Here is a 70,954-nt window from a genome sequence, read left to right as displayed (position 1 = left end):
GTGGTGCTGTGCACGTGCTGTGCGGCATTAGTGTGTTGCTGTGCAGTTCCAGTGCGCCTGTGTGGTGCTCTGTATGCTCTGATTGTTGTCCACCGTGGCCTGGTGCTTGGGCTCCCTGCTGCGCGGTGTTCGTCTTCTCGGGCTGGTGCCGTGGACGTCTCCTTCGGCTCCGGCAGCGGCTCTAGTATCTCCGTCAACCTCCCGCCGTGCAGGCCCGGACGTGGGCGGCGGAATTGGTTTTCTGGGACAGAACTTCGTGTTCGCTGAGCTGGTCTTCCCACGTAGACAATCTACGTGCTGTGAGTTACCCGTTGCCTCACTTTATTTATTGAGTAATTTTGTGCAATCTGCTAGTATTATTTATTTGGGTGTGATTGCACAATTTGTGGGCGGATTAAATGCTCGATGATGATAGCGGTGTAGTGAGACAACGTGACAGTCTGGGTTTTAGTGTGTTGTTAATTTTCAGCATTGATATTATTTGTGCCTAGTCATCTTTTACTATTGTGCAGGCTGATTATTTAAGTTCACTATTATTCCTTAATTTTTGTGCACACTGTTTTGATCTTGATATTCATGCTTGATTTCTAGGCTCATAATATTTGATCTAAAACCCTGATTTGGTAAGATAGGACTGTCACGTTAGTCGAGGATCTTTGATCACCCTTTAGCGTTGGAGGGCTGTTTATTGCAGCAACCCGCTATTTTGAGAGCAATATTTTAATTTAAACAATCATGTTTATTTGTTTGATCTGCCTTCTTCATCTACTAGCCATGTTTAATTTGCAAATGGATTTGAGTAGCTATATTACATGTTTTCATGTTCTAGAATTGCTACTGTTCATTGCTGTTATAATTACATATGACATTTATCTGAGTGATATGCTTGTTTTATTCGGAATTAGTATATTTAATATATTTAAATATGAAGGAAACATGTCACTTATTTCTCTAATATTACAACAATCCAGAAAACCAATTCCGTATTATGGCCTCCAGTTCTGATGTCATTAAGCCTGAAGCGTTCGACGGCGCAAGCTTTAAACGCTGGCAGATTAAGACTCGCATGTGGCTCACTGACCTAAAATTATTTTGGGTAGTGACGTCGGCTGTTCCCCAGGCTGCATCAGATGATGCTGATGATGCAGCGAAGGCCGCCGCACTAGCGGAGAAGGCCAAGTGGGACGAAGCCAATGAGGCATGCTTGTCTCGTCTGCTGAACGTCTTGTCGAACCGCTTATTTGACGTGTACTCTCGTTTCACCTCCGCCAAGGGTCTATGGACTGAACTTGAGAACGAGTTCTCTGAAGTTGACAATGGCAATGAGTCATTCACAACGGAAAACTACCTCAACTATAAAATGGTTGAGGGAAGGTCTGTTATGGAGCAGCTACAGGAGATTCAACTCCTTGTTAGGGACTTGGTCCAATATGGCTGCGTCCTACCAGACAGTTTTCAGGTGAATTCAATACTGGCAAAGCTCCCGCCTTCTTGGCGAGACTTTGTGACTTCACGCCGCCACATGAAGAAGCAAATGACTCTCACTGAGTTGTCAGCTGCGATAAATGTGGAAGAGCGTGCAAGGTCCAGTAACAAGCCATCCCAGCAACTTCAGGCTCACGTTGTTGAGAAGGGTGGAGATAGAAAATTCCAGAAGAAGAAGAACTCTCCACAGAAGAATATGAACCAACCTAAGTCCAAAAAGATGAAGAAGAAAAAGGAGGACTTTATCTGCTACGTTTGTGGTGTCTCCGGGCATACAGCTCGGAGGTGCAAACTTAGGAAGGGAAAAGGTCCTCCACCTCAGTGCAAAGAAGGGAACGTGGTGGTTAACTCCACCCCAGGGTATGCACTTCAGGCCTTTATGGCAAGTCCATCAGATGACTGGTGGATGGATTCCGGTGCTACTGTTCATATTTGTGCTGATCGATCCATGTTCTCTTCATTCCAGGGATTCAACAGCGCACCGGTCTTGATGGGAAATGGTGTTCCGGCAGCAGTTCGAGGTACTGGACAGGTCTACCTGAAGTTAACTTCAGGAAAGACACTCGTGCTGAAGGACGTACTCTATGTGCCCTCGATGAGCCGGAACCTCATTTCAGTGTCGCTGCTATGTCGACAGGGTCTCAAATTAGTGTTTGAGTCTAATAAAGTGGTCCTGTCTAAGTTTGGTACTTTTGTTGGAAAGTCATATGAGTCAGGCGGTTTGTTCCGTCTTTCTGTTTTGAACAATCATTCTTCTTACCATGTTAATGTGGTCTGTAATAACGATTCCATTAATAATATATGGCATTCCCGTTTGTGTCATGTGAATTTTGAGGCCATTAAGAGATTAAGTGACATGTCTTTAATTCCTGAATATACACATGTTAAAGGTGTAAAATGTGGTATTTGTGTGCAAGCTAAGCAGCCTAGAAAACCGTTTCATACGGTTGAAGGCAGAAGTACCACTCCTTTAGAACTAATTCACTCAGATATCTGTGAGATGAATGGTATAATCACAAAAGGCGGTAAAAGATACTTTCTTACCTTGATAGATGATGCTACCAGGTTCTGTTATATTTACTTACTCAGAACTAAAGATGAGGCACTAGAACACTTTAAGATCTATAAGACTGAAGTTGAAAACCAGTTAGACAAGAAAATTAAAAGGCTCCGGTCTGATAGAGGAGGTGAATACCTTTCCAACCTTTTTGATGAGTACTGCAAAGAGTGTGGAATCATTCATGAAACCACTGCTCCATATTCACCTCAGTCAAATGGGGTAGCTGAAAGGAAGAACCGAACGGTGTGTGACTTAGCTAATGCTTTGTTGCAAAGTTCGGGGATGCCTGACATATAGTGGGGCGAGGCAGTACTCACAGTATGCTATGTCCTGAACAGGGTACCGCCTCGCAACCGTGAGGCCACACCCTATGAAGGATTTAAAGGAAGGAAGCCAGATCTTTCGCATCTTCGAACTTGGGGCTGCCTTGCAAAGGTGAATGTCCCGTTGCCGAAGAAGAGAAAGTTAGGCCCTAAGACCGTAGACTGTGTCTTCCTGGGTTATGCACATAACAGTGCAGCTTATAGATTTCTAGTGGTCCATTCCGAGACAAGCGAAGTTGCTATAAATGTAATAATGGAGTCTCGGGATGTGACATTCTTTGAGAGCATCTTCCCTATGCGGGATAAGGAAGTAGTAGCCCCAGATGGTCCATCTCGGACATATTCTCTGCCCTCGAGTGTCAATTACCAGACTCCAGATTTGGAGTTAAGGAGGAGTAAGAGACAAAGGACTGAAAAGTCTCTGGGTGATGATTATATTATCTATCTAGTGGATGAAGAACCACGCTCCCTCACAGAGGCATATACATCTCCGGATGCAGAGTACTGGAGGGAGGCTGTCCGTAGCGAGATGAATTCAATCATCTCGAACGGAACTTGGGAGATAACTGATCTCCCAGCTGGTTGCAAGCCTGTGGGCTGTAAATGGATCTTTAGGAGGAAGAGGAGACCCGATGGTACTATTGAAAAGTACAAGGCCCGTCTTGTGGCTAAGGGTTTTACTCAAAAGAAAGAGGAGGATTATTTTGATACTTATTCTCTGGTGGCTCGATTGCCCACAATCCGTGTGCTTATAGCGCTGGCAGCTGCGTATAAACTTCTTGTTCATCAAATGGACGTAAAGACAGCATTCCTAAATGGAGAGCTGGAAGAGGAAATTTATATGCAGCAACCAGAAGGATTTGTGGTTAAAGGACAAGAGAGCAAAGTGTGTCGCTTGATTAAATCCTTATACGGTCTTAAGCAAGCTCCCAGACAATGGCATGAGAAGTTTAATAATACTCTGACCACTGCCGGGTTTTGTGTAAACGAAGCCGACAAGTGTGTATTATCGCTTCTCTGGGGGCAAAGGTGTCATCATGTGTTTATACGTTGATGACATATTGATATTTGGGACCGATTTGGAGGCTATCATGGAGACAAAATTATTCCTCTCCAAGAACTTTGATATGAAGGACTTGGGTGAAGCTGATGTTATACTGAACATCAAGCTGATAAAGGGTGAGGATGGGATTACTTTGTCACAATCCCATTATGTGGAAAAGGTCCTGACTCGCTTTGGACATATGGACTGTAAACCAGTCACCACGCCCTATGATCCATCCTACACGCTCAGTAAATATGAAGGCGAGCCTGTGAACCAGCTACTATATTCGCAGATCATCGAATCTCTCATGTACCTGAGCAGTGCAACTAGACTAGGGATGGCAATCGAGTGGGTAGAACGCGGATATATGGTTCGCGTATCCATACCCACGAGATAAAACCATACCCATACCCATACCCATTTACGCTCGTGGGTACGGATCTGTATCCGTACCCGTAACCGCCGGATATCCGTTATCCAACGGATATCCGTTACCCGCCCGCCCACTAAAATTTCAGCAAGTAATCTTTTCAAATCCCTACAAGCAATCTGTCCAAAACTCTAAATTGAAACACTAATTTATCCAAGCAACTTTAATTTACCAGAGAAGACTCGACGCTCGGCGGTGGCAGGGCGGCTCGGACGGTGGCTCGGCTGCTTGGCGGCGCCCTGTGCTCGGCGGCGGCTCGGCTGCTCGGCGGCACCCTGTGCTCGGCGGCTTGCTGCTCGCTGCAGCCCTGCACAAGCACGACTGGAACTTCAAGCTTGGCGGCTGGCTAGGGTTAGAAACTTGGAGTTGGAGACCGACTGAGTGACTGACCGCCGAGAGCCCGAGAGGCCAAGACCAAGAGTCCAAGACCGCACGGGCAGGGCGCAGGCTGTTGATCGCTTGGATGTTGGATTGGATTTGGCCTCTGGTCGTAGCCTCCTGGCCTCCTGGGCCGTAGGCGGCACTGCGACAGGCCGCTTGGACTTGGACGTTGGACTGCTGGTCACTGTTTGGGTCCACATGTCATATGTCCATCGGGTGACGGATATGGATAGCAGATATCCATACCCACAAAATTATTATCCGTGGATACCATATAATACCCATACCCGTACCCGCGGATATAAAACTCCACCATATCCATACCCAACGGGTAAATAACCGCGGTTATTTACCCATACCCGTACCCATTGCCATCCCTAAACTAGACCAGATATCTCATATGCAGTATGCAGACTGGCTCGTTATTCGGCCAGTCCAGGAGATAGACACTGGGTAGCCTTGTACAGAGTGCTTCGGTATTTGAAGGGAGCGATGAATCTTGGTATTAAATATACCGGATTTCCATCAGTACTTGAAGGATTCAGTGATGCAAACTGGATCTCTGACTCGGATCAAATGAAGTCTACAAGTGGCTATGTGTTCACTTTAGCTGGTGGGGCCGTGTCATGGAGATCGTCTAAACAATCAGTGTCGACACGTTCCACCAAGGAGGCTGAATTAGTTGCACTTGATTCAGCAGCATTGGAGGCTGAATGGTTGAGAGACCTATTGTCAGACCTTCCAATGCTAGCAAAGCCGATACCGGCTGTCCTAGTATACTGTGACAACACTTCTGTGTTGCTGAAAGTGAACAGTAGAAAGGACAACCAAAAATCCTCGAGGCATATCAGAAGACGACTTGATTCATGTCGGCATGCTAGAGAGACGGGTGTAATAACCGTAGATTACATCAAGTCTGAAAGGAACCTTGCTGATCCTTTCACCAAAGGGCTGGCTCAAAAGCCAATCCAAGCAGCGTGCATGGGAATGGGACTCGTACCCTGTTAGCGGTTTCAACTGCGGATAACTGTCCTGTGTGACCGGAGGTCCCGAGATCCAGGCTCCAGGAAACGAAGCACTGTGAAACCAAGAGCACAACAAAACAAAGAGTCTCATGAGCTGCTGTGCTCTTTCTGTATGGCAGGTTGAGCAATATGCTCTTAATGAAGTCAATGCTATAAGCAGGGAAATTGTCCTACAGAATTTCCTTAATGATTTCACCTATATGAGCTGACTGTGGGGTCGCAGTCCGGGAGAGAATGGGGTTATCTCTCTAGTGAGCTCATGAATAGATATCAAAGGGCATGACCGTAACGCCCTGCCCCGTAAGAGAAGCAGATAATCTGCCTAGTACTATGTGCCTTTTGTGCGAAGACTCTCACACTAGGGTTTGTGGATCAAGGCGTAGTCCTCCGCTTACTCGTGCAGGGTTGGAACACACTGGGATAGGCTTTGGTTCAAACCTAACAAGTACCTCTGCCGAAAAGTAGTATATAAACAGTACGGGAGCTCAATGACATTGATCAGAAAATAAGAGTGAAAATGGTGGGGATTGTTGTTCATTTAAGGGAATTTTCCCTTTATTTTCTTTATGGAAAATAGAAGAAATGAATAAGAAAAAAAAAGGAAGGAAAGGCCAGCCGAGCTGGGCCACTTCAAGGGCCATGGGCCGAGCAGCCCAGCCGGCCGGCGTGGGAGAGCAGCCAGGGATCGAGCGGCCAGGAAGAGGTGGCCGAACGGCCAATGGCCAGAGCGAGAGAGAGATGGGCGACTCGGCAGCAGCCGAGTGAATGGCGGCGGCGGTGGTTTCAACGGCTGCTCCGTTCTCTACGGCTGGTTCGGCCAAGGCTCATGCGGATCCGGTTGTTATCCTCCTCTCCTATGCTCCTTAAGTATGGAGACAAGCCCCTGGCCATTCTCTCTCGGTAAAAAATAAAAACGCAGTTCCCTGTTTCTCTTCCTCCTCACGATTCCAGTCTCGGTGCAAATCGATCCCTTCGATTCTTGGTGTTCTGGTATTCGTCTTGTTGGTGGAAGAGAGTGGAGGTGGTGCTGTGCACGTGCTGTGCGGCATTAGTGTGTTGCTGTGCAGTTCCAGTGCGCCTGTGTGGTGCTCTGTATGCTCTGATTGTTGTCCACCGTGGCCTGGTGCTTGGGCTCCCTGCTGCGCGGTGTTCGTCTTCTCGGGCTGGTGCCGTGGACGTCTCCCTCGGCTCCGGCAGCGGCTCTAGTATCTCCGTCAACCTCCCGCCGTGCAGGCCCGGACGTGGGCGGCGGAATTGGTTTTCTAGGACAGAACTTCGTGTTCGCTGAGCTGGTCTTCCCACGTAGACAATCTACGTGCTGTGAGTTACCCGTTGCCTCACTTTATTTATTGAGTAATTTTGTGCAATCTGCTAGTATTATTTATTTGGGTGTGATTGCACAATTTGTGGGCGGATTAAATGCTCGATGATGATAGCGGTGTAGTGAGACAACGTGACAGTCTGGGTTTTAGTGTGTTGTTAATTTTCAGCATTGATATTATTTGTGCCTAGTCATCTTTTACTATTGTGCAGGCTGATTATTTAAGTTCACTATTATTCCTTAATTTTTGTGCACACTGTTTTGATCTTGATATTCATGCTTGATTTCTAGGCTCATAATATTTGATCTAAAACCCTGATTTGGTAAGATAGGACTGTCACGTTAGTCGAGGATCTTTGATCACCCTTTAGCGTTGGAGGGCTGTTTATTGCAGCAACCCGCTATTTTGAGAGCAATATTTTAATTTAAACAATCATGTTTATTTGTTTGATCTGCCTTCTTCATCTACTAGCCATGTTTAATTTGCAAATGGATTTGAGTAGCTATATTACATGTTTTCATGTTCTAGAATTGCTACTGTTCATTGCTGTTATAATTACATATGGCATTTATCTGAGTGATATGCTTGTTTTATTCGGAATTAGTATATTTAATATATTTAAATATGAAGGAAACATGTCACTTATTTCTCTAATATTACAACAAGATCTTCACCATTAGAATACTGGAAAGTGGAAACGAAAGAAATTGGATAACGAATATTGTAATGTAGTTCCTTCTGAGGATTAGTGCCTATTGTTAATCTGTTGTTCAGAACTTCATTTAGGCATACCTGGAGTAGTCCGTAGTTGGATGACACGTTGAGGAGCCGCGTCCGTCAGAGGAGTTCAGAAAGATTGGGAGAGGTGCTTCGGCCACATATTTGGTGGCGGAAGTAGTTTATTTTCTGGCATTCTCTTGCTTCCTCGTAGCTCCCCGTGGAGTGCTTCACCAACCATTAATTTTGGCCTGTTTCATGCACTGTGCTAGGCATACTTTACCATTTCAGCTCAAATTTCAAACGATGAATTGCTACATCTAATTTTATTTAATCTTGTCTAATTTTTTAAAGATAAAAGAGAAGATAAAGAAATTCAGTACATGCCTCATGCAAATGATCTAGATTTTTCTAAACGGTAGGTTGTTGCATCTTTAGACTTTTGGAGAAGCTTATCTATTTTCTATATCCTATTTAAGTGTTTGTGACTAGAGTCGAGACATTTATGGTTCTTATGTTTGAACTTATCAATTACTATCCCCTTGTGCATGTAACTCTAAAGGCTATATATATATATATATATATATATATATATAGGCTTTCAATAGTTAAAGAAAGCCCAGGTCGATCATCCCTGCAACCTGGTTTAATCCAGCACATCGACTGGACCAGGCTGTCGGTTGCATCACCCGCGCCTACGTCTGTGCGCGCAAAAAAGGAATGCATGCATGAGTCAAACATGTCCCCTTGCATGCGCATAAATTTAGGAAAGATATGTGTGACGGTTTCTATTTTTAAATGCTTTATTTTCTCCATAAATTTAGAATCGCTGCAACAGCCATGCAACTAGACTCGTAAGGACCTTAGAAAAGATATGTGTGACGGTTTCTATTTTTAAATGCTTTATTTTCTCCATAAATTTAGGATCGCTGCAACAGTCATGCAACTAGACTCGTAAAGACCATTTTATGATCTATACTGCTACTAAATATGCTACCCTATGTAGATAATTATGCAATTCGGTATACTGCGTAAAAATCTGTTACCAGCTGCATGCACACGAATTTATAATGAAAATAATATGCAATGAAAGGAAATAAATTGCACGCATAGAAATAAAAAATCGTATTTAATGTTTTATTTTCTTCATAAATATAGGATCCCTCCAACAGCCATGCAGCTAAACACATTAAATCTAGTTTATGGTATATATTGATATAAATTATACAACATGGTGTAGCTATTTATGCAATTCTTTATACTGCGTAAAAAATCTGGCATGTTGTTCACTGGTGGACGCATCTCCGGGTTGGAGCGTAATAACCTTAAGTTTTGAGCATAAAATCCTTCAATTATAAGCGTAAATACCGAGCCAATGTGAGAGGTTGATAGCTCTAGTAGGTTGTTATTACGATCCTATTTTTATGGTAGATCCGAAAAACATGGCAGCCGCATGCATGCGGTTATACAGATCCAAAAATTATGGCAAAATGCATGCATGAGTCAAACACGTTCCCTTGCATGTGCGTAAATTTAGGAAAGATATGTGTGGCGGTTTCTATTTTAAATGCTTTATTTTCTTCCATAAATTTAGGATCGCTGCAATTGTGTAGATAATTATGCAATTCGGTATACTGCGTAAAAATCTGTTATCAACTGCATGCACACGAATTTATGATGGAAAGATTATGCAATGAAAGTAAATGAATTTCATAATAGAAACAAAAAATCGCACCTAATGTTTTATTTTCTTCGTAAATATAGGATCCCTCCAACAGCCATGCAGCTAAACGTATTAGAACTAGTTTATGATATATACTGATACAAAGTATACTACACGGTGTAGGTATTTATGCAATTCGTTACACTGCGTAAAAAATCTGGCATGTTGTTCACTGGTGGACGCATCTCCGGTGGAGCGTAAAAACCTTAAGTTTTAAGCATAAAATCTCTCAATTATAAGCGTAAATACCGAGTCAATGTGATAGGTTGATAGCTCTAGTAGGTTGTTATTACTATCCTATTTTTATGACATATCCGGAAACATGGCAGACGCATGCATGCGATTTCTATTTTTATATAAATCCAAAAATTATGGCAAAAATCGTGGGAGTTTCCATTGCATGCGCGCAAATTAGGAACAACATAAATCAAGGAATTGCCTTTCCAATGTGCATGCAGTAAACTGATATACAAACTTCGTGTTTAAGCATAAAATCGTACAGTTTTTGGCGTAAATAATACATGTGGTAGGCATAAAACACAATAATCAAAAAGAAAACTGCGCCGGATCGGAGGATGTCACACGCGATCATCGCTGCACGTATCTCGGGCCTTCCGTGACGCCGCTCGCTCAAACATCGCGCCTCATGCGTCGCCGTCGCTACTCGCACGTCGACGGGTGTCGCTTGCTCGCCGGCCTTGGAAGTGCCGCCTCCTCGGGACCTCGGGGACGCCGTCGCTTGCCCGCACAAGGGCCCCGCTGTCGCTCGCCCTCTGGATCAGGGAGCCGCCACCACATACGTGGGAACCGCCGCCACTACTCCAGATCGAGGAACCTCCGCCACCGTGCGTCGAGGTCATGGAGTTGCGACCACCGGCTGGGGATCCACCGCCGCACGCTCTGGGGCAACCGCCGTCGTCGCACGCGGCGTCGCTAATTAATCCGGGTGGAGCGTAAAAAACTGAACCCTAGCACTCCGGGTCCTGTTTTATAGACGTCCGGATGTGGTCCGGCTTGACCGGATTGCACCGTCCGGCCTAGGCTTTCTCTAGTTATTGGAAGCCCATAGCTCCTAATATATAAACTAATATATATATATATATATATATATATATAATGTTATTGTAAGGCCATAGTGTATTTGTAACGTTGAGTTGGACATTTGTAATGGTTAGATGTGTTAGTATTCCTGATTTTAATTATCCGTTGTCGGTCGTTACCCATGTGTTCCCGATCGACTGTATCGTTTAACATTACTTTCGGTTTCGTTTTTCTGACTGACGATATTGTTACCATTCTTATTTTGGATTAAAATATGAAATTAAAAGTGGTTCGGCGGTTTTTCGTCCGTTTTCATCCTCGTCCCTGTTGGAAATATTTTGTGAAAAACTCATTCCTTTTAGAACAATATTTAGATGCAAATTTAAATTGATTATACCAAATCAATATAATCTGAAAAGATAAGATTTGAAATTATAAGAGATGTCTTGATATTTTATAATGGGATATACAATGAGTTTTTAGTATAATTTAAATATGCCAATGAACTAATTTAGCTCGAGCGAAGTTTGCGGAGCGCGTACGCGACAAATGGCGACAGAGAATGGTTCCTCCTATCTCCACAAACGAGGACTAAAATTTTCATGGTTTGATTCTCGTAAGGACTAAATTAGTCCAGTCCTAGAATAATTTTATTTTACGAGGGAAATTAGTTAATTTTTCCTTGAAAAATAAAATTACTAAACTAGTTCTTAAGAGCTAATTTGATAACTCTATTTTTTTAGGGATCCTAATTTTTAAAAGGAAAAATAAACTAATTTCACTTGAGAAAATATAAATCACTTTAAAAAGCAGCATTATTTTCGGTGAAAATAGAGAATCGGGTTTCCACTGTCATGTAAGGTAGTGTTTGAATGGATGGATGAGGAAGGATGAAGAGGGATGAGGTGGAATCATTCAAACATGACCCATGTTTGGTTTGGAGACCCAGAGTCAGGGTCAAGGAATATTCTTAAAAACAGTGAATGAGGTCATCCCTCAAAAAATAAGGGACGGAGTCAACCCAGGATTGGTCCCGTCCCATCACTCGTTGACACCGAACCAAACACATCATAAGTTCCACCGGCTCACCGTTGGCAGTATGCGACGACCCGCGTGCGGCAACAAATTTGCGACCAGTTCGTGAACTGCGAACAATCGCGACCGTTGAGCACCAATGCCCACTGACCCTCACTGTCACTGGTACGGGCGAAAACTCTGCAACGGATTAACCCAAATTAGCGAACACACTACTATCCAACTTCCAACAGTGGATCACAATGCGTCTGATTGGTTTACTGGGCTTGCACACCTAGTCCCACGCGAGCCTGACCAGTTAGGTACGGCTATTTCTGGCGTATGTGTAAATGCAGGTAAATAGCCTTGTCGGCGTTTCGAGACCGGGGGGTCCCCGAGCCGACGAGTGAAGTGTCGCCGCATGCCCCAGCCCAGATGGGTCGACGCGAGGCCGAGCGCGAAGGGGGGAAAGCGAGGAGGCAGGAGATGGGTCGTGAGAGAGGTGGAAATCCCGCGGCCTTCGTGTTCGTCCCGCGCCCAGGTCGGGTGCGCTTGCAGTAGGGGGTTACAAGCGTCCACACGGGGGGAGGAGCGAGCGGCCTCACGCGAGCGCCCGTCTCGTCCTCGTTCCCGCGCGGCCGACCCTCTCTAAGAGGGCCCTGGTCCTTCCTTTTATAGGCATAAGGAAAGGATCCAGATGTACAATGGGGGGTGTAGCAGAGTGCTACGTGTCTAGCGGAGGAGAGCTAGTGCCCTAAGTACACGCCATCGTGGCGGCCGGAGAGATTTTGGCACCCGGTTCGTGTGATGTCGTGGCCGTCGAAGGAGCGCTGGAGCCTGGTGGAGGGACAGCTGTCGGGGCCATCGAGTCCTTGCTGACGTCCTCTTGCTTCCGTAAGGGGGCCAAGAGTCGCCATCGTCAGGGAGCGTGCGGGACGCCATCATCGCCTATCTGGTGGAGCGAGTCAGATGGGACGCCGGTCTTGTTCCCCGTAGCCTGAGTCAGCTTGGAGTAGGGTAATGATGGCGCCTCCTGTTGATGTGGCCGGTCCGCGCCCTGGGTTGGGCGATGTGGATGCTCCTCCGAGGTCGAGGTCGAGTCCGTCTTCCGTGGCCGAGGCTGAGTCCGAGCCCCCGGGTCGGGCGAGGCGGAGTTCGTCGTCTTCTAGGGCTGAGCCCGAGTCCGAGCCCTGGGTCGGGCGGAGCGGAGTTCGCCGTCTTCCGGGGCTTAGCCCGAGTCCGAGCCCTGGGTCGGACGGAGCGGAGTTCGCCGTCTTCCGGGGCTTAGCCCGAGTCCGAGCCCTGGGTCGGGCGGAGCGGAGTTCGCCGTCTTCCGGGGCTTAGCCCGAGTCCGAGCCCTGGGTCGGGCGGAGCGGAGTTCGTCGTCTTCCGGGGCTTAGCCCGAGTCCGAGCCCTGGGTCGGGGCGGAGCGGAGTTCGCCGTCTTCCGGGGCTTAGCCCGAGTCCGAGCCCTGGGTCGGGCGGAGCTTCCTATGGCGTGCGGCCGGGCCTGACTGCCTGTCAGCCTCACTCTGTCAAGTGGCACCGCAGTCGGAGTGGCGCAGGCGGCGCTGTCTTTCTATCAGACTGGTTAGTGGAGCGGTGAAGTGACGGTGGTCGCTTCGGCTCTGTCAGCTGAGGGGCACGCGTCAGGATAAAGGTGTCAGGCCACCTTTGCATTAAATGCTCCTGCGATTTGGTCGGGGTTGCTTCTTGGCGAAGACAGGGCCTCGGGCGAGCCGGAGATCCTTCAGGGTCGGTTGCCCTTGTCCGAGGCTAGGCCCGGGCGAGGCGTGATCGAGTCCTTCGAATGGGCTGATCCCTGACTTGATCGCACCCATCAGGCCTTTGCAGCTTTATGCTGATGGGGGTTACCAGCTGAGAATTAGGAGCCTTGAGGGTACCCCTAATTATGGTCCCTGACAGTAGCCCCCGAGCCTCGAAGGGAGTGTTAGCACTCGCTTGGAGGCTTTCGTCGCACTTTTTTGCAAGGGGACCAGCCTTTCTCGGTTGCGTTTTTGTTCCGGTGGGTGCGCGCGAGCGCACCCGCCGGGTGTAGCCCCCGAGGCCTCGGAGGAGTGGTTTGACTCCTCCGAGGTCTTAACGCCTCGCGCAATGCTTCGGCTGGTCTGGTCGTTCCCTCATGCGAGCTGGCCATAGCCTGGGTGTACGGTCGGGTCCCAAGTTCTCGGGCTGGTATTGTTGACGCTGTCAACGGTCTGGCCGGAGCCGGGTTTGCGAGAGCAGCCCCCGAGCCTCTGCACAGGGCGAGAGGGCGATCAGGGACATACTCGACTTCTTTATATACGCCCCTGCGTCGCCTTTCTGCAAGGAGGAGGGGGGAGAGCGCCATGTTGCCCTCGGTGGGCGCCGAACATGGTGTCTCCGGTGAGCTGCAAGCGGGTGATCCGAGCGGACGCCCGTGCCCCATTCGTTAGGGGTCGGCTAGGGGCCTAGAGGCGCGCCCAAAAGTACCTGCGGGTGATCTGCCAGACCCGGTCCCCTGGTGACGGGGTCCGAGGGTTCGACGCCTCCCTCTGATGGGATTCTGTTACAAGATCGTTCCCGCTGGTCTCGGAAATGTCCTAGGGTACCTCGGGAGCGCAGCCCGAGCCTCGGTTATGTATCGAACGTACCCATGGTCATCCCTCGCTCTGTGTCTGAGGCGGCTGTGAACCCTTCGGGGGCCAGCCTTCGAACCCCTGATCAGTAGTGGGCGCGGAGCCCGAGTAGCCTGAGGCGGCCGTTGAACCCTTCCGAGGGGCCAGCCTTTGAACCTCTGACCAGTAGTGGGTGTGGAGCCCACGTGCTCTGAGGCGGCTGTTGAACCCTTCCGAGGGGCCAGCCTTCGAACCTCTGATCAGTAGGGAGGCTCGGAGTCTGGTTCCTTCACAGGGAAGGATCCTTTCCGGGGTATCCCCCTTTCCCGGTCCCTATTGCAAGAGAGAGAAAGAGGAAAAAAGGAAAAGGATACGAAATCGAACGACGCGGCGTACCTTTTTTGATGTGGTCGTTATGGCGAAGGCGAAGCGTCGCTTGCTTCTCCTGCCAGAGGCGCCGCCTGTCCTGCCGTGGAGTTAATGCGACGGGGCGAGTGGCTCGCGGGGCAGCCGTTGCGCGTGCGCGAGCCGTTCGAGGAACGAAACACGGGCGTGTTGTCTTCACGCCGTGAGAGAGGGTTCTCTCGTTGCCCCCGGATGGGACGTAAGCTTGGCTGATGACGTGACTGAAAGGGAATTAGGCTTACACCTAGTTCCTAAATAATTTTGGTGGTTGAATTGCCCAACACAAATCTTTGGACTAACTAGTTTGCCCAAGTGTATAGATTATACAGGTGTAAAAGGTTCACACTCAGCCAATAAAAAGACCAAGTGTTGGATTCAATAAAGGAGCAAAGGGGCAACCGAGGGCACCCCTGGTCTGGCGCACCGGACTGTCCGGTGTGCCACCGGACAGTGCACAGTACCTGTCCGGTGCACCAGGGGACTCAGACTCAAACTCTTCACCTTCGGGAATTCCAGGGGCGACTCGGCTAAAATTCACCGGACTGTCCGGTGTACACCGGACAGTGTCCGGTGCGCCAAAGGAGGTCGGCCTCAGGAACTCGCCAGCTTCGGGAAAAGCCAACGGCTCGTCCGCTATAAATCACCGGACTGTCCGGTGTGCACCGGACTGTCCGGTGCAACTCCAGGACAACGGTCGTCTCCGCGCCAACGGCTCTCTGCCGCGCATTCAATGCGCCGTCTGCGCGCGCAGAAGTCAGAATCGCCCATGCTGGCACACCGGACATCAAACAGTGCATGTCCGGTGTGCACCGGACACCCAGGCGGGCCCACAAGTCAGAAGCTCCAACGGCTAGAATCCAACGGCAGTGATGACGTGGCAGGGGCACCGGACTGTCCGGTGTGCACCGGACTGTCCGGTGCGCCATCGAACAGAAGCCTCCCACCAACGGTCAAGTTTGGTGGTTGGGGCTATAAATACCCCAACCACCCCACATTCATGGACATCCAAGTTTTCCCACTTCTCAACCACTTACAAGAGCTAGGCATTCAATTCTAGACACATTCAAAGAGATCAAATCCTCTCCAATTCCACACAAAACCCTAGTGACTAGAGAGAGTGATTTGCCGTGTTCTTTTGAGCTCTTGCGCTTGGATCGCATTCTTTCTTTCTCTTGTGCTCTTGTGATCAACACTCAATTGTAACCAAGGCAAGAGGCACCGATTGTGTGGTGGCCCTTGCGGGGAAGTTTTGTTCCCGGTTGATTGAGAAGAAGGAAAGCTCACTCGGTCCGAGGGACCGTTTGAGAGAGGGAAGGGTTGAAAGAGACCCGGCCTTTGTGGCCTCCTCAACGGGGAGTAGGTTTGCAAGAACCGAACCTCGGTAAAACAAATCTCCGTGTCTCACTTGCTTATTTGCTTGGGATTTGTTTTGCGCCCTCTCTCTTGGACTCGTTTATTATTACTAACGCTAACCCCGGCTTGTAGTTGTGTTTATATTTGTAAATTTCAGTTTCGCCCTATTCACCCCCCCTCTAGGCGACTATCAATTGGTATCAGAGCCCGGTGCTTCATTAGAGCCTAACCGCTCGAAGTGATGTCGGGAGATCACGCCAAGAAGGAGATGGAGACCGGCGAAAAGCCCACTACAAGCTACGGGAGCACTTCATCGGAAGAGTCCCGCACCAAAAGGAGGGAGAAGAAGAAGAGCTCCTCCAACAAAGGGAAGGAGAAGAAATCTTCTTCTCACCACAAAGAGAAGAAGGAAAAACCTTCTTCCCACAAGCCGCATCGGAAAGGCGACAAGCACAAGAGGATGAGGAAGGTGGTCTACTACGAGACCGACACTTCATCAACTTCTACCTCCGAATCCGATGCGCCCTCCGTCACTTCTAAGCGCCAAGAGCGAAAGAAGTATAGTAAGATCCCCCTACGCTACCCTCGCATTTCCAAACATACACCTTTACTTTCCGTCCCATTAGGCAAACCACCAACTTTTGATGGTGAAGATTACGCTAGGTGGAGCGATTTAATGCGATTTCATCTAACCTCGCTCCACAAAAGCATATGGGATGTTGTTGAGTTTGGCGCGCAGGTACCATCCGTAGGGGATGAGGACTATGATGAGGATGAGGTGGCCCAAATCGAGCACTTCAACTCTCAAGCAACAACAATACTCCTCGCCTCTCTAAGTAAAGAGGAGTATAACAAAGTACAAGGGTTGAAGAACGCCAAGGAGATTTGGGATGTACTCAAAACCGCGCACGAGGGAGATGAGCTCACCAAGATCACCAAGCGGGAAACGATCGAGGGGGAGCTCGGTCGGTTCCGGCTCAACAAAGGGGAGGAGCCACAACACATGTACAACCGGCTCAAGACTTTGGTAAACCAAGTGCGCAACCTCGGGAGCAAGAAGTGGGACGACCACGAAGTGGTAAATGTTATTTTAAGATCTCTCATTTTTCTAAATCCCACTCAAGTTCAATTGATTCGTGGTAATCCTAGATATACTAAAATGACCCCCGAGGAAGTTATCGGGCATTTTGTAAGTTTTGAGTGCATGATAGAAGGCTCGAGGAAAATCAACGAGCTTGGCGAGCCATCCGAAGCTCAACCCGTTGCATTCAAGGCGACGGAAGAAAAGAAGGAGGAGTCTACACCAAGTCGACAACCAATAGACGCCTCCAAGCTTGACAATGAGGAGATGGCACTCGTCATCAAGAGCTTCCGCCAAATCCTCAAGCAAAGGAGGGGGAAGGACTACAAGTCCCGCTCCAAGAAGGTTTGCTACAAGTGTGGTAAGCCCGGTCATTTTATTGCTAAATGTCCTATATCTAGTGACAGTGACCGAGGCGACGACAAGAAGGGGAGAAGAAAGGAGAAGAAAAGGTACTACAAGAAGAAGGGCGGCGATGCCCATGTTTGTCGGGAATGGGATTCCGACGAAAGCTCAAGCGACTCCTCCGACGACGAGGACGCCGCCAACATCGCCGTCACCAAGGGACTCCTCTTCCCCAACGTCGGCCACAAGTGCCTCATGGCAAAGGACGGCAAAAAGAAGAAGGTTAAATCCAACTCCTCCACTAAATATGAATCTTCCAGTGATGATAATGCTAGTGATGAGGAGGATAATTTGCGTTCCCTTTTTGCCAACCTTAACATAGCTCAAAAAGAAAAGTTAAATGAATTAGTTAGTGCTATTCATGAAAAGGATGACCTTTTGGACTCCCAAGAGGATTGTCTAATTAAAGAAAACAAGAAACATGTTAAGGTTAAAAAGGCTTATGCTCTAGAAGTAGAAAAATGTGAAAAATTGTCTAGTGAGCTAAGCACTTGCCGTGAGATGATTGACAACCTTAGAAATGAAAATGCTATTTTAAATGCTAAGGTTGATTCACATGTTTGTAATGTTTCAATTCCAAATCTTAGAGATGATAACATTGACTTGCTTGCTAAGATTGATGAATTGAATGCATCTCTTGCTAGCCTTAGATTAGAGAATGAAAATTTAATTGCTAAGGCTAAAAATTTTGATGTTTGCAATGCTACTATTTCCGACCTTAGAACTAAGAATGAAATGTTGCATGCTAAGGTTGTAGAACTTAAATCTTGCAAACCCTCTACATCTAATATTGAGCATGTTTCTATTTGCACTAGATGTAAAGATATTGATGTTAATGCTATTCTTGATCATATGGCTTTAATTAAACAACAAAATGATCATATAGCAAAATTAGATGCTAAAATTGCCGAGCACAACCTAGAAAATGAGAAATTTAAATTTGCTCGTAGCATGCTTTATAATGGGAGACGCCCTGGCATTAAGGATGGCATTGGCTTCCAAAGGGGAGACAATGTCAAACTTAATGCTCCTCCAAAGAACTTATCTAACTTTGTTAAGGGCAAGGCTCCCATGCCTCAGGATAACGAGGGTTACATTTTGTACCCTGCCGGCTATCCTGAGAGCAAAATTAGAAAGATTCATTCTAGGAAGTCTCACTCTGGCCTTAATCATGCTTTCATGTATAAGGGTGAGACATCTAGATCTAGGCAACCAACCCATGCCAAGTTGCCTAGAAAGAAAACCACTAATGCATCAAATGATCATGCCATTTCATTTAAAACTTTTGATGCATCTTATGTGCTTACTAGCAAATCCGGCAAGGTAGTTGCCAAATTTGTTGGGGGCAAACACAAGGGCTCCAAAACTTGTGTTTGGGTACCCAAAGTTCTTGTATCTAATGCCAAAGGACCCAAAACAGTTTGGGTACCTAAAGTCAAGAACTAAATTTGTTTTGTAGGTTTATGCATCCGGGGGCTCAAGTTGGATACTCGACAGCGGGTGCACAAACCACATGACCGGGGAGAAAAGGATGTTCTCCTCATATGAGAAAAACAAAGATCCCCAACGAGCTATCACATTTGGGGATGGAAATCAAGGGTTGGTCAAAGGTTTGGGTAAAATTGCTATTTCACCTGACCATTCCATTTCCAATGTTTTTCTTGTTGATTCATTAGATTACAACTTGCTTTCTGTTTCCCAATTATGTCAAATGGGCTACAACTGTCTTTTTACTGATATAGGTGTCACTGTCTTTAGAAGAAGTGATGATTCAATAGCATTTAAGGGTGTGTTAGAGGGTCAGCTATACTTAGTAGATTTTGATAGAGCTGAGCTCGACACATGTTTAATTGCTAAGACTAACATGGGTTGGCTCTGGCACCGTCGACTAGCCCATGTTGGGATGAAGAATCTTCATAAGCTTCTAAAGGGAGAGCACATTTTAGGACTAACCAATGTTCATTTTGAGAAAGACAGGATTTGTAGCGCATGCCAAGCAGGGAAGCAAGTTGGCACTCATCATCCACACAAGAACATAATGACGACTGACAGGCCACTGGAGCTCCTACACATGGATCTATTCGGCCCGATCGCTTACATAAGCATCGGCGGGAGTAAGTACTGTCTAGTTATTGTGGATGATTATTCTCGCTTCACTTGGGTATTCTTTTTACAGGAAAAATCTCAAACCCAAGAAACTTTAAAAGGATTCTTGAGACGAGCTCAAAATGAGTTTGGCTTAAGGATCAAGAAAATAAGAAGCGACAATGGGACGGAGTTCAAGAACTCTCAAATTGAAAGTTTCCTTGAGGAGGAGGGAATCAAGCATGAGTTCTCTTCTCCCTACACGCCACAACAAAATGGTGTAGTGGAGAGGAAGAATCGAACTCTATTGGACATGGCAAGAACCATGCTTGATGAGTACAAGACACCGGACCGGTTTTGGGCCGAAGCGGTCAACACCGCCTGCTACGCCATCAACCGGTTATATCTTCACCGAATCCTCAAGAAGACATCATATGAACTCCTAACCGGTAAAAAGCCAAATATTTCATATTTTAGGGTTTTTGGTAGCAAATGCTTTATTCTTGTCAAGAGAGGTAGAAAATCTAAATTTGCTCCCAAAACTGTAGAAGGTTTTTTACTAGGATATGACTCAAACACAAGGGCATATAGAGTCTTTAACAAGTCCTCAGGACTTGTTGAAGTTTCTTGTGACGTTGTGTTTGATGAAACTAACGGCTCTCAAGTAGAGCAAGTTGATCTTGATGAGATAGGTGAAGAAGAAGCTCCATGCATCGCGCTAAGGAACATGTCCATTGGGGATGTGTGTCCTAAGGAATCCGAAGAGCCTCCAAATGCACAAGATCAACCATCCTCCTCAATGCAAGCATCTCCACCGACTCAAAATGAGGATGAAGCTCAAGTTGATGAAGTAGTAGATCAAGCAAATGAGCCACCTCAAGATGATGGCAGTGATCAAGGGGGAGATGCAAATGAGGAAGACAAGGAGGAAGAAGAGCAAAGGCCGCCACACCCAAGAGTCCACCAAGCAATCCAACGAGATCACCCCGTCGACATCATCCTCGGCGACATTCATAAGGGGGTAACTACTCGATCTCGGGTTGCTCATTTTTGTGAACATTACTCTTTTGTTTCCTCTATTGAACCACACAGGATAGAGGAAGCTCTCCAAGATTCGGATTGGGTGGTGGCGATGCAAGAGGAGCTCAACAATTTCACGAGGAATGAGGTCTGGCATTTAGTTCCACGTCCTAACCAAAATGTTGTAGGAACCAAATGGGTCTTCCGCAACAAGCAAGATGAGCATGGTGTGGTGACAAGGAACAAAGCTCGACTCGTGGCCAAAGGATATTCACAAGTCGAAGGTTTGGATTTCGGTGAAACCTATGCACCCGTAGCTAGGCTTGAGTCAATTCGCATATTATTAGCCTATGCTACTTACCATGGCTTTAAGCTTTATCAAATGGACGTAAAAAGTGCCTTCCTCAACGGACCGATCAAGGAAGAGGTCTATGTTGAGCAACCTCCCGGCTTTGAAGACAGTGAGTATCCTAACCATGTTTATAGGCTCTCTAAGGCGCTTTATGGGCTCAAGCAAGCCCCAAGAGCATGGTATGAATGCCTTAGAGATTTCCTTATTGCTAATGGCTTCAAAGTCGGAAAAGCCGATCCTACACTCTTTACTAAAATTCTTAAAAATGACTTGTTTGTATGCCAAATTTATGTTGATGATATTATATTTGGGTCTACTAACGAGTCTACATGTGAAGAGTTTAGTAGGATCATGACACAGAAATTCGAGATGTCAATGATGGGGGAGTTGAAGTATTTTCTGGGATTCCAAGTCAAGCAACTCCAAGAGGGCACCTTCATTAGCCAAACGAAGTACACTCAAGACATTCTAACCAAGTTTGGGATGAAGGATGCCAAACCCATCAAGACACCCATGGGAACTAATGGGCATCTCGACCTCGACACGGGAGGTAAGTCCGTGGATCAAAAGGTATACCGGTCGATGATTGGTTCATTGCTTTATTTATGTGCATCTCGACCGGACATTATGCTTTCCGTTTGCATGTGTGCAAGATTTCAATCCGACCCTAAGGAATCACACCTTACGGCCGTAAAACGAATCTTGAGATATTTGGCTTATACACCTAAGTTTGGGCTTTGGTACCCTCGGGGATCCACGTTTGATTTGATTGGTTATTCGGATGCCGATTGGGCAGGGTGCAAAATCAATAGGAAGAGCACATCGGGGACTTGCCAGTTCTTGGGAAGATCCTTGGTGTCTTGGGCTTCAAAGAAGCAAAATTCGGTCGCTCTTTCCACCGCCGAAGCCGAGTACATTGCCGCAGGACATTGTTGCGCACAATTGCTTTGGATGAGGCAAACCCTGCGGGACTACGGTTACAAATTAACCAAAATCCCTTTGCTATGTGATAATGAGAGTGCAATCAAAATGGCCGACAATCCCGTCGAGCATAGCCGCACTAAGCACATAGCCATTCGGTATCATTTTCTTAGGGATCACCAACAAAAGGGGGATATCGAGATTTCTTACATTAATACTAAAGATCAATTAGCCGATATCTTTACCAAGCCACTTGATGAACAATCTTTCACCAGACTTAGGCATGAGCTCAATATTCTTGATTCTAGAAATTTCTTTTGCTAGCTTGCACACATAGCTCATTTAAATACCTTTGATCATATCTCTTTTATATATGACTAATGTGTTTTCAAGTCTATTTCAAACCAAGTCATAGGTATATTGAAAGGGAATTGGAGTCTTCGGCGAAGACAAAGGCTTCCACTCCGTAACTCATGCTTCGCCATCACTCCGAGCAACTCTCTATTCCTTGGGGAGAAATGAGCATCAAGGAAAAGGACTTCATCCTTGGGGGAGAGAGTAAAAGCTCAAACGCAAAAGGAACTTCGTCTTTGGTATAATCTTAACTCACTTATTTATGACCAAAGGGGAAGTTTGCACTTCAAGGGCTCTAATGATTCCGTTTTTGGCGATTCATGCCAAAAAGGGGGAGAAATGAGCCCAAAGCAAAAGGACCGCACCACCACCAATTTAGTATTTATCATTTGGTATCCTATTGTGTTCAAAAGGGGGAGAAAGTAGTATTTCAAAAATGTTATATCAAAACCCTCTTGAACACTAAGAGGTGGATCTCCTTTAGGGGGAGTTTTGTTTAGTCAAAGAAAAAGCATTTGAAACAGGGGGAGAAAATTTCAAATCTTGAAAATGCTTTGCAAACTCTTATTCATTTACCTTTGACTATTTGCAAAAGATCTTTGAAATGGATTTACAAAAGAATTTGCAAAAACAAAACATGTGGTGCAAACGTGGTCCAAAATGTTATATAAGAGAGAAACATTCCTTGCATATCTTGTAAGTAGTTATATTGGCTCAATTCCAAGTAACCTTTTCACTTACATTATGCAAACTAGTTCAATTATGCACTTCTATATTTGCTTTGGTTTGTGTTGGCATCAATCACCAAAAAGGGGGAGATTGAAAGGGAATTAGGCTTACACCTAGTTCCTAAATAATTTTGGTGGTTGAATTGCCCAACACAAATCTTTGGACTAACTAGTTTGCCCAAGTGTATAGATTATACAGGTGTAAAAGGTTCACACTCAGCCAATAAAAAGACCAAGTGTTGGATTCAATAAAGGAGCAAAGGGGCAACCGAGGGCACCCCTGGTCTGGCGCACCGGACTGTCCGGTGTGCCACCGGACAGTGCACAGTACCTGTCCGGTGCACCAGGGGACTCAGACTCAAACTCTTCACCTTCGGGAATTCCAGGGGCGACTCGGCTAAAATTCACCGGACTGTCCGGTGTACACCGGACAGTGTCCGGTGCGCCAAAGGAGGTCGGCCTCAGGAACTCGCCAGCTTCGGGAAAAGCCAACGGCTCGTCCGCTATAAATCACCGGACTGTCCGGTGTGCACCGGACTGTCCGGTGCAACTCCAGGACAACGGTCGTCTCCGCGCCAACGGCTCTCTGCCGCGCATTCAATGCGCCGTCTGCGCGCGCAGAAGTCAGAATCGCCCATGCTGGCACACCGGACATCAAACAGTGCATGTCCGGTGTGCACCGGACACCCAGGCGGGCCCACAAGTCAGAAGCTCCAACGGCTAGAATCCAACGGCAGTGATGACGTGGCAGGGGCACCGGACTGTCCGGTGTGCACCGGACTGTCCGGTGCGCCATCGAACAGAAGCCTCCCACCAACGGTCAAGTTTGGTGGTTGGGGCTATAAATACCCCAACCACCCCACATTCATGGACATCCAAGTTTTCCCACTTCTCAACCACTTACAAGAGCTAGGCATTCAATTCTAGACACATTCAAAGAGATCAAATCCTCTCCAATTCCACACAAAACCCTAGTGACTAGAGAGAGTGATTTGCCGTGTTCTTTTGAGCTCTTGCGCTTGGATCGCATTCTTTCTTTCTCTTGTGCTCTTGTGATCAACACTCAATTGTAACCAAGGCAAGAGGCACCGATTGTGTGGTGGCCCTTGCGGGGAAGTTTTGTTCCCGGTTGATTGAGAAGAAGGAAAGCTCACTCGGTCCGAGGGACCGTTTGAGAGAGGGAAGGGTTGAAAGAGACCCGGCCTTTGTGGCCTCCTCAACGGGGAGTAGGTTTGCAAGAACCGAACCTCGGTAAAACAAATCTCCGTGTCTCACTTGCTTATTTGCTTGGGATTTGTTTTGCGCCCTCTCTCTTGGACTCGTTTATTATTACTAACGCTAACCCCGGCTTGTAGTTGTGTTTATATTTGTAAATTTCAGTTTCGCCCTATTCACCCCCCCTCTAGGCGACTATCAGTGACCGCTGCTTCAGCCTGCCTGCCACCGCCATCACTGACGGCCCAATTTTGACCGCATTTGACCGTCGCGCTTGGCTGGCATTGCAGGGTTGCCTCGAGTCGCGGTATTGTCTCCGCAGTCGAGGAGGCGTGGTAGTGGCGTGAGTGGTGGTGCAGTTACACACACGTAGCAACCGGCGCACCAGTTGCATGACGCGTGGCCCTGGTCCTCCAAGCTGGGCGTGTTGGAAGTCGGAGAGGTGCGCCCACCTGGCGCGGTTGCATGCCGCCTGCATGGCTGCCCGCCCTTTCGCCCGCTGGTCTGGGCAAAAGTGGAGAGCCACTTGTAACCGCTGGGCGGTTGTACGCACCACGCGGCGGTTTGGCTTCTTCTGCCCTGGGCCGGCTTGCATTACGCGTGGGACCCAGCCCCCGCGCCGTGGGGGAGGACCTTGGAGCGTGTTGGAGAAGACTCAGCCCACAATGGCTGGGGACGCAAGTAGGGAGAGTCGCCTTTAAAAGGAGGGTGACCCTCTTGGAAGGCGACCGTGTCTTCGCGCTCCCTTATGCATCGTGTCTTTCCACCTTCCAAGCCCCCGGATGGGGGACATCCGCCGTCTTTCTGCTTCGTCGTCGGAGGAACGCAACTCTACGGGAGTTGGTACCTTTCAGCCGTCGTTCGGCTTCAAGGATTTTCATCATGCAGCCCGGCTGCACCCCTCCGCCGGCGGTCACCCAAGACGGTGACCTCCAGTTCGATGGAGGGGGAAAGCGAGCTGGGCTGCGGCCTCTGCCCCTCCCTCAGCCTCAAGGATTTTCATCACCAGGGCTGGGGAGGGGAGTGCGCCGAGTTGGGGTCGGCCCCTGCGTGGGCAGTGGTCCGCTCCTTCCCTCAGTGATCGGGGGGAAGGGCGTCCGCCGTTCACGGCATGGGTAGCTGCAGCGTGCCCGGCTCTCTGAGCCGAGCGGCTTCGGAGCTGCTCCCGGTGTCGCCTTCCGCCACGGCAGCTGGAAGAGGTTCCGCCGCCGACGAGCTTGCCGGCGGCACCCGCGGACCAACCTCCAACTCTACGACCTTCTGCCCGTCCTTGCCTCTCGAGTTGGGGGCATGGGCGAGAGCCTCCTAGCAGCAGCATCCGCCCTGAGGTCATCGCTGCTGCTGTTCGGCCCCCCGGAGCAGAAGTCTTCATCGTCGCCGCTGCTGGGGCGGGCGACGGCGAACCGTTCGTCGGTCTTCTGTTGCTCCGCAGGCCCCTCCCCCATCGAGTGGGGTTGTTCGTACCTGCGGCGGTGGAACCGGAGTTCCATTTGTAATGGCACTTCGACTGCCAGTGTTTTTGTTCACTGTGGCTGTCGAGGCCTGAACACGTATGTAATTTCGGCACGGAGCTGTGCTTTTTCCTCATTTTTGAGCACTAAGACTCGCCTGTTGGTTGTCTGAACCGCTTCACCAAGCGCGAGTCGCCTCGTGTAAAGGCGACGAGTGAGGTATCCGTATCCCGGAGGCGTAGGAGTCCCTCGGCTCGGCCAGCCTTGTTGTTCGAGGCTTCCCTCGCTTAGTTAGAGGAAAGCCCTCGGCCACTCTTTGATGAGCCGAGGCCAGGGGTTGCGGTGCCAACGCAAACAGAGGCGGAGTTGGCTCGAAAAGAAGACCAGGTCGGCCGGAGCCTGGCCGGGTCGTCCGTTAGCGGGACCAACACCGGAATCGACCTGCCGAGGCCTCGGGCCGGGCTGATGTCCTTGGGGGACAGCTAGCCGAGGCCCCGGGGTGACCGGCCGAGCCGCCTGCTCGCGCCGGATTCTTGGAGAAGACCCCGGCGGCGATGGCCCGGGCTTGGTGATGACGTTGTCCTTCAGAGCGGAGACCCTTGGACCGCGTCGCCGTCCGAGGCTAGGTCGGACCTCGCCAAAGGTGTTGTCGATGCCGAGGGTGCTGCCGCTCCCTTTAGCCGCCAAGATCCGAGCCTGCAGGATCAGATTATCTTGTAGCGCGTGTTTTCTGCGGCCGCCGAGGCCGAAACACACCCTCTCCGTATTGTAAAGCCGCGTCTTCTTTCCTCTTGTTTCGAGTATCTGGACTTTTTTGTTGGTAACAGAACTGTTTGTGCGAGCGAAAGTTGCTTCTCACGGAAGGTGATGAGTGAGGTATCCGTATCCCAGAGGCGTAGGAGTCCCTCGGCTCGGTCGGCCTTGCCGCTTACGCGCACTCTTACCCGTCCATGGGGTTCTGTCACTGACGCAGTCGAGAAGGCTCGAAGAATCGCTCCGGCGGAAGAGCTTCCGAACATGAAGACTTGTTCGGTCCGCAGAATCACTTATCCGAACGTGAGTTACTTATGGCAGAAGGTGATGAGTGAGGTATCCGTATCCCGAAGGCGTAGGAGTCCCTCGGCTCGGTCATCCTTGGCTGCTTACGTGTACTCCGTCGTTTTCAGGATCCACTTTCGAAGTAGTCGAAAAGCACGAAAGACATTCCGGCGGAAAAGATCTTTTTTCGAGGAAAATTTCGACGCAGAGGGGGTTCCCCCCTTTTAGCCCCCGAGGGAAGGTCGGGCCTTGCCGAGGCAAGGCTGACCCTTCCTTGATGACTAAACTTTGCGTGGGAGCGAGGTATATGAACAACTTGAAAACATCTTAAGGGTAGAAGCGACGTAGCTGTTGGATGTTCCAAGCGTTGCTGTAGACCTCGCCTTGACTGTTGGCCAGCTTGTAGGTTCCGGGCTTTAGAACTTTGGCGATGACGAACGGCCCCTCCCAGGGGGGCGTGAGCTTGTGTCGACCTCGGGCGTCTTGTTGCAGCCGAAGCACCAGGTCGCCCACCTGGAGGTCTCGGGACCGGACCCCTCGGGCGTGGTAGCGTCGCATGGACTGCTGGTACCGCGCCGAGTGTAGTAAGGCCTTGTCCCGAGCCTCTTCCAGCTGGTCCAGCGAGTCTTCTCGACTAGCTTGGTTGCTTTGGTCGTCATAGGCCCTCGTCCTCGGGGAACCGTATTCCAGGTCTGTGGGCAAGACGGCCTCGACCCCATAGACTAGAAAGAACGGCGTGAAGCCCGTGGCTCGGCTCGGTGTCGTTCTCAGGCTCCAGACCACCGAGGGGAGTTCCTTCATCCATCGCTTGCCAAACTTGTTGAGGTCGTTGTAGATCCGAGGCTTGAGCCCTTGCAGAATCATGCCGTTGGCGCGCTCTACTTGCCCATTCGTCATGGGATGAGCTACGGCGGCCCAGTCTACCCGGATGTGGTGATCCTCGCAGAAGTCCAGGAACTTTCTGCCGGTGAACTGGGTGCCGTTGTCGGTGATGATGGAGTTCCGGACCCCGAAACGATGGATGATGTTGGTGAAGAACGCCACCGCCTGCTCGGACCTGATGCTGTTCAGGGGTCGGACCTCAATCCACTTGGAAAATTTGTCGATGGCGACCAACAGGTGCGTGTAGCCCCCGGGTGCCTTCTGCAAGGGGCCGACGAGGTCCAGACCCCACACAGCAAAAGGCCATGTGATGGGTATCGTCTGCAGAGCCTAAGCGGGCAGGTGGGTTGAAGCGCCCCAATCCTCTGGGACTCAAATGTGATACAATTACTAGTCCCAGGAGGCTAGTAAACATATTTATACATCAGATGATTACAGATCTGCTTAAACGAGACAAACCTATAAAGGTGGCGATCAACTTTAAGAGTTGGTCCACAACTCGGGACATATCATCAGAGTGGGGCTGAAGCAGCCCGATATACGCAGCGAAGCAAATCAGCGGTCCAACAGCCACAGGCAAGGTTGGGAACAGGCGTTACTCTTACCCGATCTCCTTTTTCTGAAAAAAGAATAAATAAGCAAGGGTGAGTACAAACGTACTCAGCAGCCCACCTTCACCCACGGAATGGGGAATTCAGATATAATGCATGGAATATGTGGAGCTCAGGATATTTGCAGAAACAACAATATTTTATGCAGGGTTGTTTTGTAAAACATTTTGTATTTTTTTAAAGCGCATCCTCTCCCAAAGGACCAGGAAGTTTTCAATATTAGAACAAAATCCCCTGGACTAAACCATCCAGGTATCTCAGCAGTTTCCCACTGGTTTTCATTTTCAAAAACAGCTACTGGACTTCCCGTCCACCATAGCTCACGGCTAAACCGCTGGAACTTTTAAAAACCACTTTTCTCAAAATCATCTCTTTTTTTGGAAAACAAAACATTAATTGCCATACCACACCAGACTCGTCCATTCCAGTGGACACGGACTATTCGAATAGGTTTGAACTCTACGCAGAGGTGTACACTTTACCCACTAGTCCGGCTCTGCGATCTCATAGCTAGTGAGACCCGAATCCGAATCTCTTTCTTTCCTCGCACGTCCTAACCTTAACGGTTATACCGGAAGGAGTCAGACCACCGCCATGCCCAAACCGGACAAAACATTCCCCCTCCTTATCCTCCCGATGCTCCCCAGCCTTCATAACCCTGGGGTTGGACCGTACAAGTTCAGATTGAGTGACTGCCCACACAGTCTCGAGTGGTTGTACTTATCATGAGTACAGGTAGTGAAAGATGACAAACCGGTCCTTATATGAGGGGACAATCCTTCTGCTCACGCCTAAACCAGCTGAGCCATCACCTTAGGCCCTCCCCTAAACCAGGGAGTCCCTGATCATCCCTACTCAAAGGTGATAAGGGTGGAAACCATTCATCAAACACATTTTGAAAATCATTTTCTTTTGAAAACTCACACCTTTCCTCAAATCATTTGTAACAAATATATCAAGTATTGATTGCGGCAAGCGGCTGGGTGGCCATAATAACTTGTCTCAAAATCATATCATGCATAAAATAACAGGCTAAGGGTTGTGGTTGTAAAACCATAGGTAATTTATGCATCAAAGGGATCCAATGAGCTTGTCGTGCTTATCCGGCGAAGGGGGAAGGGGAGCTTGCGGAACTGGCTTCTAGCTCCACTGCCTGGCGTAGACTTGCAGATCGGGCCTCCACGAGACGGCACGAACGCTCCGATAACTATGCAACATGAACAAGCAAACATACAAACAAGCAAGTATACCAACAAATATTTAGTATAGTGGTCAGAATAGAGATATATAGATGGGTAGAGTCTTGAGTGGAATCTGTGTCATGTGGTGTTGAGATACTACTAGTGGTGGAACGGAGGTGCTTACTAGGAGGGTGGACTGGAGGCGAAGCGACACTATGCGTGTAGCCGGCAGAGCGGAGTAACTGAGTGGGTGGGGTGTTTGCCTTGGCTGAGGGTGTTGAGTGTGTGGAGTGGGAGAGGGTAGCTAGGTATATTTATAGCTAGGTGTATGTGGTGTAGCATAGTGAAGTTCACTATTGGTGAGAATGGTGACGAATGAATTGTCTGACTTAGTCTGAACAGGGAAACTATAGGCAGGATATGGAACAGGAGTATTTTGGGAGTTTTTTTTGGATTATATGAACCATGCTTAAGGTATGACATGGTTGGATAGGGAATAATTTGACAAGAATTTAGAAACAAGAATGATTGGAATCTGAGTTTGGATGGAGGAGTTTTGGATTTTATAATCATAGGAAGAAAAAGAAAAGGAAAGGAATATTCTTGGAATATTCTAGAATTTCAATATTTAGAGATATTTGGAAAATCAAAATGTATTTTTGAGCGGGGTGCGAGGAATTATTTTTGGGCTTTTCTTGGGCAGAGGTTTTATAGGATTGAAGACGTGTCCATACAAACATGGTTCGCCTTTCTTTTTGGAAGTCTAGCTTGAAAGAATCCCAAAGTTAAGCGTGCTCAACTTGGAGAAATCTGGGATGGGCGACCAGATGGGAAGTTCCCTACTGGAATGAAAATCACAGTCACCGGAGTTCGTATGACTGGAATATGGGTCTGGCTGGTCTTAGGTGGACTGGACAACATGACAGATGAGTAGTTGAAATTTGGGGTGATCGGATGATCAATGAATAGTAACGGTAAATAGTGACGGTAAATAGTAACGGTAAATAGTGATGGTAAATAGTAACGGTAAATAGTGATGGTAAATAGTGACGGTAAATAGTAACGGTAAATAGTGATGGTGAATAGTTCGTATGAACGAACGATGAACGATGGATAGGAACTATGAACGAACGATGAACGATCGAATGATCGAACGAACGAACGATCGGAATTTCGACAGCATAACGTCAGGAAAAAGATTATTTGGACGAACGAACGGACGAACGATCGAACGATCGGACGAATGGACGAACGAACCATGAACGATCGGACGAACGATTGGACGAACGAACGATTGGAATTTCGGCAGCATAACAGCAGGAAAAAGATTATTTGGACGAACGAACGGACGAACGATCGAACGATCGGACGAACAGACGAATGAACCATGAACGATCGGACGAACGATCGAACGATCGGACGAACGAACGAACAAACAAACTAAGAACAGGGGGACGAACGAAGAACGACCGAACGATCCTTGTGCTAGTGTGTGCTTGTGTGGAACATGGAGTGGGAGTGGGCGTGTGGGTGTGGGGGGGGGGGGGAGGGAGTTGCCATGAAATGGCTTGGGGTGGGATGAGAGAAGGCCCTTGCCCCTCTATTTATAGCCATGGTGGGGGGATTAGGGGGAGGGATGAGGGGATTAGTGGGAGGATGAGAGGATTAGTGGGAGATTAGCATGGATTTGTCTTATATGAGTGTAATTAGCTTGTAGAGCTCACCATATGACACCGGAGGCATACGTATACGTATGAGCATGAGGAAAGTTATGGAGAAAATATTTGTAGGGACTTGAAAAATGATTCCGAAGGTATTTCTCAGGAAGAAAATACTTGGACATATATCGGTGGAATATTTGGGCAGTATTTCTGAAAGAGTTTGAGGGTGATCAGTGGGGAAATATTTGTAGGATATTTTGAGGAGATTTTAGAGAGAATATAGACCACTATAATTTTATTTGTTGATATCAACTCGCAAACAAACATTTTGAAATGAAATTTGAAATTCATTTTGAATTTAGAGCGAGTTTGAGAAAATTCCAAGATTTGAATTTTTGGGATGCTACAAATCTACCCCACTTAAAAGGAATCTCGTCCTCGAGATTCGGCTTAGAAGGGTTATGGGTATAGCTTTACTTCAGCTACACATCTTCACTTTGCAGATTCTTCGAGGAGATGGAGTTTCAACAAAATCTGGTCTTTGAGGAGCATCCGGTTGCAAACGCTGATTCTGGCTACTCAAAGATCATCTTCATGCTTCTAAGTTTCGCTTGGCAGCTAGCTTATTGAAGAAGCATCGATGCCGACACGCAAACCTTCCTCTTGCAAACTTCCACATGGATTTCTTATTTGATTGGTCTTCTGGTGCTTCATCAACAAAACTTGGGTGACCACTTCTCATCCAGAAACTTATATGCTTGGATGATCGGGTCCTCCACAAGCTTGCTACAGGCCTTCTTCTTTTTCTCCATGGCAGGAACCTTACTGGAACACTACCCCACTTAAAAAGAATGAGGGTAGAACTCTTGAATCTTGGGGATTTGAACTCCTTGAAGTACCTCATAACAAGGGTGTTACGGGGCCTTCTTCTGATGTTGCTGCTTGAGGAGGCTGCGGAGAAATGACTGACATAGGGTTGATTCCGGGAGAACCTTCTTCTTATCTTCTCTTCACTATCTTCTTTTCTTCTCACTTTTCACTTTTCACTGCTTCTTTCTTTCTCTTTGCTCTCCCCATTGGAGGATTCTATCGATGAGTATTACCATCATACAGAGGAGGAAACCGAAGACTATGAACCATGTACAATAGTCTTCAACCCAAGAATCACCAAGCATTGTGATCTTAGGGGCGAGGGAGTGGAAAATGGAGTTGCTTGCTATTTGGCAGGGGGTCTATCTAGAGTGTGCTTTGCTTTGAGCGAGATGGGAGTTGAGGGAGCTGGTGGGGGGATTTATAGGCGAGCGGGGGTGCTCGGGTGCGGAGTGGCGGTGATGTAGCAGAGGACACGAGGCAGCAGGTGCGATGGAGGGGGGATGGTGTTGCTGGCAATGATGGCGGCGGTGGGTGCGCTGCAAAGGGGGGTGGGTGGTGGTAGTGTGCTGCAAAGGGGCGTGGGGCGGTGGTAGTGCGCATGGAGGCGGGCACGCGTGCGGGGGGGGCACGGGTGGGTGGTGGGGTCAATGACCCTGATGTTTGTGGTCTCTGTTTCCAAGAATCTTTGCATCTCTGTATGGTAATAACTCCTTCTGTCCTCTTTTCCTGTTTACTTTGACTCAGGGGCAGTGCTTTGATTCCCACGGTCGGTCCTTTTGACTGAGCGGCTGGACTGGTTTCTTCTGTAGCTTGTTCCAGGCTTCAAGGGTAAGCTTCCCAGTATCTTCTTGGGTAAGGCACTTTTCTCTTGAGATGGGTTAAGATGAGAATGGAAGCATAAGGTGAGGATTAGATCTAATTTGTGATTGATGTTTTTAGAGAAAACCTTTCTTAAAAAGAAAGAAAACACATAAGTTCAGCAATGATAAGCACAAGCAAATCAAATGTTTTGAATAACAGAAGGATAGAGTTTTTCCAAAGCACGGACTACTCAGATTCGGGGGCTAAGCATAACTACTATTGCTTGGTTCCTGAATTGAGAACTTATGCTAAATGCGACTTATGAGCACCAACGTTAAAGCATCACATATACACTCAAAAGGGGAGAAAACATCAAGCGAAATTCATTTTGAAATGCCCTAGGGGGCCACACAAATAGAGTTTTTCAAAGCACGGGACTACACGATTACCTCACAAACATGTAGGGCTCTGGCCAAAGTGAAGAAAAACTTCACTACCCAATGCATGCAGAGGACTGCGCATAACTAACTCAGATCTGGCAGCTTCTCTTCTGGCGAGCCTGACACACAACTTCAATCTGAGACATCTCCTGGATGGGTCAAGAGGGAGCTGATGTTGATGACTTCTTCTGGCGGCGACTGAGATGGCAAGGCGGGGTTGAACTCTTCTTCAACTGGGACTGGCTCTTGTAGCTCCTCAGAGGGCGGCGGTGCTGGCGGGGTGCTTGCAACTTCTTCCTCGATCTCACGGGACGGTGCTGGAATCTTCTTCATGGTGAGGGGCTCAAACAACTCTGGCGGGGGATCTTGGGAGGACTCGGGGTGCTCTTTCTTATCCATAGACTGAGGGAAGACTGGAATTTCTTCCAAGACTATGGCTCCTTCCAGTAGTTCCCAAGCCTTCTTCTCTCCTTTGATACAGACCGGGTGACCTTCAAGAATCTGGGGGTCTTCAGCTCTGATGGGTTGAACAGGGTTGGATGAAGCGGGCTATTGGATCCGCAGGGCTCTACGTTGGTTATGGGTTACCAAGTAGGCCTCCATCAACTTCTGGATATGCTCATCCTTGGCTTGCTTCAGGGCTTCAACAGCAATTACTTCACGACTTTCCAAGGTAGCTACACGGGCTTGAGCGGAGGTGAGATCCACATGGAGCTTACGGTTGAGCTTCTCTGCATCTTCTGCTCGGGCAATCATCTGACGGTGGTGTCGAGCCAAGAAATCATACTGTGCATCTAGGGTGAGCAGGTATGTGGTGAGGTACACGATTGTGGGGTCATCCTCAAGCAGCTGCTTCCCTTCCAATGCACGCATCCTGGCCATCCAAACGGGACGGTTTCTCTGAAAGGGCGGAAAGAATCTGAGCGGGGTGTCGGCCACTCCTTCTTCATACAGTTGACACAGGGTCCTCAATGCCTTGCGAGCGACGACTTGGCAGGTGTCTTTGAATCTGTGCCCAGCAGCAGTGACACTCCATTCCACATGGTGCGGACTGGATCCAATGTATACAGTCACGACACACTTCTCCGTGCCATGCTCGACGAATTCATGACCATCATACTCTGGTTGGCTCCTAATTCCGAGGCAGACTGTGCACGCTCTCAGCAACTTGGGGAAACCATCTTCATTCTGGCAAAAGCTGGTTTTGCAGCGAACCTCCATCTGACTTCTGAGAGAAGGAAAGGGGGAAAGCATTTTCGAAATGAAGGGATGAGAGCAAGATTTTTTTTTAAAAAAATAGTTTGGACTCAAAAACTTTTGGATCAGGCTAAGGGTTACGTCCTGCGGCCAACCTAACAGCTCTGATACCACCTGAAGCGCCCCAATCCTCTGGGACTCAAATGTGATACAATTACTAGTCCCAGGAGGCTAGTAAACACATTTATACATCAGATGATTACAGATCTGCTTAAACGAGACAAACCTATAAAGGTGGTGATCAACTTTAAGAGTTGGTCCACAACTCGGGACATATCATCAGAGTGGGGCTGAAGCAGCCCGATATACGCAGCGAAGCAAATCAGCGGTCCAACAGCCACAGGCAAGGTTGGGAACAGGCGTAACTCTTACCCGATCTCCTTTTTCTGAAAAAAGAATAAATAAGCAAGGGTGAGTACAAACGTACTCAGCAGCCCACCTTCACCCACGGAATGGGGAATTCAGATATAATGCATGGAATATGTGGAGCTCAGGATATTTGCAGAAACAACAATATTTTATGCAGGGTTGTTTTGTAAAACATTTTGTATTTTTTTAAAGCGCATCCTCTCCCAAAGGAGCAGGAAGTTTTCAATATTAGAACAAAATCCCCTGGACTAAACCATCCAGGTATCTCAGCAGTTTCCCACTGGTTTTCATTTTCAAAAACAGCTACTGGACTTCCCGTCCACCATAGCTCACGGCTAAACCGCCGGAACTTTTAAAAACCACTTTTCTCAAAATCATCTCTTTTTTTTGGAAAACAAAACATTAATTGCCATACCACATCAGACTCGTCCATTCCAGTGGACACGGACTATTCGAATAGGTTTGAACTCTACGCAGAGGTGTACACTTTACCCACTAGTCCGGCTCTGCGATCTCATAGCTAGTGAGACCCGAATCCGAATCTCTTTCTTTCCTCGCACGTCCTAACCTTAACGGTTATACCGGAAGGAGTCAGGCCACCGCCATGCCCAAACCGGACAAAACATTCCCCCTCCTTATCCTCCCGATGCTCCCCAGCCTTCATAACCCTGGGGTTGGACCGTACGAGTTCAGATTGAGTGACTGCCCACACAGTCTCGAGTGGTTGTACTTATCATGAGTACAGGTAGTGAAAGATGACAAACCGGTCCTTATATGAGGGGACAATCCTTCTGCTCACGCCTAAACCAGCTGAGCCATCACCTTAGGCCCTCCCCTAAACCAGGGAGTCCCTGATCATCCCTACTCAAAGGTGATAAGGGTGGAAACCATTCATCAAACACATTTTGAAAATCATTTTCTTTTGAAAACTCACACCTTTCCTCAAATCATTTGTAACAAATATATCAAGTATTGATTGCGGCAAGCGGCTGGGTGGCCATAATAACTTGTCTCAAAATCATATCATGCATAAAATAACAGGCTAAGGGTTGTGGTTGTAAAAGCATAGGTAATTTATGCATCAAAGGGATCCAGTGAGCTTGCCGTGCTTATCCGGCGAAGGGGGAAGGGGAGCTTGCGGAACTGGCTTCTAGCTCCACTGCCTGGCGTAGACTTGCAGATCGGGCCTCCACGAGACGGCACGAACGCTCCGATAACTATGCAACATGAATAAGCAAACATACAAACAAGCAAGTATACCAACAAATATTTAGTATAGTGGTCAGAATAGAGATATATAGATGGGTAGAGTCTTGAGTGGAATCTGTGTCATGTGGTGTTGAGATACTACTAGTGGTGGAGCGGAGGTGCTTACCAGGAGGGTGGACTGGAGGCGAAGCGACACTATGCGTGTAGCCGGCAGAGCGGAGTAACTGAGTGGGTGGGGTGTTTGCCTTGGCTGAGGGTGTTGAGTGTGTGGAGTGGGAGAGGGTAGCTGGGTATATTTATAGCTAGGTGTATGTGGTGTAGCATAGTGAAGTTCACTATTGGTGAGAATGGTGACGAATGAATTGTCTGACTTAGTCTGAACAGGGAAACTATAGGCAGGATATGGAACAGGAGTATTTTGGGAGTTTTTTTGGAATATGAACCATGCTTAAGGTATGACATGGTTGGATAGGGAATAATTTGACAAGAATTTAGAAACAAGAATGATTGGAATCTGAGTTTGGATGGAGGAGTTTTGGATTTTATAATCATAGGAAGAAAAAGAAAAGGAAAGGAATATTCTTGGAATATTCTAGAATTTCAATATTTAGAGATATTTGGAAAATCAAAATGTATTTTTGAGCGGGGTGCGAGGAATTATTTTTGGGCTTTTCTTGGGCAGAGGTTTTATAGGATTGAAGACGTGTCCATACAAACATGGTTCGCCTTTCTTTTTGGAAGTCTAGCTTGAAAGAATCCCAAAGTTAAGCGTGCTCAACTTGGAGAAATCTGGGATGGGCGACCAGATGGGAAGTTCCCTACTGGAATGAAAATCACAGTCACCGGAGTTCGTATGACTGGAATATGGGTCTGGCTGGTCTTAGGTGGACTGGACAACATGACGGATGAGTAGTTGAAATTTGGGGTGATCAGATGATCAATGAATAGTAACGGTAAATAGTGATGGTAAATAGTAACGGTAAATAGTGATGGTAAATAGTGACGGTAAATAGTAACGGTAAATAGTGATGGTGAATAGTTCGTATGAACGAACGATGAACGATGGATAGGAACTATGAACGAACGATGAACGGTCGAATGATCGAACGAACGAACGATCGGAATTTCGGCAGCATAACGGCAGGAAAAAGATTATTTGGACGAACGAACGGAAGAACGATCGAACGATCGGACGAACGAACCATGAACGATCGGACGAACGATTGGACGAACGAACGATTGGAATTTCGGCAGCATAATAGCAGGAAAAAGATTATTTGGACGAACGAACGGACGAACGATCGAACGATCGGACGAACGGACGAACGAACCATGAACGATCGGACGAACGATCGAACGATTGGACGAACGAACGAACAAACAAACTAAGAACAGGGGGACAAACGATCGAAGAACGACCGAACGATCCTTGTGCTAGTGTGTGCTTGTGTGGAACATGAAGTGGGAGTGGGCGTGTGGGTGTGGGGGGGGGGGGGGGAGGGAGTTGCCATGAAATGGCTTGGGGTGGGATGAGAGGAGGCCCTTGCCCCTCTATTTATAGCCATGGCGGGGGGATTAGGGGGAGGGATGAGGGGATTAGTGGGAGGATGAGAGGATTAGTGGGAGATTATCATGGATTTGTCTTATATGAGTGTAATTAGCTTGTAGAGCTCACCATATGACACCGGAGGCATACGTATACGTATGAGCATGAGGAAAGTTATGGAGAAAATATTTGTAGGGACTTGAAAAATGATTCTGAAGGTATTTCTCAGGAAGAAAATACTTGGACATATATCGGTGGAATATTTGGGCAGTATTTCTGAAAGAGTTTGAGGGTGATCACTGGGGAAATATTTGTATGATATTTTGAGCAGATTTTAGAGAGAATATAGACCACTATAATTTTATTTGTTGATATCAACTCGCAAACAAACATTTTGAAATGAAATTTGAAATTCATTTTGAATTTAGAGCGAGTTTGAGAAAATTCCAAGATTTGAAATTTTGGGATGCTACATGGGTCTGCCTTGCGTAGAACTGACACCCTTCGCAGGCGCGGACAATTCTAGTGGCGTCGGCTACCGCCGTTGGCCAGTAGAAACCTTGTCGGAAAACATTTCCGACGAGGGCTCGAGGTGCTGCGTGGTGGCCGCAAGCCCCCGAGTGTATTTCTTGGAGGAGTTCCTGACCTTCGGTGGTGGAGATGCATCGCTGGATGATGCCTGAAGGGCTACGGTGGTAGAGCTCCTTCCCTTCTCCCAGCAAGACAAACGACTTGGCGCGCCGCGCCAACCGTCGAGCCTCGGCTCGGTCAAGGGGTAGCTCTCCTTGGTGGAGATATTGCAGGTACAGGGTCTGCCAGTTTAGATCAGGCGTGACCCCGCTTTGCTCCCCCTCGACGCGCAGCGTTTCGCCCTCGGGGGCCTAGGGTACCTCGGGCCGAGCCGAGGGTGCCTCGGGCGGAGTCGAGGTTGCCTCGGACTGAGCCGAGGGTGCCTCGGAAGGTGCCGAGGGTACCTCGGGCTGGGCCGAGGGTGCCTCGGGCTCGGGCGCATCGTCGATCTTGACGGAGGGTTGATGCAGATCTCGGGAGAAGACGTCCGGGGGAACCGTCGTTCGCCCCAAGGCTATTTTTGCCAGCTCGTCCGCAGTCTCGTTGTAGCGCCGAGCGATGTGGTTGAGCTCAAGCCCGTAGAACTTGTCTTCCAGGCGCCGAACCTCATCGCAGTAGGCCTCCATCTTTGGGTCGCGGCAGTGGGAGTTCTTCATGACTTGGTCGATGACGAGCTGCGAGTCACCGCGAGCGTCGAGGCGTCGGACCCCTAGCTCGACGACAATCCGCAACCCGTTGACCAGGGCCTGGTACTCAGCTACATTGTTGGACGCCGGGAAGTGGAGGCGTAACATGTAGCGTAGGTGCTTCCCGAGGGGCGAGATGAAGAGTAGGCCCGCGCCGGCTCCTGTCTTCATCAGCGACCCATCGAAGAACATGGTCCAGAGCTCCGGTTGGATCGGGGCTGTTGGTAGCTGGGTGTCGACCCATTCAGCCACGAAGTCCACCAAGACCTGGGATTTGATGGCCTTCCGAGGGGCGAACAAGATTGTTTCGCCCATGATTTCCATCGCCCACTTTGCAATCCTACCCGAAGCCTCTCGGCATTGGATGATCTCCCCCAGGGGGAAGGATGACACCACAGTCACTGGATGAGACTCGAAGTAGTGTCGCAACTTCCGTCGTGTCAGGATCACTGCGTACAGCAGCTTCTGAACTTGTGGGTAGCGGATTTTGGTTTCAGACAGTACCTCACTGACGAAGTAGACTGGCCTCTGAACGGGCAATGCATGCCCCTCTTCTTGTCTCTCGACCACAATCGCGGCGCTAACCACCTGAGTGGTCGCGGCGACGTAGACCAAGAGGGTTTCTCCGGCAGCTGGGGGCACCAAGATAGGCGCCTTCGTGAGCAGCGCCTTCAGGTTCCCGAGGGCTTCCTCGGCCTCAGGGGTCCAAGTGAAGCGCTCGGCCTTCCTTAAGAGGCGGTACAGGGGTAGACCTCTTTCGCCGAGGCGTGAGATGAAGCGGCTCAGAGCCGCGAGACATCCCATGACCCTCTGTACGCCTTTCAAGTCCTAGATGGGCCCCATGCTGGTGATGGCTGCGATCTTCTTCGGGTTGGCTTCGATGCCTCGCTCGGAGACGATGAACCCCAAGAGCATGCCTCGGGGCACCCCGAAGACACACTTTTCGGGATTGAGCTTGACACCTTTCGCCTTGAGACACCGGAATGTCACTCCAAGGTCGGAAAGGAGGTCGGAGGCTTTCCTCGTCTTGACTACGATGTCATCGACGTAGGCCTCGACCGTGCGGCCAATGTGCTCGCCGAACACATGGTTCATGCACCGCTGGTACGTCGCGCCCGCATTCCTCAAGCCGAACGGCATGGTGACATAGCAGTACATGTCGAAGGGTGTGATGAAGGAAGTCGCAAGCTGGTCGGACTCTTTCATCCTGATTTGGTGATACCCCGAGTAGGCGTCGAGGAAAGACAGGGTTTCGCACCTAGCAGTGGAATCCATGATCTGATCGATGCGAGGCAGAGGGTAGGGAACCTTCGGACATGCTTTGTTCAGACCAGTGTAGTCTACACACATCCGCCATTTCCCCCCTTTCTTTCTCACAAGCACAGGGTTGGCAAGCCATTCGGGATGGAATACCTCTTTGATGAACCCTGCCGCCATTAGCTTGTGGATCTCCTCGCCTATGGCTCTGCGCTTCTCCTCGTCGAATCGGCGCAGAGGCTGCTTGACGGGTCGGGCTCCAGCCCGGATGTCCAGCGAGTGCTCGGCGACATCCCTCGGTATGCCGGGCATGTCCGAGGGACTCCACGCGAAGACGTCGGCGTTTGCGCAGAGAAAGTCGACGAGCACTGCTTCTTATTTGGGATCGAGCCCGGAGCCGATCCGGACTTGCTTGGAGGCGTCGCTGCTGGGGTCGAGGGGGACGGACTTAACCGTCTCCGCTGGCTCGAAGTTGCCGGCATGACGCTTCACGTCGGGCACCTCCTTAGAGAGGCTCTCCAGGTCGGCGATGAGGGCCTCGGACTCGGCGAGGGCCTTGGCGTACTCCACGCACTCCACGTCGCATTCGAACGCGTGTTTGTACGTGGGGCCGACGGTGATGACCCCGTTGGGGCCCGACATCTTGAGCTTGAGGTAGGTGTAGTTGGGGACGGCCATGAACTTCGCGTAGCAGGGCCTCCCCAATACCGCATGGTAGGTTCCTCGGAACCCGACCACCTCGAATGTCAGGGTCTCCCTTCGGAAGTTGGAGGGTGTTCCGAAGCAGACGGGAAGATCGAGTTGTCCGAGGGGCTGGACGCGCTTCCCAGGGATGATCCCATGGAAAGGCGCAGCGCCTGCCCGGACCGAGGACAGATCGATACGCAGAAGCCTGAGGGTCTTGGCGTAGATGATGTTGAGGCTGCTGCCTCCGTCCATGAGGACCTTGGTGAGCCTGACGTCACCGATGACGGGGTCGACGACGAGCGGGTATTTCCCCGGGCTCGGCACATGGTCGGGGTGGTCGGCTTGGTCGAAGGTGATGGGCTTGTCGGACCAGTCTAGGTAGACTGGCGCCGCCACCTTCACCGAACAGACCTCCCGGCGCTCTTGCTTGCGGTGCCGAGCCGAGGCGTTCGCCGCTTGCCCGCCGTAGATCATGAAGCAGTCGCGGACCTCGGGGAACTCTCCTGCCTGGTGATCTTCCTTCTTGTCGTCGTCGCGGGCCCTGCCACCCTCCGCGGGTGGCCCGGCCCTGTGGAAGTGGCGCCGAAGCATGACGCACTCCTCAAGGGTGTGCTTGACGGGCCCCTGGTGATAGTGAGAGCACTTGAGTTGGCACTCAATCACCAAAATACTTAGAAATGGCCCAAGGGCACATTTCCCTTTCAATCTCCCCCTTTTTGGTGATTTATGCCAACACAACATAAAGCAACTAGAACAAGTGCAAAATCACTTCAAATAAAACTCAAATTGATTTTGATTCAATTTTGGCATATATGGATCATCCTTTGCCACCACTTGGTTTGTTTTTGCAAATCAAACTCAAATCTCTATCTTTAAGTCAAACACACATGTTGAAGCATAAAGAGAGTCATTCCAAAAGAGATTGATCAAAGATTTCAAAAACTCCCCCTATTTCCCATAATCAACACTTCTCCCCACAAGAAGCCAACTTTTGACAAGAGAGACAATAAGAGACAATAAAAGAGTTTGACAAAACAAAAGCTCTATTCTTCTATTTTCAAAATCTCTCAAGTGGTAGCTGATCCATTTATTGCTTTGGCCTTTATTTTCTCCCCCTTTGGCATCAAGCACCAAAACGGGATCAATCTTGGCCCTTTAACCCCATTGCCTCACCAAAATCTTCAATTAAGAGTACAAAGGCAATAAGATCATAGAGATGAACTTGGAATAAGTTACCCTCTCATCGGAGTGCAGTGGAAGTCTTGCATGGTCCAAGTTCACTTTCCCTTTCAATCCACCTTCGAGACTAAATCAAGCAAACTCAAGCAAATGGTTAGTCTCAAAGGGTCAAGTTGTAACACATCTCCCCCTAAACATGTGCATCACTTTGCAACGGACTTGTGAGGTCCAGGGAGTGTTTGTACAACTTGAGCACCACAATAAGCAACAAAATGCAGAATGAACCTGATCAAGGGCATAAACACATGTATGCTACAATTCAATCCAAGTTCCGCGAATCTAAGACATTTAGCTCACTACGCAGCCTGCAAAAGGTCTTCTCATCTAGAGGCTTGGTAAAGATATCGGCTAGCTGGTTCTCGGTGCTAACATGAAACACTTCGATATCTCCCTTTTGCTGGTGGTCTCTCAAAAAGTGATGCCGGATGTCTATGTGCTTTGTGCGGCTGTGTTCAACAGGATTTTCCGCCATGCGGATAGCACTCTCATTATCACATAGGAGTGGGACTTTGCTCAGATTGTAGCCAAAGTCCCGGAGGGTTTGCCTCATCCAAAGTAGTTGCGCGCAACACTGTCCTGCGGCAACATACTCGGCCTCAGCGGTGGATAGAGCAACGGAGGTTTGTTTCTTAGAATTCCATGACACCAGGGACCTTCCTAAGAATTGGCACGTCCCCGATGTACTCTTCCTATCGACCTTACATCCAGCATAGTCGGAGTCTGAGTATCCAACCAAGTCAAAGGTAGACCCCTTTGGATACCAGAGCCCGAAGCAAGGCGTAGCAACTAAATATCTAAGAATTCGCTTCACCGCCACTAAGTGACATTCCTTAGGATCGGATTGAAATCTAGCACACATGCATACGCTAAGCATAATATCCGGTCTACTAGCACATAAATAAAGTAAAGAACCTATCATTGACCGATATGCTTTTTGATCAACGGACTTACCTCCTTTGTTGAGGTCTGTGTGTCCGTCGGTTCCCATCGGCGTCTTTGCGGGCTTGGCGTCCTTCATCCCAAACCTCTTTAGCAAGTCTTGCGTGTACTTCGTTTGGGAGATGAAAGTGCCGTCCTTGAGTTGCTTCACTTGGAACCCAAGGAAGTAGTTCAACTCGCCCATCATCGACATCTCGAATTTCTGCGTCATCACCCTGCTAAACTCTTCACAAGACTTTTGGTTAGTCGAACCAAATATTATGTCATCGACATAAATTTGGCACACAAACAAATCACCATTACAAGTCTTAGTAAAAAGAGTTGGATCGGCTTTCCCAACCTTGAAAGCATTAGCAATTAAGAAATCTCTAAGGCATTCATACCATGCTCTTGGGGCTTGCTTAAGTCCATAGAGCGCCTTAGAGAGCTTACACACATGGTTGGGGTGCCGATCATCCTCGAAGCCAGGGGGTTGCTCCACGTACACCTCCTCCTTGATTGGCCCGTTGAGGAAAGCGCTCTTCACATCCATTTGGTACAACCTGAAAGAGTGGTGAGCGGCATATGCTAGCAATATACGAATAGACTCTAGCCTAGCCACAGGAGCAAATGTCTCCTCAAAGTCCAAACCTGCGACTTGGGCATAACCTTTTGCCACAAGTCGAGCCTTGTTTCTCGTCACCACCCCGTGCTCGTCCTGTTTGTTGCGGAACACCCACTTGGTTCCCACAACATTTTGCTTCGGACGAGGCACCAGCGTCCAAACTTCATTTCTCTTGAAGTTGTTGAGCTCCTCCTGCATGGCCAATACCCAGTTCGGATCTAGCAAGGCCTCCTCTACCCTGAAAGGCTCAATAGAAGAGACAAAGGAGTAATGCTCACAAAAATTAACTAATCGAGAACGAGTAGTTATTCCCTTGCTAATGTCACCCAGAATTTGGTCGACGGGATGATCCCTTTGAATCATCGCTCGAACTTGGGTTGGAGGTGCCAGTTGTGCATCTTCCTCCATCACATGATCATCTTGTGCTTCCCCTTGATCACATGCCTCCTGTTGATGAACCTGTTCATCGTCTTGAGTTGGGGGTAGCACCATAGTTGAGGAAGATGGTTGATCTCGTTCATCTTGTTCCTGTGGCCGCACTTCTCCAATCGCCATGGTTCGTATAGCGGCCGTCGGAACATCTTCTTCATCTACATCATCACAATCAACAACTTGCTCTCTTGGAGAGCCATTAGTCTCATCAAATACAACGTCGCTAGAGACTTCAACCAAACCCGATGATTTGTTGAAGACTCTATACGCCTTTGTATTTGAGTCATAACCTAACAAAAACCCTTCTACAGCTTTGGGAGCAAATTTAGAATTTCTACCCTTCTTCACTAGAATGTAGCACTTGCTCCCAAATACACGAAAGTACGATACATTGGGTTTGTTACCGGTTAGAAGCTCATATGAAGTCTTCTTGAGGAGGCGATGAAGGTAGACCCTGTTGATGGCGTGGCAAGCTGTGTTCACGGCTTCCGACCAAAAACGCTCGGGGGTCTTGAATTCTCCAAGCATAGTTCTCGCCATGTCGATTAGCGTCCTGTTCTTCCTCTCTACCACACCATTTTGCTGTGGTGTGTAGGGAGCGGAGAACTCGTGCTTGATCCCTTCCTCCTCAAGGAACTCCTCTACTTGAAGGTTCTTGAACTCGGACCCGTTGTCGCTCCTTATCTTCTTCACCTTAAGCTCAAACTCATTTTGAGCTCTCTTGAGGAAGCGCTTGAGGGTCCCTTGGGTTTCAGACTTATCCTGCAAAAAGAACACCCAAGTGAAGCGGGAAAAGTCATCAACAATAACTAGACCATACTTACTTCCTCCTATACTCAAATAGGCGACGGGTCCGAAGAGGTCCATATGCAGCAGCTCCAGGGGTCTTGAAGTGGTCATCACATTCTTGCTGTGATGTGCTCCTCCCACTTGTTTACCTGCTTGACAAGCTGCACAAGGTCTATCTTTTTCGAATTGCACGTTAGTCAAACCTATCACGTGTTCTCCCTTTAGAAGCTTGTGAAGGTTCTTCATCCCCACATGTGCTAAGCGGCGATGCCACAGCCAGCCCATGCTAGTCTTAGCTATTAAGCATGCATCTAGACCGGCCTCCTCTTTTGCAAAATCAACTAAATAAAGTTTGTCGTCTAATACACCCTTAAAAGCTAGTGAACCATCACTTCTTCTAAAGACAGACACATCTACATTTGTAAATAGACAGTTATACCCCATGTTGCATAATTGACTAACAGATATCAAATTATAACCAAGAGACTCAACTAAAAACACATTAGAGATAGAGTGCTCATTAGAAATTGCAATTTTACCTAACCCTTTTACCTTGCCTTGATTCCCATCACCGAATATTATTGAATCTTGGGAATCCTTATTCTTGACGTAGGAGGTGAACATCTTCTTCTCCCCCGTCATATGGTTTTTGCATCCGCTGTCGATAATCCAGCTTGAACCCCCGGATGCATAAACCTGCAAGGCAAATTTAGGCTTGGGTCTTAGGTACCCAACTCATGTTGGGTCCTACAAGGTTAGCACAAATATCCTTAGGGACCCAAATGCAAGTTTTGTCTCCCTTGCATCTTGCCCCTAATTTTCTAGCAACTATCTTCCTATCCTTTCTACAAATAGCAAAGAAAGCATTTAAGGCATGATAAATTTTAGAAGGTCCATTCATAACTTTTCTAGGAACATTAACAACATTTCTCCTAGGCATATTATGAACAACATTTCTCCTATCAACATTTCTATCATGCACATAGGAAGAACTAGAAGCAAACATGGCATGAGAATCAAAATCATCATAAGCATTATAACTCCTATAAGCATTTCTAGTTTGTCTCCTATCATGGTACATAAAAGCATGGTTCTTTTGCACACTACTAGCCATAGGGGCCTTCCCTTTCTCCTTGGTGGAGATGGGAGCCTTATGGCTTGTCAAGTTCTTGACTTCCCTCTTGAAGCCAAGCCCATCCTTAATTGAGGGGTGTCTACCAATTGTGTAGGCATCCCTTGCAAATTTTAGTTTATCCAAATCACTCTTGCTAGTCTTAAGTTGGGCATTAAGACTAGCTACTTCATCATTTAATTTAGAAATGCACTCTAGGTGTTCACTACAAGCATCAACATTAAAGTCTTTACACCTAGTGCAAATCACAACATGTTCTACACAAGATGTTAATTTACTAGATTTTTCTAGCTTAGCATTTAAATCATCATTTATGCTCTTTAAGCTAGAAATTGTCTCATGGCAAGAAGATAATTCACAAGAAAGCATTTCATTTCTCTTAACTTCTAAAGCATGAGATTTTTGTGCTTCTACAAATTTGTCATGCTCTTCATATAAAAGGTCCTCTTGTTTTTCTAGTAATCTATTCTTGTCATTCAAGGCATCAATCAACTCATTAATCTTATCAATTTTAGATCTATCTAATCCCTTGAATAAGCATGAGTAATCTATCTCATCATCATCACTAGACTCATCCTCACTAGAAGAAGCATAAGTAGGGTTTTGAGTACATACCTTCTTCTCCCTTGCCATAAGGCATGTGTGACGCTCGTTGGGGAAGAGGGCCGATTTGTTGAAGGCGGTGGCGGCGAGTCCCTCATTGTCGGAGTCGGAAGAGGAGCAATCCGAATCCCACTCCTTGCCTAGATGCGCCTCGCCTTTTGCCTTCTTATAGTTCTTCTTCTTCTCCCTCTTGTTCCCTTGATCCTGATCACTATCATTGTCGGGACAGTTAGCAATAAAATGACCAAGCTTACCGCATTTGAAGCATGAGCGCTTTCCCTTGGTCTTGGTCTTGCTTGGCTGTCCCTTGCGACCCTTTAGCGCCGTCTTGAATCTTTTGATGATGAGGGCCATCTCTTCATCATTAAGTCCGGCCGCCTCAATTTGTGCCACCTTGCTAGGTAGCGCCTCCTTGCTCCTTGTTGCCTTTAGAGCAATGGGTTGAGGCTCATGGATTGGACCATTCAACGCGTCGTCCACGTATCTTGCCTCCTTGATCATCATCCGCCCGCTTACGAATTTTCCGAGTACCTCCTCGGGCGTCATCTTCGTGTACCTGGGATTCTCACGAATATTGTTCACGAGATGAGGATCAAGAATGGTAAATGACCTTAGCATTAGGCGGACGACGTCGTGATCCGTCCATCGCGTGCTTCCGTAGCTCCTTATTTTGTTGATAAGGGTCTTGAGCCGATTGTATGTTTGGGTTGGCTCCTCGCCCCTTATCATTGCAAACCTTCCAAGCTCGCCCTCCACCAACTCCATTTTAGTGAGCATGGTGATGTCGTTCCCTTCGTGAGAAATCTTGAGGGTGTCCCATATCTGCTTGGCATTGTCCAAGCCGCTCACCTTATTGTACTCGTCCCTGCACAAAGAGGCTAGCAACACAGTAGTAGCTTGTGCATTTTTATGAATTTGTTCGTTAATAAACATGGGACTATCCGTACTATCAAAGTGCATTCCACTCTCTACAATCTCCCATATGCTAGGATGGAGAGAGAACAAGTGACTACGCATTTTGTGACTCCAAAATCCGTAGTCCTCTCCATCAAAATGAGGAGGTTTACCAAGTGGAATAGATAATAAATGAGCATTAGTACTGTGAGGAATACGAGAGTAGTCAAAAGAAAAGTTCGAATTGACCGGTTTCTTTTTCTCGTAGTCGTTGTGGTCGTCGTCCTTTTGGGAGGAAGTAGACTCATCGCTGTCGTAGTAGACGATCTCCTTGATGCGTCTTGTCTTCTTCTTCTTCCCATCTTTGCGTCTGTGGCCCGAGCCCGAGTCGTTGGACTTGTCATCCTTTGGGTCGTTGACGAAGGACTCCTTCTCCTTGTCGTTGATCACTATTCCTTTCCCCTTAGGATCCATCTCTTCGGGCGGTTAGTCCCTTTCTTGAAGAGAACGGCTCCGATACCAATTGAGAGCACTTGAGTTGGCACTCAATCACCAAAATACTTAGAAATGGCCCAAGGGCACATTTCCCTTTCAGATAGGGGCACGGCTCCTTGAGTATCTTGTCGAAGAGGTTGGGACCTCCGGGGGGTTTCCGAGGGTTCTTGTACTCGGCGGCGGCGACAAGGTCCGCGTCGGCGGCGTCACGTTTCGTTTGCGACTTCTTCTTGCCCTTCTTCTTGGCACCGCGCTGAGCCGACGCCTCGAGGGCATCTTCCGATGGGTGGCCCTGGGGCTGCTTGTCCTTCCGGAAGATAGCCTCGACCGCCTCCTGGCCGGAGGCAAACTTGGTGGCGATGTCCATCAGCTCGCTCGCCCTGGTGGGGGTCTTGCGACCCAGTTTGCTAACCAGGTCGCGGCAGGTGGTGTCGGCGAGGAACGCGCCGATGACATCCGAGTCGGTGATGTTGGGCAGCTCGGTGCGCTGCTTCGAAAATCGCCGGATGTAGTCTCGGAGAGACTCTCCCGGCTGCTGTCGGCAGCTTCAGAGGTCCCAGGAATTCCCGGGGCGCACGTACGTGCCCTGGAAATTGCCGGCGAAAGCTTGGACTAGGTCGTCCCAGTCGGAGATCTGCCCCGGAGGCAGGTGCTCCAACCAGGCGCGAGCGGTGTCGGAGAGGAACAGGGGGAGGTTGCGGATGATGAGGTTGTCATCGTCTGTTCCACCCAGTTGGCAGGCCAGACGGTAGTCCGCGAGCCACAGTTCCGGTCTCGTCTCCCCCGAGTACTTTGTGATAGTAGTCGGGGGTCGGAACCGGGTCGGGAACGGCGCCCGTCGTATGGCCCGGCTGAAGGCCTGCGGACCGGGTGGTTCGGGCGAGGGACTCCGATCCTCCCCGCTGTCGTAGCGTCCCCCAAGCCTGGGGTGGTAGCCTCGGCGCACCCTCTCGTCGAGGTGGGCCCGACGATCGCGGTGATGGTGCTCGTTGCCGAGGCGACCCGGGGCCACAGGCGCTGTGTTGCGCGTGCGCCCGGTGCAAACCGAGGCTTCCCGCATGAATCGGGAAGTCGCGGCACGATGTTCTGAGGGGTACCCCTGCCTCCGAGAGGCGGAGCTCTCGGCTCGCCGGACCGCGGCGCCTTCCAGGAGATCCTTGAGCTCTCCCTGGATTCGCCGTCCCTCGGTGGTTGATGGCTCCGGCATCGTGTGGAGGAGCATTGATGCTGCAGCCAGGTTCTGGCCGACCCCACTGGATGCGGGTGGCGGCCTGACCTTGACATCGTCGGCGATGCGGTGCTGGAAGCCCTGGGGTAGATGACGCATTTCTCCGGCCGGAGGTTGGCCCGCCCATGCCTGCCCGGTGTCCCGGCGGATTGGCTCAAGCGCTCCTGCTCCCTCGTCGAGCCTGGCCTGCACCCCGCGGATTTGCTCGAGTTGTGGGTCGTGACCCCCCGCCAGAACGGGGACCACAGCTAGCTCCCGTGGGATGTCAACGCGAGGTACTGGCCTAGGGAGATCACCGTCCCCCGGCATGCCTAGATGGTTGCCTTCGGAGGGACCCCCTAGATCGACGTGGAAACATTCGCGGCTCGGGCCGCAGTCCTCGTCGCCGAGGCTACGGCTACCGTCGAAACAGTCGGAAAGGCAGTAGTCGCATGCGGTCATGAGGTCTCGCATGGCGTCGGGGTTGCCAAGTCTGGAGAAATCCAAATGGAAACTGGGCTCGTCGTCTTCCTCGGACCCAGAGGGCCCGCAGGTCGAGACGTCCGTCAGCCGGTCCCAAGGTGACCGCATTCGAAACCCTAGAGGGTTCGGATTCGCCTCTACAAGAGCGTCCGCCAAAGCGGAGCCGCTAGGCGGGTCGAGGCTAAATCTGAAAGGCGTGGGATGGGAATCGATCGGTACCTCTTGGTCGACGGGCGGTGATGAGGTCACGTCGGGGGCTGACTACACCGTCGTCTCAGGTACGAGGGCGACATCCAGCAAGCCTTTCGCGAGCGCGCTGGCGTCGTCCGTTTGCTCGGGGTTGACGTGTCGCGGGGAGACAGCGCTCCTCTTTGTCGCAGGCGCAAGGCCAATGCCCGATGCACCCCCCGTTGAAGTGCTGGCGTTGTGGTCTCGCTCGACGGTCGACGAAGCGCCGCCTCCTGCTTGGCCTTGGTTGCCCCGCCTCCTCCTCCTCCGTCGACGGGGAAGAGGACGGGGCGAGCTCGAGGGTTGTTCTTCCACCACGCGGGGAAGACGTCGTCGATCCTGCCGCCGGCGGGCGGACTGTCGGCCGCCATTGTCGCTGTCGCCCGGCGGTGGAAAGAGTATCATGTCGTAGCTGCCGTCGAGGGACATGAACTCAAAGCTCCCGAGACGGAGCACCGTCTCGGGCCGGAGAGGTCGCTGGAGACTACCCATCTGGAGCTTGACGGGAAGCTGTTCGTCAACACGCAGCAGGCCCCTACCTGGCGCGCCAACTGTCGGCGTTTCGAGACCGGGGGGTCCCCGAGCCGACGAGTGAAGTGTCGCCGCGTGCCCCAGCCCAGATGGGTCGACGCGAGGCCGAGCGTGAAGGGGGGAAAGCGAGGAGGCAGGAGATGGGTCGTGAGAGAGGTGGAAATCCCGCGGCCTTCGTGTTCGTCTGCGCCCAGGTCGGGTGCGCTTGCAGTAGGGGGTTACAAGCGTCCACACGGGGGGAGGAGCGAGCGGCCTCACGCGAGCGCCCGTCTTGTCCTCGTTCCCGCGCGGCCGACCCTCTCTAAGAGGGCCCTGGTCCTTCCTTTTATAGGCATAAGGAAAGGATCTAGATGTACAATGGGGGGTGTAGCAGAGTGCTACGTGTCTAGCGGAGGAGAGCTAGTGCCCTAAGTACACGCCATCGTGGCGGTCGGAGAGATTTTGGCGCCCGGTTCGTGTGATGTCGTGGCCGTCGAAGGAGCGCCGGAGCCTGGTGGAGGGACAGCTGTCAGGGCCGTCGAGTCCTTGCTGACGTCCTCTTGCTTCCGTAAGGGGGCCAAGAGTCGCCATCGTCAGGGAGCGTGCGGGACGCCATCATCGCCTATCTGGCGGAGCGAGTCAGATGGGACGCCGGTCTTGTTCCCCGTAGCCTGAGTCAGCTTGGAGTAGGGTAATGATGGCGCCTCCTGTTGATGTGGCCGGTCCGCGCCCTGGGTTGGGCGATGTGGATGCTCCTCTGAGGTCGAGGTCGAGTCCGTCTTCCGTGGCCGAGGCTGAGTCCGAGCCCCCGGGTCGGGCGAGGCGGAGTTCGTCGTCTTCTGGGGCTGAGCCCGAGTCCGAGCCCTGGGTCGGGCGGAGCGGAGTTCGCCGTCTTCCGGGGCTTAGCCCGAGTCCGAGCCCTGGGTCGGACGAAGCGGAGTTCGCCGTCTTCCGGGGCTTAGCCCGAGTCCGAGCCCTGGGTCGGGCGGAGCGGAGTTCGCCGTCTTCCGGGGCTTAGCCCGAGTCCGAGCCCTGGGTCGGGCGGAGCTTCCTATGGCGTGCGGCCGGTCCTGACTGCCTGTCAGCCTCACTCTGTCAAGTGGCACCGCAGTCGGAGTGGCGCAGGCGGCGCTGTCTTTCTATCAGACTGGTTAGTGGAGCGGTGAAGTGACGGCGGTCGCTTCGGCTCTGTCAGCTGAGGGGCACGCGTCAGGATAAAGGTGTCAGGCCACCTTTACATTAAATGCTCCTGCGATTTGGTCGGGGTTGCTTCTTGGCGAAGACAGGGCCTCGGGCGAGCCGGAGATCCTTCGGGGTCGGCTGCCCTTGTCCGAGGCTAGGCCTGGGCGAGGCGTGATCGAGTCCTTCGAATGGGCTGATCCCTGACTTGATCGCACCCATCAGGCCTTTGCAGCTTTATGCTGATGGGGGTTACCAGCTGAGAATTAGGAGCCTTGAGAGTACCCCTAATTATGGTCCCCGACAAGCCTCAAAATAACTTATTTTATATCTACTTATGTAGCCACCGTTCCTCGCGTACAGTCAATCAAACAGACGCTAATCCAAAGTTAATGCCCACGGTAATTTAGGATGGAACGGTGCGGGTAACCAATCAGATAAAATATGGTCATATCTAGGGGTATTTTATTACCGAAGCTTAGTACTGACAGAACCCAACTAACTAAGAGGCAGCAGCGATCCTTTCTTTATTCGCCGTCCCAAACCAGCAAACTACGCTGCGCAGCACAGAGAGCAGAGAGGTAGTAGATAGCAGGCGCCAGGCAAGTCGGAGAGGCGGCGCACTAGCGCCGGACCGTGAAGTCCCCACCACCGCCAGCCCAGTACGGCAGCGTCACACGAACGGCGCCTCCTTGCCTAGCGCGAAGAAAGCGCCGGTGGGGCCGCCTTCCGGGAGCAGCGCCACCTTGACGACGTTGGCCGCGCCCTGCGCGGGCGTCAGCAGGCCCGTCTGCCTGGTCATGTCGGTCTTGACGTAGCCCGGGTGCGCGCAGTTGACGCGCAGCTCGGGGTGCCGCCTCGCCAGGACCCTCGAGTAGGAGTTCAGGGCGGCCTTGGCCACCTTGTACGCGGCGAACTCCGTCGGCCAGCCGCGGGACTTCAGCGCGCCGGCCTCGAAGTCCCGGAGGAACGTGCTCAGCAGCTCGTCCAGCCTCTCCTCCGTCAGGCCCTCAATGTCGTCCAGCTCATGCTTCACCTCCTCATTCCTGAGATACTGCATTCTTTGTTTCAGATCCAGCAGCAGCAGCTGCTGGCGTTGGTCGAAGGAAAGGAACGGAATCTGAAACGGTATGATCAGATACCGGAACAGCTTACTTACGCGTAGCAGCCCGAAGTCGGAGGAGACGTTGACGACCCTTCCTCCGCCGGAGGAGGAGGCCTGCAGGAGCAGGGGCAGCAGCGCCTCGGTCACGTTCTTCACCCCGTAGTAGTTCGTCTGGACGCCTGCCTTCGCGGTGTCGTTTGTCTCCCGGCAGCTCTTCCGCATCAGCTCCGCCATCTGAAACGCGTCCATGCCCTTGATCTGTTCCATTATTCCACGCGCACGGCGCACCACCATGTAAACCGTTTCATCAGAGCGTGGCTTAGGATAGGATCTGAAAAAAAAATCTGAGCATGCATGCATAATTTCGATCGGGGGACATGTGACCTCACCTTTTCGCCAACATTTTCAACGGGAAGTGACTGAACCCCACCGATAGCGGCATTGTTTACCTAGTAAGACACAGTGGCTCTCCTTCATCAGCCACAGTCACAGCCACCTACACCACCGAACCTTTCACAGATTCAAAATTAAGGGGACTCACCAGGATGTCTAGCTTCCCAAACCACGCCTTCAGGAAACCGGCCAATCTAGCAATGCTCTGGGCGTCGGTGACCTCCAGCTGATGGAAAACGACGCCGGAGAGGCCCGCGTCCGCGAGCTCCTCTACGGCGGCGGCGCCCCGCTTCTCGTCTCTGGCTGTTAGGACGACGGTGATGCCGTTGCTGGCCAGCTGCCTGCACACCTCCAGCCCGATCCCTTTGTTCCCGCCGGTGACAACGGCGACCCTACCAGAGTAGAGATCACACACGCCGGCCAACCAGTTTCAACTCGTGTACAGATTACACGCCAGAGCGTCGGATGACACGTACCTTGCGCTGTGGGGACTAGGGGTAGCGGCCGCCATGAGCCTAGCTGCCTGTGCACACCGCGCGCTGGAGCAAGGGGATGGGGACGACAGGATCACAAGAATGGGGACGACAGGTCAGGTTATTTATGTTGACCAGCGATGTGTGGTTGGTGGTTGTTAGCAGAGTACTACGTTCCATGGATATTTCACCAGCACATAGTAATGCCTTGTTGGAGAAGCAACTTTAAATTGAGGCCACTTTATACTTAACGCCACCTGTCATAGGACAAAATTTTATTTTCCTTATCTCATCTTCCTCATCTCTGTCGTCCCTATCGCCTCTCCACCGCTGAGGACTCAGAGCATGTAAAACTGGTGTCTTAAACTGTGTCTTCAGGGCATGTAAAATAGGTGTCTTAAGCTATGTCTTCGAATGTATTTAAAGAGGGTAATATAAAAAAACTCAAGACATATATCTTGACAAACACACTTTGTCTTGGTTCTATGCTCGAGATAGGAAGAATAGCTGATTGGTAATTTAATTTATTGATTACTCTGATTAATATAATAGATATAGTAAAACACAGATTTGAGACACTGATTTATACATGGGTCGCGCCTGGTCTAACGGGACACAGTCGCTTGTCCTTGTCCACCGCACCGGGCTCCTCCATCGGCCTCTGCCGGCGTCGGACTTCACTGGCTAGCACCGTGACAGAGCGCGGGTGCCGTCACCGAGAGCGAGGCGGTTCCTCCTCGCCTTCTCGTCCTCCAGCGCACGGGGATGGTGAGACCCACGGGATCGAGAGGAAACTAGACGCAGTTCGATTTTTTTTGGGAGTCTGAGACAGCTCTATCCGCTTCATGTTTATCGAAATCAGATTCAGATTTTAATTTCTTTGGCTTCCATCTCTAGTCAATAATAGATCTGTTCAACCAAATCCGTAAAAAAAGGTGGAGATTTTAAGTTAAGTGGGATGAAGATGTGAATGTGAAGTTGTGTTAGAAGAATCTCGCCACCAAACGTGCCATTGAACTTTTGTGCCCACAACCATGAATGTGCTGCCGGCATCCAATGAACGGTGGAAATAACTGAAGACGCAACGACACGGAGACTGAGCAATTACTACGGTCCAGGCCAAGGACGCACGCAATGACGTAGATCGGTAGATGACGGCAATTTTCTCCAGCGGCGACGACCATACAATCGTACTTTTACTTGAATACAGACACACAGTAGAGTTCACGAATTCTTATCTGACGTGAAGATACATTTTTACCCGAGTATGTTGTGAGTTGTGACAGATACACAATCATATTTTCACTTGCATACAAAAGAGTTCATGAATATGTACTTGACGTGAAGATCCATTCTTGTCCGAGCATGAGCCAAGACTAATTTTACCATTTCATAAAATGAAAACGAGGATTAAATACAACCACCAGGTACCTGTGTACGGCTGGCATCGCCATTGCTCGTGAGCCCATGCATAGCGGCGTCGACCGACGTCGCTGAGACAAGCGCGTGGGTCCCGCATATTCCTCACCGGCGTCGAGATGGGCCTAACCTGCCACTCCAGGCGTTCAACGACACGCGTACAAGGCCTGCATCAGCCGATCGGGAAAAATGGGCCTAACCTTGTGCCAAAAATAATGGTAAAATGACGAAACCTGCTTCTCATAAAAGCATGATTGGTTCACGCGCTCACCATCATCAGGCGCGCGCCATCATAGCCGGTGAGGAACGTCTCTCCCTGGCTTTTCCACGGATGCAGCTAGGGCTGGGCAAAAAACCCGTAACCCGAAACCCGAACCCGAACCCGAAATACCCGAAACCCGAATTTTGTTCAGGAATTTCGGGTAGCAACTTGCAAAACCCGAAATTATTTCGGGTAATTCGGGTATCACAATCGGGTACCCGAAATACCCGAATTACCCGAACTTTCATGTGTCATGTACTCATGTCATGCTTATTTATTAATTTGTACATCTATAATTATGTGTAAGTGTGCATAACTTGTGATTGTAGATTGCTTGTGTTTTATATGTCCATGTATATCATTATTCAAACTATATTTTTATACTAATTTAATAGAGTGTATGTGTTTTTATGAAGCCAACACAATAGTTCAGGTAGTTCGGGAATACCCGAACCCGAACCCGATATTTCGGGTACCCGAATTTTCGGGTATTGAAAAACCCGTTGTAATTTCGGGTATTGATTCTCAAAACCCGAAATTTTAAAAACCCGAATTACCCGACCCGAAAAATTCGGGTAACCCGAACGCCCACCCCTAGATGCAGCGAATGGATGAAAAAATATCCTACATCGCACCCGTACGTGCAGCCCAACCTATACGCGCGCGGGAAGCCAATCATGCGCTCTCGTGTGGTCAACGCACGCAGCGAGCATGACCGTGGCCATATAGGACAACCAATCACGCAGATAGTGACATAATTCCAAATTTCTCGATCGGGAAAGCCGCAACCCCCCAGTAAAATCAGCGCGCTCTCCTAGTTGGACCGGTTAGAATAGAAATATGTGCAAGGCCTATTTTTAAAATGGGCTACCTTGAAAACTAGGGAAATTGTTGCTTTATAAAATAAATATTTTAAACCCTTTATAGTACAAAATTGTATTTTACATGATTAAATACGTCCAAACAGCCAAAGAACTCGTTTGGATATAACGGGTTAGCCTGGGTCCAAACCCATTTGTCGGGGACCATGATTAGGGGTACCCTCAAGACTCCTAATTCTCAGCTGGTAACCCCCATCAGCATAAAGCTGCAAAGGCCTGATGGGTGCGACTAAGTCAGGGATCAGTCCATTCAGTGACTCGATCACGCCTCGCCCGAGCCTAGCCTCGGACAAGGGCAGCCGACCCCGGAGGATTTCCGTCTCGCCCGAGGCCCCCCTCCAACGGCGAACATATTTCCGGCTCGCCCGAGGCCCTGCCTTCGCTAAGAAGCAACCCTGACTAAATTGCCGCACCGACCGACCAAGTCGCAGGAGCATTTAATGTAAAGGTGGCCTGACACCTCTATCCTGACGCGCCCCCCCCGGCAGAGCCGAAGTGACCGCCGTCACTTCGCCGCTCCACTGACCGGCCTGACAGAAGGACAGCGCCGCCTGCGCCACTCCGACTGCGGTGCCATTTGATAGAGTGAGGCTGACAGGCAGTCAGGCCCCGCCGGAGGCACCATAGGAAGCTCCGCTTCGCCCGACCCAGGGCTCGGACTCGGGCTAAGTCCCGGAAGACGGCGAACTCCGCTCCGTCCGACCCAGGGCTCGGACTCGGGCTAAGTCCCGGAAGACGGCGAACTCCGCTCCGCCCGACCCAGGGCTCGGACTCGGGCTAAGTCCCGGAAGACGACGAACTCCGCTCCGCCCGACCCAGGGCTCGGACTCGGGCTAAGTCCCGGAAGACGGCGAACTCCGCTCCGCCCGACCCAGGGCTCGGACTCGGGCTAAGTCCCAGAAGACGACGAACTCCGCTTCGCCCGACCCCAGGGCTCGGACTCCGCCCTGGCCTCAGCCGACGACCTCCGCCTCGCCCGACCCAGGGGCTCGGACTCGGCCTCGGCCACGGAAGACAGACTCGACCTCGGCTTCGGAGGAGCCTCCGCATCGCCCAACCTAGGGCGCAGACCAGCCACGTCAACAAGAGGCGCCATCATCACCCTACCCCGAGCTGACTCAGGCCACAGGGAACCAGACCGGCGTCCCATCTGGCTAGCTCCGCCAGATAGGCAATGATGGTGCCCCGCATGCTCTGTGACGACGGCGGCTCTCAGCCCCTTACGGAAGCAAGAGGACGTCAGCAAGGACCCAACCGCTCCGACAGCTGTCCCTCCGCCAGGCTCCATCGCTCCTCCAACGGCCACGACATCACACCAGCTGGGTGCCAAAATCTCTCCGGCTGCCACGACGGCATGTACTTAGGGCGCTAGCTCTCCCCCGCTAGACACGTAGCACTCTGCTACACCTCCCATTGTACACCTGGATCCTCTCCTTACGCCTATAAAAGGAAGGACCAGGACCCTCTTAGAGAGGGTTGGCCGCGCGGGGACGAGGACGAGACAGGCGCTCGCTTGGGGCCGCTCGCTCCCTCTCCCGCGTGGACGCTTGTAACCCCCTACTGCAAGCGCACCCGACCTAGGCGCGGGACGAACACGAAGGCCGCGGGATTCCCACCTCTCTCACGCCGGTCTCCGGCCGCCTCGCTCTCCCCCCTTCGCGCTCGCCCTCGCGCTCGACCCATCTGGGCTGGGGCACGCGGCGACACTCACTCGTCGGCCCAGGGACCCCCCCCGGTCTCGAAACGCCGACACCATTCATCCGTGGATTGAAGCCCACTCCGGGCTTGTTCGTTTTGGAAGGGATAGAAGGGAAGTGAAGTTGATTAAATCTTGACTAGAAAGAGATTTAAAATCCCCTCGATACTCTCTGATCCCTGTGCAATTAAATAAGGCCTGTAGGGAGAGCTTTCTCTGTTGATCAGAAATGTATTTGGTATTTGGCTACATCATGCCCCTTTGATCCACAAGAGCTTTCAGCATCCCCACCGGTGTGCGGGAAAACTGTTGCCCTCTTGAGTCGGTCGCTCGTTCCGGCAAACAAGTCGCAAATCTCTAATCGGCGATGATTCACATACTACATCATTAGATAGTACTAGTGTACTAATGTGCACTATGCCTGTTCTGACTTTTTTTTTCGTTACAACAATACTATTTGGGATGTCGGAGAGATTAAGCATGTATTGGTCTATTTGCAGATTATTCAACGATGTTATATCTTGAACTATCGTTTCAAATTTGATTGGTCAAATTTTTTGAATATGGCCCTTCTCCCTTGAAAGTAGTAAACAAAAGTTTGCTCTTCTTATTAATTCTTGCACTGTTCGTTTGCTCCATGTATTGGATTTATTCGTGTAATCGATGCTGAATTACTATGCTTGTTGTTTCTTTTAGGCCCATTGCCTGCTATTCTGCAACCAGACTTTAAGGCTTTCAGCATCACTTGCCTGCCGTGTCAATCAAGTTATTGGAAATGTTGTAAGCCACTCGATGTTATACTTTGGTTATCTAGCTGCAGAAAGATTTTTCAGTGTCTCTTTCCTTACTTTAATTTCCTTACTTTAATCGTGACTTTAACCTGTATTGTATGCATCTTGTGCTACCGCCTACCATACGGTCTAGAGTGCATTTTGTGATTTCGTCACCTATGAAGGTTTGGCGAGTTGTTCAGTCTCCGTTAATAACCCACTTGTTTGTTCCTGATTAATTACTACTATTATTAATATGTAAGGAGTTACAGGAAATTCTTACTCATTTTGATGATGTAGTATAGTAATACATTTTAACAACTCATCAACAGGGCATAATTTTTTTTATAAAAAAATGATGTGCAATATCTCTGACGATAACAACATCTACTGTTGAGGAGTAATGGTGTACTAAGTATTCTTGTATTGGTTGTGGTAAGTATCCAAGATAATGGAGATATTTACTGGCATATGCAGCTGTTTTCTTCTGTGCTTTGCTGCTTTCCGAGTACTGTGTGTTACAAAGTCCAGCAAGACGACAAGTTCAGTCCCTGTTCACTGTAAATAGGTACTCAACAGAATTTTGGTGCTTGATGTAATTTCATTATCTATCTGATGATGATAATCTCATGAAGGCTAGTATGCATGTTTTGCAGGACACCGGCGGTGTTACCAGCTTCCTTCGTTCTGTCATTTGGAGTCGTTCATACATGCACAAAGCCCTGCTTAATTTGGTTCCACTCACAATCTTTGATACTTGTACAAAGTCATTCATACTTGAACAAATAGATACTCAAGAGATATTTGACATGCTTATTCATTATTCTGTCCACTTCTTTTTTTTTTTGCTACAAGGTTCCCTTGTTTTCATTTGTGAGTTTGCAGCGATGATGTATTTCATTGTACGTCGATTTAGAAATCGACTAACAGGGAGTTGGCGAACAACGACGAACTTAACGACGACGGTGCTTTCGTCACATAAAGGACGCCTCCTCTCCCAACGCGAAGTACGCGCCGGTCGGGCCGCCCTCCGGCAGCAGCGCCACCTTCACGACGTTGGCCGCGCCTTGCTCGGGCGTGAGAGGCCCGGTGTGGACGGTCATGTCGGTGCTCACGTAGCCGGGGTGCGCGCAGTTGACGCGCAGCCCCGGGTGGCTCCTCGCTAGGATCCTCGTGTACGCGTTCATGGCCACCTTGGCCACCTTGTAGGCCGAGAAGTCCACCGGCCACCCGCGCGCCCCCACCTCGCCGGCGTCGAAGTCTCTCAGGTACGCGGCCAGCACCTCGTCCAGCCTCTCCTCGGTGAGCTTCTCCACGTCGTTTAGCTCCTGCCTTAGCTTCCTCGTTGTTGATCAGCTACACCACACCACCAAATTAATTACATAGCTTTTCTGAACTGAATTAAAATGTCTGTCGTTGTTGCTGAAAGATAGAGTTTATATATATATACTGGTTAGTTGTTACCCTTAGCAGTCCGAAGTCAGAGGAGACGTTAACGATCCTCCCATCGGAGGAAGCTTGAAGCAGAGGCAGCAAGGCTTCGATCACATGCTTTATGCCATAGTAGTTTGTCTTGATGCCTTCTGTCGCAGCGTCGTAGGTCTCCCGGACTCTCTTAAGCATGCACTGAAGCCTTTGGACCATATCCATGCCACTCAGCTGTTGGACACACAATGCAACAACAAAACAAACCTTTTCTCATCAGTTTGTGCTGGAGAGGATCCTTTGATTTCCAGTAGCTGAAGATGGAAAGCTCACCTCTTCCTCGCTCGTTGAACTGTCAGCAGGATCTTGGACGTACTCAACAGCACCAACTGCGGCATTATTTACCTATATACAAAACAATAGCTCATCTATCATCGCTGTCGTCTTCCATATCGATTCGCCTTTTGATCGAATCTATAGAAAGGCAGCCTACTAGCTACGTACCAGGATATCTAGCTTTCCAAAACGAGCCTTGAGGAACTCAGCCAGCCGACTGACGCTCGCAGCGTCGGTGATGTCCAGCTGATGGAAGATGACATCGGAGAGCCCAGATTCTCTGAGCTCTTGTGCAGCGGCTGCACCCCTCGTCTCGTCCCTGGCTGTTAAGACGACGACGGTGGCGCCGGCGCCGGCCAGCTGCCGGCACACCTCTAGCCCGATCCCTTTGTTGCCGCCGGTGACAACGGCAATCCTGTCAAGCTAAGGCCAGGGTCAATCACCAGGAGTTGTATCGATCTGTGTTACATTTTTTACGTACAGTACCAGTAGGTAGAAACTACGACTTCCTGTAAGGAAAACCTGGTAGGTTCCAGTTCCAGCCAGGTCAGTTGAAGGACTGCACGCACACTTGTGTTCTCGTAAAGACTGCACGGACGACTGCAAGAACGAAGCAAAGCATGAGGGTATGGCACGTACGGACCTGGTTTCCGGGGCACTGGTGGGAATGGCGGCGGCCTCCATGAACGTGAATGAACCACGGCCTCCAGCGAGAGCAGAGCACTCTGGTAATGGTGGTCTGGATGATGACGCTACCCTTCAGGGTTCGGTTACAGGAAAAGAATGGCAACCGTGACCGGATGTCCGGATATTTTTTTTTTCGTCCTCGTGCAGTCGTGTCGTGCTGCAATGCTGCATCTCGTTGGTGGCCACACATTGCATCCTCTTATGGATCTCATCATTTATTGCACGATCATGGCCAAAACTGTTCAATCAATGACAACGGCCAGACGACCAACCAAATCCGCACAGTGGTTGTGGTCCGGAGCTGCTGATATGGTGTACCACAACAGCTGTCGACTACGTTGCGTAGTTGCCTGCCTGATATTTAGGATTAATTTGGAAACTCCATTTTTACAAGGGAATCATATTTTCTTGAGAAAGAAATAATTAATTTTTCTTAGTAAAATGAAAATCTATAGAGGAAAGCATTCCCCTGGTCGTCGGAAACTCACCATAATTTTGTGCGAACAAAGTTGATACGTGCCTTTGTTGTTCGGGATGGATAAGTGGTTATCAACAAATAGGGTCTTGGTTTGAGTTTGGAGGCCGAGCCAGGATTACGGTATAGCAGGGTCGAGCAAGTCATCAAATACTATAAGTGAAAAATATTGTAGGATATATACATAAGCGTATACTAATTTACGTATAACATAGATAAAAATTGATAAAAAAACACTTGCACCATATAATCGTATATTAATTAACTCAAACATAGATCAAAATAATTTGCCTCTACGATGATCGGTCAAATTAAAAGCTTTGATTATATCATGAGAGTTGATCATAGCTATCAATTCTATATAGATGCGCATAAAATCATCTCCCATTTTATTTCGTAGATGTTTTTGATAAGTTTTGTAGCTAAAAGGCTCTCTCAGTGATTGCAGTTGAGACTGAAAGGGTGAACATTAATCTTAATAATCAGTAAACCATTTGATACATGGAACTTTTACATAATTTCAAAAGGCTTCTTATCAAAATAGCAAGTGATCATAATGTATTTGGCTCTAAATGGTTGTATACTCAAGGTGAAGCATCAAATTCGTCACGCACACAATAACTATACAGTGACAACTTTAGGCTGAAATTCATCGGTTTTATTATTAACAATGAATTTGATGCTTCAAAAATACGAGAAATTTTTACTTAAATTGAGAAAAATATTTTAACCAAAGAAAATTCAATATTACATATTGTGTGTACAGGAGGGTTAGGGGGCCAAGGCCCCTGCCCGCCCCCTGGCTCCGCCCCTGGTTGAGTTGTGTGAACTACTGAAACATGAGTGTGTACAAACATGTCTCTTGGTTTGTGGTGTGCAGATGTGGATTCTCGAGATGGTGGTTAATGGAGAAGATCAAGGTCATTCATGTTTGTGCTTATGAATCGAGAGCGGTGAAGGATTGTGAAAGGGAAATAGGGTTAACATTTTCCCAATATTAATTTTGGTGGTTGAATGCCCAACACAAAATATTGGACTAACTAGTTTGCTCTAGATTAAATGTTCTACAGGTGCATAAAGGTTCAACACAAACCAATAAAAGATTGAAGTTAGGGTTCAAATACAAAGGAGCAATGAAACCGAGTGTGCTCTGGTTTGGCGCACCGGACTGTCCGGTGTGCCACTGGACAGTGTCTGGTGCCCCAGGACCGTACAGAGTCCAACTAGCCACTCTCGGGTTTCTTCAGACGCCCTCCGCTATAATTCACCGGACTGTCCGGTGTGCCACCGGACTGTCCGGTGCACCAGCGGAGTAACGGCTATCCAGCGCAACGGTCGACTACAACGGCTCACTGCAACGCTACAGTGCGCAACAGTGCACGGCAGAGTCAGAGCGCAGAGCCAGAGCGCACCGGACAATGAACAGTAGTTGTCCGTTGCCACTAGAAGACAAAGCCTCCAACGGTCAAAAGCTTCAGAACCCTAATGGTTGGGTGACGTGGCTGGCGCACCGGACTGTCCGGTGTGCCCATCGACAGCAGCCACCCCCAATGGCTTGTTGGTGGTTGAGGGTTATAAATACCCCCCAACCACCACCACTCCAAGCACCCAAGCATACTGAATAGTGCATTCAATACAAGGGCAATACACTTCACTCCAAAGACATAATCAAAGTGATCGATCCGCTCAAAGTCCCCAATTCAACTCTAGCACATTACGACTTGTGAGAGGATCCCTTGTGTTTCTAGTTGTTCTTGTGGCTTGGCTTTCTTTTCTTTTCATTTGTCACTCTCAAGTGCTTTGTAAGCAAGGCAAGAGACACCAATTGTGTGGTGGTCCTTGCGAGGTCTAAGTGACCCGTGAGAAGTAAGAAGAAAGCTCACTCGGTCTAGGTGACCGTTTGAGAGAGGGAAAGGGTTGAAAGAGACCCAGTCTTTGTGACAACCTCAACGGGGACTAGGTTCTTTAGAATCAAACCTCGGTAAAACAAATCATTGTGTTCATCTGCTTTATTTCTTGGTTGATTTTTTTCCTCCTCTCTCCCGGACTTGATATTTGTTCTAACGCTAACCTCGGCTTGTAGTGTGTGTTTAAAGTTGTAAATTTTAGATTCCGCCTATTCACCCCCCCTCTAGGCGACTTTTAATTGGTATCAAAGCCCTGTGCTTCATTAGAGTCTAACAACTTGAAGTGATGTCGGGAGGATCCGCCAAGAGGGAGATGGAAACCGGCGACAAAGCCACAAGCCATGGGAAGGCTCCATTAAGGGAGTCCGGCACCAAAGTGAAGGAGGGATCCCCTCCTCGCATCAAGTCGCATTGGAGTGGCGACAAGAAGAAAAAGATGAAGAAAGTGGTCTACTACGAAACCGACTCGGCGTCGCCCTCCACATCTAGCTCCGACGCCGCGTTCGTCACTTCTAAGCGCCATGAGCGCAAGAAGTATAGTAAGATGCCACTTTGTTATCCCCGTATTTCTAAGCGCGCTCCTTTACTCTCCGTTTCATTAGGCAAACCACCATATTTTGATGGTGAGGATTATTGTATGTGGAGTGATAAAACGAGGCATCACCTAACCTCACTCCACGCAAGCATTTGGAACATTGTTGAATTTGGAGCGCAGGTACCTACGGTGGGGGACGAGGGCTACGACTTGGACGAGGTCGCCCAAATACGACACATTAACTCCCAAGCAACTACTATACTCCTCGCCTCCTTATGTCGAGAGGAGTATAATAAGGTGCAAGGGTTAAAGAGTGCCAAAGAGATTTGGGACGTCCTAAAGACCGCACATGAAGGAGATGAGGTGACCAAGATTACTAAGCGGGAGACGATCGAGGGGGAGCTCGGTCGATTCATCCTCAACCAAGGGGAGGAGCCACAAGCAATGTACAACCGGCTCAAGACCTTGGTCAATCAAGTGCGCAACCTCAGGAGCACCAAATGGGATGACCATGAGATGGTCAAGGTTATTCTAAGATCCCTTGTCTTTCACAATCCTACTCAAGTGCAATTAATTCGTGGAGATCCTAGATACAAATTAATGTCACCCGAGGAAGTGATAGGAAAGTTTGTGAGCTTTGAACTAATGATCAAAGACTCCAAACACATCGTCAACTTGGAGCAAGGTGGCACCTCTACACCTGAGGTGCAACCCGTCGCATTCAAAGCGACAGAAGAGAAGAAAGAGGAGCCTACATCAAGTACATTCCCCATCGATGCCTCCAAGCTCGACAATGAGGAAATGACGCTCATCATCAAGAGCTTCCGCCAAATCCTCAAGCAAAGGAGGGGGAAGGATTAAAAACCCCGCTCTAAGAGGGTGTATTACAAATGTGGTAAGCCCAGTCATTTTATTGCTAAATATCCAATGTCTAGTGATAGTGACAAGGGCGATGACAAGAGGGGGAAGAAGGAAAAGAAGAGGTACTACAAGAAGAAGGGCGACAATGCCCATGTGTCTCGGGAATGGGACTCCGATAAGAGCTCCACCTACTCCTCCTCCGACGAAGATGTCGCCAACATCGCCGTCAACAAGGGCCTCCTCTTCCCCAACATCGGCCACAAGTGCTTCATGGCAAAGGACGGCAAAAAGAAGAAGGTACAAACTAGAATCACCCCCAAGTATACTACATCTAGTGATGAGGGTAGTTCTAGTGAAGATGAAGATGATTTGCTTACTCTTTTTACCAACCTTAACATACAACAAAAAGAAAAATTAAATGAATTGATAGGTGCCATTCATGAGAAGGATGAACTCTTGGACAGCCAAGAGGAATTCCTTATTAAAGAAAACAAAACGCATGTTAAAGTAAAAATGCTTATGCTCAGGAAGTAGAAAAATGTGAAAACTTGAATAAGGAGCTTAGCATTTGCCATGATTCGATTACCATTCTTAGAAATGAAAATACTAGTTTAAATGCTAAGATTGATAAATTAAATGAATCAATTTCTAGCCTTAGGACCGAAAATGCTAGTTTAATTTCCAAGGCTAAAGAATTAAATGTTTGTAATGATTCTATTTCCTGTCTTAGAGATGATAATGCAATTTTAAATGCTAAGATAGAGGAACTAAAATCTTGCAAACCCTCTACATCTACTGTCGAACATGTTTCTATTTGTACTAGATGTAGAGATGTTAATGTTGATGCTATAAATGATCGCCTTGCTTTAATTAAACAAAAATGATCATATAGTTCAATTAACTGCTAAAATTAATGAGCATGAAATTGAAAATGAAAAGTTTAAATTTGCTAGAAGCATGCTCTATAGTGGGAGACGTCCTGGCATTAAGGATGGCATTGGTTTCCAACAGGGAAGCAATGTCAAGCTTAATGCCCCTAAGAAATTATCTAACTTTGTTAAGGGAAAGCTCCCATGGTTCAGGATAATGAGGGCTATATTTTATATCCTGTTAATTATTCTGAGCACAAAATTAGGAGAATTCATGCTAGGAAACCTCATACTGTTTCACATCATGCTTTTTATATATAAGAATGAGGCTTCTAGCTCTAGGCAATCAAATCATGTTAAATTGCCTAAAAAGAAAACTCTTACTGCATCAAATGATCATAATATTTCATTCAAAACTTTTGATGCTTCTTATGTGCTCACTAACAAATCATGCAAAATAGTTGCCAAATATGTTGGGGGCAAACACAAGGGCTCCAAGACTTATGTTTGGGTACCCAAGGTGCTTATTTCTAACGTGAAAGGACCCAAGACTGTTTGGGTACCTAAGAACAAGGCCTAAATTATTTTGCAGGTTTATGCATCTGGGGGCTCAAGTTGGATAATTGATAGCGAATGCACGAGCCACATGGCAGGGGAGAAAAGAATGTTCTCCTCCTACGAGAAAAACGAAGATCCCCAAAGAGCTATCACATTCGGGGATGGAAATCAAGGTTTGGTCAAAGGACTTGGTAAAATTGCTATATCACCTGACTATTATATTTCCAATGTTTTTCTTGTAGATTCTTTATATTACAACTTGCTTTCAGTTTCTCAATTATGCAAAATGGGCTACAACTGTCTATTTACAGATGTAGGTGTTACTGTCTTTAGAAGGAGTGATGATTCAGTAGCATTTAAGGGAGTGTTAGAGGGTCAGCTATATTTAGTTGATTTTAATGAGAACACAGCTGAACTATACACTTGTTTAATTGCTAAGACTAATATGGGTTGGCTCTGGCATCGCCGACTAGCCCATGTTGGAATGAAGAATCTCCACAAACTTCTAAAGGGAGAACACATTTTGGGACTAACAAATGTTCATTTTGAGAAAGACAGGGTTTGTAGCGCATGTCAAGAAGGAAAGCAAGTTGGTGCCCATTATCCACACAAGAACATAATGACAATGGACATGCCACTGGAACTACTCCACATGGATCTATTCGGCCCGATAGCTTAGATAAGCATCGGCGGGAGTAAGTACTGTCTAGTAATTGTGGTTGACTATTCTCGCTTCACTTGGGTATTCTTTTTGCAGGAAAAATCTCAAACCCAAGAGACCTTAAAAGGATTCTTAAGACGAGCTCAAAACGAGTTTGGATTAAGGATAAAAAAGATAAGAAGCGATAATGGGACGAAGTTCAAGAACTCATAAATAGAAGGATTTCTTGAGGATGAGGACATCAAGCATGAGTTCTCTTCTCCCTACACACCTCAACAAAATGGTGTAGTGGAGAGAAAGAATAGAACTCTCCTGGATATGGCAAGGACCATGCTTGATGAGTACAAGACCCTGGACCGGTTTTGGGCTGAGGCAATTAACATCGCTTGCTACTCCATCAACTGGCTCTATCTTCACCGAATCCTCAAGAAGACTGAAAGGATCACGATGCCCAAGAGGGGGGGGTGAATTGGGCTTTTCAATAAATCAACAATAATTTAAAACCTAAGCAAGAGCCCAACTTCACCCCAACAACTAGCACTAAGAGAATAATACTAGAAATACAACAATGCTAAGACAATACTTCAAATACTTGCTAAACAAATACACAATGTAAAATGCTTGAATTAAGTGCGGAATGTAAAGCAAGGTTTAGAAGACTCCTCCAATTTTTCCCGAGGTATCAAAGAGTCGGCACTCTCCACTAGTCCTCGTTGGAGCACCCACGCAAGGGTATCGCTCCCCCTTGGTCCTCGCAAGAACCAAGTGCTCACTACAAGATGATCCTTTGCCACTCCGGCGTGGTGGATCCCTCACGACCGCTTAGAAACTTGAGTCGGGTCACCAACAAGATCTCCACGGTGATCACCGAGCTCCCAACGCCACCAAGCCGTCTAGGTGATGCCGATCACCAAGAGTAACACGCCGTAGACTTTCGCTTGACCAAGAGAAGCCTAATGCAAGTGGTGTGTGCTCTAGGTGGCTCTCGCTAGCGCTAATGAGGTCCAAATGCGGGATTAAGATTCTCTAATCACCTCACTAGGCTTTTGGTGCTTGCAATGCTCTACCAATGTGCAAGAATTAATGTGGGCAGCAAGACATTGAATATAGTGGGTGGAGGGGGTATAAATAGCCCTCACCCACCAACTAGTCGTTACCAGCACTGTTCTGCGCATAGGCGCACTGGACAGTCCGGTGCGCCACCGGTGCGCCAACGGTCGACTCCAACAGCTAGTTCTGACAGCTAGCCGTTGGGCAGATGGCACATCGGACAGTGAACAGTCACTGTCCGGTGCACCATATTAATTCATCTTGTGAACATTGCGCTCTCGGGTTTCTGCGCGCTGGGAAACCCTTCCCTGGGCCATTTGGCCCCACCTAGCAGAGGGCGCACCGGACAGTCCGGTGCCCCAAAGTCAGAAACCCTATTTTCTATTTTCTTCTGTTTTTCAAATCAGTTTTCGTTCTAACTTGTGAGTATGTTCTAGAGTGACACCTAGCACTATATGTGAGTGTGAATATGCACCAACACTACACTAGAACTCTCTTGGTCAAACTACTCATCGACAACCCCTCTTTATAGTACGGCTAAAGTAAAATAAAAGACCTAACTAAATCACGAGTGTCCGCAACTCCTTGACACTCAGACTTACCATTTGTCTCTGCAAAACATATGTTAGTCACATATAACATTACGTTGTCATTAATCACTAAAACCAACCAGTGGCCTAGATGCTTCCAATCTCCCCCTTTTTGGTGATTGATGACAACCCTACAAGATTTGTGAGAGTAGTTTGTTTTTGAAATTTGTATCAATAGAGAAGATGGTTAGTTGTACTCAATAGTCTTTGACAGCAAAAGTGTGTAACATGATAATAGGAATGACCACATACACATTATAAGTTTCTTGTTCATATAAAAGTAAAATCAAATCGATGAACAAGAACTGGAAAACTGGTGATAACATATAAGGTGAAAACATAATACACACATAGTCAACATAAGCATCGAGAGTATATAATAGAGTTTGTGAGCCAAAAGCATCATACAAAAGTGGTGCTAGTACAGAGAGTAACAAGCACATATATTACATCAAAATGACTCTCTACTAACTCCCTAACTCCCCCTAGCTCTCACAACTCATATCTCTCCCCTTTTGGCGTCAAACACCAAAAGGGAACCCGAACCTACACATCAGAAGAGGGAGGAGGTGGTGGGGGCGCATCCGGTCGCGGTCGTGGCAGAAGAGCGAACGCCAGCTGCGGGTCAGAGTCAGTCTCAGATCCAGGATCTGCCGTAGAAGCTGGAGCTAGTACTGACTCAGACAGAGGCTGCGCTGCAAGAGCTGAAGAAGTCACAGACACCGCCACAGCAGCAGTGGTAACAGCAGGAGCTGGTGGCACTAGCGGCTGAGTGCTGACGGAGCTGATGACTGGTGACGTGAAAACAAGGGTGACCGGACAGAGCGAAGAGGAAGAAGGACCAGCTATAGGAAGAGGGGGTCCTAGCTGAATGGCTGGCACAACAAGAGCCTGAAGAGGTGGAGGCGGTGCCGACTGCACTGGGGTAATCGGAACACCGGTATGCTGAAGCATGAGAGTCATGAATGCCCTGTTCTCAGCCCGACCTTAGAGAAGTTGCTGCTGCAGAGTATCCTGCCTGTCCTGAATCGTCTGAAACATCGATAGCATCCGCTCGGACATCTGCTGCTGGACTGCTGCCAAGTGAGCCTGCTGCTGAGTAAGAGTCTAGAGGATCGCAGCAAGAGCAAGGTCAATGGCAGGAGGGGTAGCAGGGGCAGCACCATTGGAACTCCCAGCCTCATGATCATGAGTGCGTGGAGGCATAGGAGGCAGAGGTGGAGGTGGAATCCCAAAGTCGTCATCATCATCATCATCAGGGACTGCTGCGCCCTGAGTCTCAAACTGGTGAAAAGCGGTATCCTCGGCCTGAGTATCAATCACTGGAGCAGGTGCCGGCACCGGATCCTTGGGAGCTGGACGATAGGACCCAAAGAGGAGGCGAGAGGCCTCAAGAGTGCCCTGGAACTGTGGAGGCCGAATCAGCTGAGCGAAGATATGGCAAAGATAGTGAGCATACGGTAGCTATCGACAAGCACGTAGACCATCCAGTATGGTGTACTCGATCTCATAAATGATAAAATCCACAACATCAAACTCGGAGTGAGAGACCAGGGCACCAAGTAGCCAAATCTGGATATGATTTGCAGCCTCCCTGTAACCCATCCGTGGCAGAAGCGTCTGTCTCATGAGCTGATATAGAAACTTGGCCGCTGTGGTGAAGTCTGTCGGAGAACGTCGTGACCCATCTGAGAAGGGCGGTCGGAACAGAGCTGCGACGTGAGCTATACCAGGAGCAACTCCGCCGTGAGGGCGATGAGGAGGATCAGAGGTGCCATAGCACAAGATGTGAAGATGAGTCGATGACTCGTTGAATCCAAACAACTAGCGAATCTGGCTGGCATGAATGGTAACATCCTCTCGCTCAAAGCGGAATCTCATCCAGTGGTGATCAAGGTCGATCCATACAGTAGCATAGAAAACTTGGACCCTTTCCTCAACATATCGGCCGCTGGTAGTCGAAAGGGAGAGAAGGCTAGGCAGATATGAGAGGTGTACCTCAGAGTCAGCACTGGCGGCAAGCAGAAACGCAGGAAGGTCCAAAAGCCGGTGTACTCGCAGAGCAATCTGTGCAGACATCTGTGCTCTGAAGAAAGACTCTTGAATCCTGGTGCTGAAGAGATCGACTGCAGCAGGGTCTCTCTGAGCCGGTAGCCAGGTCTCTACGGGTACGTGTCTGAACCGACGTACCCGTGCTGCTGTAGCACGCTGAAGATCAAATAGCTTGGGATCTGCAGCAAGTGGTCGCACCTCAGTCTCATCGCGCTCCCGGAAGCGGGCAGGTGGGATAGGAGGAGCATAAAGAGGAGCAGTAGGAACAATGGAAGCTAGAGTACTGGAGGTGGTGGGTATGGCTGAGGTGGTGGATGGCGCAGGAGTGACGGGATCAGGTGAAGTGGGAGGTGGAGTGGTAGCAGTGGTGGGAGTGGTAGGAGCGGAGGAGCGAGGCCGAGAGGCGAGGCGACGAACGCAGTAAGCAATCTGATCGGAAGGAATCTGTAACTGAGCTCCTCTCTCAGCCTGCTCAGCGGCTGCTGCTATTGCTAGAGCTGCTCGGGCTGCTCTGTCCAAACACCGCTTCTTGCAGCCTTCCTGCAGCTCCAAGTAAACTGTCTTCCCCTTGACCTGCTTGAAGGGGCGAGGAGGATCCTCGTCATCTCCTCC

At 49.1% G+C, this 70,954-nt stretch overlaps 2 protein-coding genes across 13 annotated transcripts; both read right to left on the bottom strand.

Annotated features, from left to right (window-relative positions):
* Positions 1 to 51,783: 51,783 nt before the first annotated feature.
* Positions 51,784 to 53,400, bottom strand: LOC100273052 (uncharacterized). The gene is made up of 5 exons (NM_001360161.1): positions 53,312 to 53,400; positions 52,984 to 53,227; positions 52,832 to 52,891; positions 52,497 to 52,700; positions 51,784 to 52,391 (listed from the first exon to the last, which is right to left on the bottom strand). The coding sequence occupies exons 1-5, from the start codon at positions 53,344 to 53,346 to the stop codon at positions 52,011 to 52,013; spliced, it is 924 nt and encodes a 307-aa protein (NP_001347090.1). The 5' UTR covers positions 53,347 to 53,400; the 3' UTR covers positions 51,784 to 52,010.
* A 5,645-nt stretch (positions 53,401 to 59,045) lies between these two features.
* Positions 59,046 to 61,005, bottom strand: LOC100192556 (uncharacterized). Of its 12 annotated transcripts, none has more exons than XM_020544855.1 (6): positions 60,741 to 61,005; positions 60,579 to 60,619; positions 60,266 to 60,512; positions 60,095 to 60,166; positions 59,801 to 59,995; positions 59,046 to 59,692 (listed from the first exon to the last, which is right to left on the bottom strand). In XM_020544855.1, the coding sequence occupies exons 1-6, from the start codon at positions 60,972 to 60,974 to the stop codon at positions 59,249 to 59,251; spliced, it is 1,233 nt and encodes a 410-aa protein (XP_020400444.1). In that variant the 5' UTR covers positions 60,975 to 61,005; the 3' UTR covers positions 59,046 to 59,248. The 12 variants fall into 12 exon arrangements, with proteins under 12 accessions (XP_020400444.1, XP_020400443.1, XP_020400450.1 ...); XM_020544854.1 differs by having other exon boundaries at positions 60,266 to 60,520; positions 60,584 to 60,619; XM_020544861.1 differs by having other exon boundaries at positions 60,579 to 60,656; positions 60,741 to 60,873.
* Between the last annotated feature and the right edge of the window lie 9,949 nt (positions 61,006 to 70,954).

Source organism: Zea mays, chromosome 10 (assembly GCF_902167145.1).
Source record: "Zea mays cultivar B73 chromosome 10, Zm-B73-REFERENCE-NAM-5.0, whole genome shotgun sequence".
NCBI classification, from domain to species: domain Eukaryota; kingdom Viridiplantae; phylum Streptophyta; class Magnoliopsida; order Poales; family Poaceae; genus Zea; species Zea mays.
The sequence above is the reverse complement of the archived record's forward strand: the minus strand, read 5'-3'. Positions and strand labels throughout refer to the sequence as shown.

Excerpts from the sequence above, each read along its gene's own strand:
- LOC100273052 (NM_001360161.1), bottom strand. The coding sequence starts at position 53,346 with ATGGCGGCCGCTACCCCTAGTCCCCACAGCGCAAG. Across the intron at positions 52,892-52,983 it reads TTGGGAAGCTAGACATCCTG|GTAAACAATGCCGCTATCGG; the intron begins GTGAGTCCCCTT and ends GTGTCTTACTAG. Across the intron at positions 52,701-52,831 it reads TTGAAAATGTTGGCGAAAAG|ATCAAGGGCATGGACGCGTT; the intron begins GTGAGGTCACAT and ends ATAATGGAACAG.
- LOC100192556 (XM_020544854.1), bottom strand. The coding sequence starts at position 60,974 with ATGTGTGGCCACCAACGAGATGCAGCATTGCAGCACGACACGACTGCA. Across the intron at positions 60,620-60,740 it reads ACCAGTGCCCCGGAAACCAG|GTTTTCCTTACAGGAAGTCG; the intron begins GTCCGTACGTGC and ends GGAACCTACCAG. Across the intron at positions 59,693-59,800 it reads CTGACTTCGGACTGCTAAGG|CTGATCAACAACGAGGAAGC; the intron begins GTAACAACTAAC and ends GGTGTGGTGTAG.